We start from the raw sequence: 72089 nt of genomic DNA, 5'->3' as shown, positions 1-72089 counted from the left end.
ATCCAAAACAGATACTAAAGGAATCAAACAAAATGGGGATGATACAGAAAAATAGCTTTGAGGTAAAAGTTCTTGATGAATTGTAGAACAGGCACAGAAGGCCGAATAGACTACTCCCACTCCTATTTCTTATGCCCTTATCATGTTATAATTTCTGTATGTTCTAGTAGTCGTTGTTGTGGCTATCCCTCGAGGTCGAGGATGATGGTCTTTGTTCTGAAGAAGTGGCCCACAGAGCGAAGACACCTGTGCGTGTATTTGTTTACTGTGTACTTGATGTTGCACTCCAAGAAGCACACGATACTTCACAAATCAACCAGCTGATTCCAATGGCATGGAAACCACGATGATTGGAGCTGATGGATTTGTTGCAGCCTTCATCCGCCTTCACAGCCGTTGAGTTCAAAGTAACTTCGTCTGCCTGTTCCACCGTTGAAGTCTTGGTTGGATTGTTCTTTTTCAGGGACCACACCCTTGACCTTACCGCCATGGGTGACCCTACTAGGAGCATAGCTTCAGACGGCATTGGTCTCGGGATCACAGGACCACACAAGCTTCTCTAGTAGTATTGTTGTATCAATAACATAAACACAAAAGATTCTGCAGATGCTGTAAATCTGGGGCAAAACATACAACATGTTGGAGGAACTCACCAGACAAATGGAGATTAATAAACAGTTGGTGTTGGTCTCGGCCTGAAATGTCAACTCTGTTCCTTTCCATAGATGCTACCTGACCGTCTGAGATTCTCCAGCATCGTGTGTGTGTTGTTGTATTAACGTTCTCCTCAAATGTGTAGCCATCAAGTGGGTTCACCAATTCATCAAAAGGAGCTGGCCTATTTTGAATAGTAACCCAGCCTCAGTATTCGGGACATACAGCATCTCAAGATATAAATTGCTCAAAATAGGGCAGAAAGTTCTTTGCTCCCTTAGAGGAACCATGGATAGAAATGAAATGAGAAATCTGCAGTGAACTGCAGGGTAATGAGTTTGGAGCTGGGACAGAATATGTTTTGTTTCAATTCCCGGGCACTTGCAGAATAATAAATGCAAGGAATGTACTACATCTATTTGAACAGTATTTGTTGCTGTCAATGGCTCCGATGGGAACATCAATGCCTCATCAGCCTGCCCCTGTACTTAGATTGATATAATGCAACAATAATTTTATACTGTGACATGGGCTCTAAGAACACATGATTAAATGAAAAATGTTACCTGGCTGATGTGCAGTATTAGATTTATGCCACATGTAATGTTGAGGCTAAAACGTTCCACTTTAGTCTCATCTGACCACTAGACCTTCATCCACAACTTAGAGGAGTACACAGCATCAGTGCCTAGCTACATCAGCAAGTGCATTGATGACATCACTGTGGCCAAGACCATCACTACACTCGTTAACCAGAAGCCATGGATGACTGCAGAGGTGCGTGCGCTGCTGAGGACCTGTGACTATGCCTTCAGAGCAGGCGACAAGGCAGCCCTAACAACAGCGAGGGCCAAACTGTCCCGGGCCATCCGAGAGGCAAAGCGTGCACACACCCAGCAAATCCACAGCCACTTCCAGGAGAGCAGCGACACGTAGCGCATGTGGAAGGGCATTCAGGACATTACCAACTACAAGACAACACCACCTGACTGTGCTGGTGATGCCTCCCTCCCAGATGCATTGAACAACTTCTATGCTTGTTTTGAGGCAGAAAATGACATGGCGGCGAGGAAGACCACCCCTCCTCCGAATGACCAGGTGCTGTGTCTTACTGTGGCCGATGTGAGGAGAACCCTGTGCAGGATCAACCCACGGGAGGCTGCTGGACCAGACAATATTCCTGGCAGAGTGCTCAGAGGATGCGCAGACCAGCTTTCTGATGTTCTCACTGACATCTTCAACATCTCCCTGAGCAGCGCCGTTGTTCCAACGTGCTTCAAGGCCGCCACCATCGTCCCCGTGCCGAAGAAGTCTTCAATGTCCTGCCTCAATGATTACCGTCCCGTTGCACTCACATCCATCATCATGAAGTGTTTCGAGAGGCACATCAAGACCCTGCTGCCCCCCTCACTGGATTCCCTGCAGTTCACGTATCGTCCCAACCGTTCAACAGATGACGCCATTGCCATCACCCTCCACCTGGCCCTAACCCACCTGGACAAAAAAGACACGTACGTTCAAATGCTGTTCATTGACTTCAGTTCAGCATTTAACACAATCATTCCTCAGAAACTGATTGGAAAGCTGAGCCTACTGGGCCTGAACATCTCCTTCCGCAACTGGATCCTAGACTTCCTGACTGGGAGACCTCAGTCAGTCTGGATCAGAAGTAGCATCTTCAACACCATCACACTGAGCACGGGGGTCCCCCAGGGCTGTGTGCTCAGTCCACCGCTGTTCACTCTGCTGACCCGCGACTGTGCTGCAACACACAGCTTGAACCATATCATCAAGTTCGCCAATGACATGATCGTGGTGGGTCTCATCTGCAAGAATGACGAGTCAGCATACAGAGAGGAGGTGCAGTGGCTAACGGACTGGTGCAGAGCCAACAACCTGCATCTGAATGTGAACAAAACAAAAGAAATGGTTGTTGACTTCAGGAGGACACGGAGCAACCACTCTCCGCTGAACATCAACAACTCCTCCGTGGAGATCGTTAAGAGCACCAAATTTCTTGGTGTTCACCTGGCGGAGAATCTCACCCGGTCCCTCAACACCAGCTGCACAGCAAAGAAAGCCCGGCAGTGTCTCAACTTTCTGTGAAGGCTGAGAAAGTCCATCTCCCACACCCATCCTCACCACATTCTACAGAGGTTGTATTGAGAGCATCCTGAGCAACTGCATCACTGCTTGGTTTGGAAATTGCACCATCTCGGATCGCAAGACTTTGCAGTGGATAGTGAGGTCAGCTGAGAAGATCATCAGGGTCTCTCTTCCCGCCAATACGGATATTTACACCACAGGCTGCATCCGTAAAGCAAACAGCATTATGAAGGACCCCATGCACCCTTCATACAAACGCTTCTCCCTCCTGCCATCTAGCAAAATGCACCGAAGCTTTCGGGATCTCATAACCAGACTATGTAACAGTTTCTTCCCCCAAGCCATCAGACTCCCCAAAACCCGGAGCCTGGACTGACACCAACCTACTGCCCTCTACTGTGCCTATTGTCTTGTTTATTATTTATTGTAATGCCTGCACTGTTTTATGCACTTTATGCAGTCCTGGGTAGGTCTGTAGTCTAGTGTAGTTTTTGTGTTGTTTTACGTAGTTCAGTGTAGCTTTTGTATTGTTTCATGCAGCACCATGGTCCGGAAAAACGTTGTCTCGTTTTTACTATGTTCTGTACCAGCAGTTAAGGTCGAAATGACAATAAAAAGTGACTTGACTTGACTTTATAGTATCTTCCAAGTGATGCTTTGCAAAGTCCTTATGGGCAAGGGTATTTGTTTTTTCAGTGTTATCTGTGGTGCTTCAACCAGGTAACACCATCCTACTGTAAGGTATGATGAAGATAGCATCATACTATGGGGACTGGAAACCTGTTCAAGATTGATTGGAAGATGAATGCTGTTAAATACAGAGATCCTGGATAAAAAAAAACCTTCTAGCCTCTGCCAGAAAGCTTAAATTTGGGAGGAATTTTGTCTTTCAGCAGAACAATGACCCGAAGCACACTGGCAGAACAACCACGGAGTTGCTTCAAATGAAGAAAATTGATGTCCTTGAGTGGCCTAGTCAGAGTCCTGACCTTAACCTCGCTGAACATCTCTAGCAAGTCCTCAAGATTACTGACCACTGCCACTGCCCAATTAACCTGGCAGAGCTTGCGCAATTTTGCTGAGAGGAAGGGCACATTTTGCTTCACCACATTGAGCAAAGCTAATAGAGACTTATTCAAAAAGACTACTGGCTGTAATAGCTGTAAGACGTGGTTTAACTAGGTACTGAGCAAAGGAGGGTGAAGACTTTTGAACTGCTGACATTGCAGTTTTTCATTAATTTTCAGTTTTTCATGCTTTACAATTTTCCCTGTTTTTTTCTTGGGGGGGGTTGTTCTACTGTGAAAAAAAGCATGTAATTCAAAAATAAAAGTTCTCAATTAAATAGATCAAGATCACTGGTTATAATATTCATTTATGTGAACACAGGTTTGGGGGCTGAATACTTTTTCCAAGGCACTCTACTTAAGACTACCATAATCAGGACAATTTACAATGACCAATTAACCTACTAATCAGTACATTGTAGACTATAGAAGCTTCTATAGAATATAGATGCATCTTCCAAAGACTTAGATTGCTACTGTGTCCTGTCTGTCAAGGAGCACAAAAGAGGCTGAGAAATAAGTTTCCTGGTGAAAAGAAAGTGAGATGTATACACTAGGGGGGAGAACAGTGCACATAGAGAACAGCTGATTAGAGCATGCTGCATTCATAGTACAATCGGAGGTTCAGTCTTGTCTAATAAATACAAACTCCTTGGTGTTTTGCACAGAAACCATTTCACACCAGCCAGCATCACACCTAGATGTCACCAGCACAGCTAAGCCTACTGCAGATGACTGATCTAGAATTTGAGGAAGAAATGCCAGAAGTATCACGTCACACAAAAGAGGAACAGAAAGTGGAAGCGGTGGCGAAGGAACCTTCTCCCTTCCTCAGCTTCTGTCCCTTGAGATGGGAAGCTCACGAGACCTTCTGAAAACAGAGGATTATTAGCCCAGAATTCTAGACAGTGAGAAAGACTCCTTGTGGTCAGATTGCTTGTGTTCTTCTCTGTCAAATGCTTCTCATGTTAGGACTTAAGAATACTGGAACCGTTGGCATTGGAGTGGCATTATGGCCATGATTTGTGGTGGTATCTGAAGAACTGTTTCACTTGCATTGGCCTGTGACTAATTGCCTTGCATTTCTCCCCAGCTAATGTAAAGATATCATGAACCATAGCTGAAAATAGTTAGGTAGGGTCATAAAGGGAGAGCATCTGGCCTTCACAAAACAGAGCAGAGAGTACAGGTGTTGGGATGTTATGTTGAAGTTGTATAAGACATGAGTGAGGCCTAATTTCAAAGTTAAAGAACATCTATTATCAAATTATGTAAACCATGCAATCTTGAAACCCATCTTCTTACAGGCAGCCATGAAACAAAGAAACCCAATAGAACCCATAAAAAAAAAGAAGACTGTCAAATACCCAATGTGCAGAGGGGAAAAAAGGAATACAATGTGCAAACAGTAAAAGCAAGCAAATAGCATTCAGAATTGAAGTTCATAAAAGTGGGTCCGCACGGTGATAGTTGCAGGCCACAGCCACAGTTTGGTGCAGAGATCAGTATACCTCATGGAACAGTGATTTGAATTCGGGGAATTGTGTGCATTACTGGTCACCTTCCTCTGGGAAATATATCAATAAGCTTGAAAGAGTGCAGAAAAAAAATTGCATGAATGCTTCCGGGACCTGAAGACCTGAGTTATGAGGAAAAGTTGAATAGTTTAGGACTTTACTCACTGGACTGCAGGAGAATGAGGAAAGTTATTATAAAGGTATTTAGTATTATGAGAGGTAGAGATAGAATGAGTGCTTGCAGGCCTTCTTACCTCAGGCTGTGTGAGAGGAGAACTAGAGGTTATAGGTTGATGGTGAAAGGTGAGATATTTAAGGGGAATCTGAAGGGAAACTTCTTCGCTCTGAGGGTCATGTGAGTGTGGAAAAGCTGCCAGCGAAAGTGGTAGATGCAAGGTTAACTGTAACATTTAAGATAAATTTGGATAGGTACATGGATGGGAGGAGTGTTGAGGGCTAAGATCCAGCTGCAAATGGATGGGACTAGGCAGAAGAACAGACTAGCAAAGACTAGATAGGCTGAAGGGGCTTTTTTGTGCTGTCATTCTTCCGGCTCCATGAAGAGAGTCATCTCAGAGCCATCTTTCCAAATTGACTTTGTTCGCAGGCGGCATTGACCTAGACTGTTATCTCAAAAAGATAACATCTTAGCTGTTGCCTGGAAATGGGAGTGTGGGAGTATATTCAGAAACCCGGTTTCTGAATACAAACTCTGCTACACACAGAGAGAACAGATCTATATCTGTTCATAAGAACCAAGGGATGTTTGGACACATCCATAGAAAGAGTGCCTGAGGCTTGGCTAATTCAAGAACAGAATGACATTGGGCAGTTTTGCCATTCTGCTGCTGTATTCACTGGGGAAGTCATTACCAGGTAGATGTGGTCAACCTTGCAGTATATGGGGTATGATAACGATCTTGCTTGATGTCAGGAAGAATCTTTTTTACTCCATTTTTGAATCTTCCTGGTTTCAATTCTTTTATTTTTATTTAGAGATAGAGCACGGTAACAGACCCTTGCATCCCAATGGGCACATGTGACCAACTAACCCATTTGTCTTTGGAAAGAGGGAGGAAACTGGTGCGCTTTATAGGGAAATTTTATAGTATTAAAGAAAAGCTATTTTAATAAACAGGTACATATAAAAGAGTATAGTAACTTCTGAAACCATACTTAGACTGGATAAACATAACACCATTCATAATTCTAGTCTGGCATCTGGCAACTGGGAGGCTTGTGGATGGCAGGGTGTGAACAGCAATATCCCGATCCTAACAGCTTGATGGATGCCAACTGCATCTGAGATGGAGTACCAGAGGGAGGTTTATCCATGGGAGTAAATTTGCAAGATAGTAAAGTACACAGTGTGAATTGAGGGCAGAGAGCCAGCATGATGACAATAGGGGAACTCAGGAACTGTGGCTGAAGAAAGGAAAAGAGTCAAACCAATGCCAACTAAAAATTCTTGGAACATGCAGTCCTAGATATTAGAATCTCTACACTCTGACTTCCAGATTGCTGTTTTATACAGAACTTCCTTCACCAGGCAAAGATAAAGGAGCTGCATGCCATGATTCCAAAGAGCTATGCCATGAAATTAACCCTTAAACCACACAACCACAAACACAAAGAGATTCTGCTGGTACTGGAAATCCAGAGTAACACACACAAAGTGCTGGAGGATCACAGCTGGTTAGGCAGCATCTATGGAGAAGAATAAAGAGATGATATTTCGGGCCAAGGTCCTTCATCAAAACTGGAAAAGAAGGGGGAAGAAGCCAGAATAAGGAGGTGGTGGGAGGGTAAGGAGCACAAGCTTGAAGGTGATAGGAGAAACCAGGTGATGGGGAAAGTAGGTGGGTGGGAGAGGGAGAGATGAGGTGAAAAGCTGGGAGCTGATAGGTGGAAACAGCAAATGGCTGAAGAAGGAATCTGATAGGGGAGGAGAGAGAACCATGAGAGAAAGGGGAGGAGAAGGAAATGGTAGGCAGATAGAAAAGTAGGATTGGAAGGAAGCCAGAATGGAAAATGGAGAATGGAAAAAGAGAGAACAAATTACAAGAAGTTGGAGCAATCGATGCTCAGGTTGGACACTACCCAGAAGGAATATGATCACCACTGTTGTGGGAGCTTGATTTCAAGACAAATGCAATTAGTTTAGGCATCCCTCCATTCCAATAACACTGCAAAGCCTGGGAACAATCACTCATATTGGAAGTGTCCCTTTATAGCACTTACATAGAAACTTACATCATGAAACCCACGGAATTGCAACATCACTTTAGTCATCTTGTCAGCCTTCGGGATGTGTGTTTCTATTTTAAAGTAAACGAGTTTTAGCTTAAGTATTGCATCCTTAACAGAAGTAATACATTTTAAAAGAAATTATTTGCAGTGATGAAATGTTTGATAATTTTATATCTCCTAACATCCATCTGTAATATTCAGCTGAAGTTGCATCTTACCCAAACATTTGGACAACTATTGTGTGAACTATCGTACCAGAATGTAATGTAGAGTAACTCACATCCATGAGCTGACACGTGAACCAGGGCCAGCTACTTCTACACTGATCAGTCTTTAATTCCCCACTCAGTGGTACACAGAAAGCTGTTGCTTGGCGATCCCAGAAAAGGGAAGCAGAAAGTAACGTTCAGGCTGGAGGGATCGTGAGGTAGAAGGAGGAGAAAGAGCAACTGTGGAGGAAACTGAAACTTAAACTAGAAGTCCCTAATCGTGCGCAAAAGGGAGTTCACCGAACACCCTGTAAATACTTCCACTGCATTCACATATTTTGGCTGTTTATTTGTGGGTGTCAAGTCAAGTCAACTTTATTGTCATTTAATTACATACATACATGCATATCATCAAACGAGGCAATGTTTCTCCAGGCCTGGGTGTAAAGCACAGTAGTATACAAAATCTTGCAATAACTTAGGAAAGTAAGAATAAAATCTACAAATGTATTATACGTAAATAAACAAAGTGAAGTGCATAAATCAAATATTGTAGGGCATAGAACAGATTAACTGGTGGCACTTCAAATGCAATTTGCGAGGAGTTCAGAAGCCTAATGGACTAAGGGAAGAACTTATTTCCCATCCTGACTTTATGTATTGGAGTCTCCTGCCCGATGGTCGAAAGTCAAAAAGGATGCTGGATGGGTGGGTGGAATCCTCGATATTACTACGGGCCCTGCGTAAGCAGTGCTTCTGATAAATGTCCCTGATGGTTAATAGGGAGCCCTCTCCGCTGTTCTCTCAATCCTTTATAGGGACTTCCAGTTCGATGCTCTGCCGCTCCCATACCAGATTAAGATGCAATTAGTCAGGATGCTCTCAATGGTGCTCCTGTAAAATTCAGTAAAGAAGTGGAGGGGGGTGCCATTTGGGCAATGGGGTATCCACTGAAAACGTTATAACATGTAATAATTCCCACGAGCACCACGAACATTTCCATTGGTTATACTGTAGTTGCAAGGCAAGTCAACACAAGAAATCTACACAATGGAGATCACTCCTATCTGTGTTTTAAATAATTAAAAAACTGCAAATTATACTAGGCAAAGGACAGAGAAAGAGGTATTTTCTTTCAAGGTGTATGACATGGAAGATTACTTTGACATCTCTAATAAATAGTGTCAAACAAGCCTCGAGGATGCTCTGAATTTCTAACTGCTAGCTTCCAGTAGTGATCCATATTCCAATTATTTGGATCTGAAAATCCCAGATTTGGAACTGGGATTTTTTTTTTAATTGAGTTATGGTTGACCTGAGTTTGCCCAGAATTAGCAAAGCCATAGTCCAAACTTGAATAACATCACATTAATTCTGATCCTGATTATGAATATATACTGGATTCTAACTCTAATGAGGCATCAAAATTTAAGTAAATAAACTTCCCTCTCTGTACATAAGCAGGCAGAATGGGGGCAGCACTACTGTGACAATCTGTACTTTTGGTAACAACTTGGCTACCTATCTAAAGTTTGTGATTTCAATGACTTAATATTAGACCTGAGTTTGTTATGTTCAGGAGCACTACTTTGAGCAAAGGACACGGATCTTTAGCATTCTGTTAAAGAAAAATGCTGAGGCTCAGAGTCAATTGAAAATTTAGCAATTGAGAGAGACATATTTTGCTAGTCAAAGACATTAAAAGTTCAAGTAAAAAAATAACAAAGAACATAGTGCAACACAAGAACAGGCTCTCTGGTCCACGACATTATGCCAAACTAACTAAAAGTGTAATTAAACAAAGGCCTTCTGCCCACTCCATTCTCTGTACCTTCATGTGCCAATCTAAGAACCTCTTAAACACCTCCATTGTATTTGCCTCTACTACCAGCCCCCAACAGTGCATTCCAGACACCCACCACACTTTGCGTAAAAGAAACTTGCCCTGCATATCTGCTTTAATCAGTCTCTCTGTCTCCCTCTCGCTTAATGTTGCTGGAGAATGGTGCCAGAGTCTTGGGTCTTGAGCAAGGTTTAATCAGCGCGGTTTGAGGATTGGACTCTGTAGTTCATGTTATGATGTGTTTCTGGTTGGTCCTTTTCTGTTGCTCTTTGCTGAGATTCTGATTGGGGCAGACTGACTCTGCGGCCTGCAGTCAACATATAACACAACGTTAGACTGAACTGAACTGAGTTGAAACTGAACGTTCCTGGACTGTTTTGTTAACTTTCTGGATGGATGTTTTATATTCTGTGATTTTCACTCTGCTTTTATTCTGCTGTTTGTGTGATTTGTCTCTTTTTGTGCATTAGGGGTTTGATGTTTTTCTTTGAATGGATTCCATGGTTTTCTTTGTTTTGTGGCTGTCTGTCAGAAGATGAATCTCGGGGTTGTAGACTACATGCGTCCTTTGACAATAACTGTACTTTGAATCTTTGACTTTTTGAACTCACCCCTCTCACTTCAAGTGCATGCCTTCTAGTATTACATTTCTCAAACCTGGGAGATGGATACCGATCGTCTACTTTGTCTAAACTTCTTTGAGGTATCCCCTCTACCTCTGTCACTCCAGAGAAACCAATGCAAGTTTGTCCAAAGTTGGAACTTAGAAATGAGATACATATCAGCCATTGTCTAATTAAATGGCTTAATAGGTCTAAATGGCTATTCATGTGACATAGTTAAAAGTAACACACACAAAATGTTGGAGGAACTCAGCAGGCCAGGCCTGAAACATTAATTCTTTACTCCTGTCCACAAATGCCTCCTGACCCATTGAGTTCATCCAGCAATTTGTGTGTGTTACTCTGGGTTTCCAGAGGAATCTGCAGAATCTCGTGTTTATGACACATTTAAGGGGTAAGCTATTCGTTTCTGCTTGTTTATCAATAATATTGAGATGTCACCGTCCCCATATCCTCTCGAAAATACATTTCAAATATCTCTTCTGCCAATTTGTGTTAGAATCATAAAGCATTGTAATATAATTACCTCAGTAGAATCAACATGGAGAACTGAAGAAAAGTTTAACCACCTGGGATAGACTCCTGCTGGGTAGTAATCTGCTGGAAATTATCAGTGTTCTTAAGGATCTTAAAATGATAAACATGAGGTAGGTTTAAACAAAGGCTGTTATAACAGCCCAAAGCTGAACAGAAGGGGTGGTTTAAAGCTCTAAAATCTTGTCAGGGTATCTGGAATAGATGTTGTAATTCACAAATTCCATACCCTACACCCCCTTCCATCTCCATATCTTTCCCTTGTAGCTGGTAACTAAGCATATCGACAGAGTCTGTGCTCTTGATTTCTCCTTCATCTTCCACGATGAGGCCTAGTCAAGGAAGTGACCCTGACTATGATTGTACATAAGCCATTAGTGACCTGGGACACTGAGAACTAAGGGCAGTGATTTTTCAACAGCATGCCCTGAGATAGTGCACATGCTAACAGCGATAAAAGATCAAATCCAAATGAAACTCTATCCTAATGCCTTCAGGAAGAGTAAATTTGCAAGTGGAAATTGAGGAAAGAAGAAAAGAAGAAGTAAGGGGGAAATAAATAAGAGGTTAAGGCAAGTTAGTGTCTTGATAAGTTTGAGTAGCCAAAGTTGTTTTAATGATTAACCATTAAGCTGGATGGAATGTTTCCCAAAAGATAATGGGTTCATGGTTGTCTACAATGCTTAGTTTCCTGATACGGCTGGACTCAGGTATGTCAGATTTCAAAACTCTCACCCAAGTTGTCAAATCTTTTTATGGCCTCAGTGGGAATAGATTTGTCATTTAATTTGTAGTGCAATATGTGTAAAATGGCAGCGCCAAAGTGTTGAACCCTGTATTGCATTGAACTTTTGGACGAGGCCATAGAAAAGCACAGCATAGAAAGAGACCCTTTGGTCCATCTAGTCTGTGCTGAATGATCTAAACGGCTTACTCCCATTGACCTACTTTAGGATCATAGCCTCCTACACCTACGCTTACATATCTAAACTTCTCTTGAATGTTGAAATTGAGCTTGCTTGCACCACTTGCACTGGTAGCTCGTTCCACACTCTCACATCCCTCCGAGTGAAGAAGTTTCCTTGCATGCTCTGCTTCACTTTTCACCCTTAACCCATGACCTCTTAGGGTTAGTGTTGCAAACCTAAGGTCATGTCCTACAGTCGTCTGAGCTATCAGTGCTGCTCCAAGTTTAGTCTCTTGATTATCCCAGAGATTACTTTTTGCCAATACTGACCATTTCATGAACTGTCTACAGCTCTAGCTCAGAAATTCCACCCCTAACCCTATTTTCCTCTGTAAACACCACCCTTTGGACTCAGTTTTTGATCACTCATATCTCTTCAGGTGGGACAATGAAAAATTTTGTTTACTATACTCACAAGATATACTCAGGAATAAACATCATGAAATAATATTGAAGTACATCAAGTCTACGATGCTTCCCAGAGCATTCCATCCAGTTTCTCCACTTACAAATTGAAGATGTTGAATTATTGTGGGTTAACTTAGGAAACTGCAAGGGTAAAAGGACCCTGATGGCAGTTATATACAGGTCTCCCAACAGTAACTGGGATGCGGACCACATATTACAATGGGAAATAGAAAAGGTATGTCAAAAGAGCAATGTTATGATAGTCATGGCAGATTTCAACATGCAGGTCAATTGGGAAAATTAGGTTGGTAATGGATCTCAAGAGAGTGAGTCTGGTGAATGCCGATGAGATGGCTTTTTAGAGCAGTTTGTCATTAAGCCTATATGGGGATCGGCTGTACTGGATTGGGTGTAATGTAATGAACTGGAGGTAATTAGGAAGCTTAAGGTAAAAGAACCCTTTGGAGGCAGTGATCACAATATGATTGAGTCCAACTTGAAATTTGATAGGGAGAAAGTAAAGTCTGACTTAGCAGTATTTCAGTGGAGCAAAGGAAATTCATTGGTATGAGAGAGGAGGTGGCCCAAGTAAGTTGGAAGGAGATGCTGGCAGGGATGACAGCAGAGCAGCAATGGCATGATTTTTGGGAAAAATGAGGAAGATGCAGGATAGACGTATTCTAAAAATGAAGAAATACTCAAATGGCAAAATTGTACAACTGTGGCTGACAAGGGAAGTCAAAGCTAATATAAAAGCAAAAAGGAAGGCATACAATAAAGAAAAATTAGTGGGAAGATAGAGGATTGGGAAGCTTTTAAAAACATACAGAGAGCAACTAAAAGAATCATTAAGAGGGAAAAGATGAAATATGAAAGTAAGCTATCAAACAATATCGTTGGATATTAAACGCTTTTTCATCTATGTAATAAATAAAAGAGAGAAGAAAGTGGATATAGAACTGCTAGAAAATGAGACCAGAGAAATTATAATGGGAATCAAGGCGAGGGCAGCTGAACTAAATAAGTATTTTGCATCAGTCTTCACTGTGGAAAACACTAGCAGTGTGCCAGAAGTTGAAGTGTTTGAGGGAAGAGAAGTGAGTATAGTTACTCTAACAAGGGAAAAGATGCTCAAAAGCTGAAAGACCTAAGGGGTACCAAGTCACCTGGACCAGATAAACAGCACCCTAGGGTTCTGAAAGAGGTAGTGGTAGAGATTGTGAAGGCATTACTAATAATCACTCAAAAATCATGATGCCAAAGGACTGGACAACTGCAAATGTCACTCCACTCTTGAAGAAAGGAGGAAGTCAGCAGAAAGGAAAATATAGCCCAGTTATCCTGACCTTAGTGGTTGGGAAGATGTTGGAGTCTATTGTTAAGGATGAGGTTACAGAGTACTTGGTGACACAGGACAATATAGGGCAAAGTCGGTATGGTTATCTTGAGCGAAAACCTTGCCTGACAAACCTGTTGGAATTCTTTGAGGAGATTACATGTAGGATTGATAAAGAGAATGCAGTGGATGTTGTATATTTGGACTTTCAGAAGGCTTTTGACAACGTGCCATACATGAAGCTGCTTACCAAGTTAAGAGCCTATGGTATTACATGAAATTTACTGGTGTGGTTAGAGCATTGGCTGATTGGTAGGAGGCAGTGAGTGGGAACAAAAGGATCCTTTTCTGGTCAGCTGCCAGTGACTAGTGCTATTTTGCATGCATCGTTGTTGGGTCTGTTTCTTTTTATGCTGTATATAAATGATTTAGATGATGAAATAGATAGCTTTATTGCCAAGTTTGCAGTTGATACAAAGACTGGTGGAGGGGCAAGTAGTGTTGAGGAAACAGGCTGTAGAAGAACTTAGACAGATTAGGAGAATGGGCAAGAAAGTGGCAAAGGAAATACAATTCTGGAAAATGCATGGACATGCACATTGTTAATAGAAATAAATGTGCAGACTATTTTCTAAACGGGGAGAAAATCCAAAAATCTGAGATGCAAAGAGACTTGGGAGTCCTGGTGCAGAACACCCTAAAGTTTACCTTGCAGGTAAAGTTGGTGGTGAGAAAGATAAGTGCAAGTGAGCTGCACCTTGCCCAAGGGTGACCTACAAGCTGGCCGAGTGAAGGACTGCTTTACACCTCCTTCGGTAGAGATGTATATCTACCCCAACACCCAATGACAATGCAAGTGAGCATTATCGTTGGGGATGTTTTTATTAGAAATGGTAACTTGTTTATTATTGTCATGTGACCTGAGATACAGTGAAAAACTTGTTTTGCCTAGTAGTAAGAATAGGGCTATCAAAGTTATGGCTAATACTTTACAAATGATTTAAAGAAAACCCTCCTGATGATGACAGCCACTTCGAAAATTCACATAGATGAAGCTGTGCTGCTGTGTTAGCATGCCAGTAATATTTCACTGTTAACTGCATCTCCATTGGACAATGTTTTTTCAATGTCTCCTGTGCTGAGATTCAGTTAAGATTTTATTGTTCTCTATGTAATATGATTTTTGTATGACAAAATGGAAAAATATGATTGTTCTGTGTTAAAGAACTCTCAGGTGAAATCAAGCGAAGGAACATATCAAGTAAAACCATTAAGGGAAGTATTGTTAGGGGAATTATCCGGGAAGAATCATTCCTATAAATCTTTGCCTTATTTACTGCTTAAAGACAATACAAAACTCCAAGTTTCAGTTTCTTCTTTGTTAGCTCTTTCAGCCCCAGCAGCTGAAGGAACTGGTAGCTCACTGCCCCTCACATTAAATGGAATATTAAAATATTCCAATTAATTACAATTTGAATCCTAACACTCTGATTTCCATAAACTATGGACTCAGTTTCAAGGATTTTGTAACTCATATTATTTATTACTAATTTCCTATTATTATTATTTTGTTTCTCTTTTTTTTGTATTTGCTCAGTTTGTTGTCGTTGGCACACTGGTTGTTTGTCCACCTTTCTTTGTGTGCAGTTTTTCATTGATTCTCTTGTGTTTCTTTGTATTTACTGTGAATGCCCAGAAGAAAATGAATCTCAGGGTGGTGAAGGTGACGCCTATGTACTTTGATAATAAATTTACTTTGACCTTTCCTCAGCAACATTGGGTGAGCACCTCCTGTAAGACTGAGGAAGATTTCTTCTCATCAGCCTGAAAACGTACCATTTGAATGGTTAATTTTGTAGGAAGTCTTTGCGCAACGATAGTGGTCAGAAAGGAACTGTCCAAATTAACACAGAAGGAGTTAGCTGTCTTCCAAAGAGGGGGAAGTGAGGGTATTTACACTGAGACAGAGATAGTCTCGAGTCAGCAGCTGTTAACCAACAGTGGTTTCAGGGGCATGTGATTTTGTTTTAATTCAAGAAGAATAGATCTGGTTTGTTTTCCATTAACCCTTTTTTCACTGGTATGCTATCAGTTTACTTCCTTTTTCTTGGTACGTAGGGAACAAGCATTTCTTCATGAAATGCCGAAATTAAATTTGGAACAGGGTGGTGCAGGATCTGCAAGTTGTCCTCTTCTCCCTGGGAGCTGATTCTGACAGTAAATTGTCCCTATTATCTGTTGGAATCCAAAATAAAATTTGTTGTGATGACGATAACCCAGTTTATTGAGACACAGAAAGAGACTGTTTCAAACCATTGTGCCAGGTTTTTGAAAGGACTATTCAACATGTCCTACTTCCCTGGTCTTTCTCAATAGTTCCGTACTTATTTTCCATTTCAAGTACATATCTAATTCCCTTTTGCAAGTTACTATTGAATGGCTCCACAAATCATTGTAACCAGTGCATTTCAGATTATAACTAGTCACTCTGAGGAGAAACCTCCACACCACAACTAGTACTTACGCAACTTATTTAAGATTGTGCTTTTTTAATGTTTATTATTTATTTTTATGTTTTTTTATTTAGCTTTCTGGACCCCAGCCTTACTGCTAGTTTATTTCATTAAATCCTTCTATACTTGAACATTCTTATTTGACCCAGAGGTCTGGCTAATTTGTTGCCAGTTCCATCATGGCAACTGCTAGTACCAACGTCATTTCAGGTGGTCTAACTGAGAGGATACTGTCAGATAGACTTCAGGACTTCTACTGGGTGAAGCACTGTACACCAGTAGGATCAAGAGTGAGGCAGTGGAAGAGTGGAGCAAGGATGCATTCTTCTATGAAGAGTGAAGGGATTTCCTCCCTCAGCAGACTAACATAAGATCCTCATAGAATGCTGGAGGAACTCGGCAAGTCAGGCAGCATCCATGGAAATGAGCACACTGTCGATGTCTCAGGTCAAGGCCCATTTTGTAGCGTAAAGAAGCGTCTCAGCCCAAAACGTTGTCTGCTTGTTCACTTCTGCAGATGATGCCTGACCCGCTGACTTCCTCTAACATTGTGTGTGTGTTGCAGAATTTCTTCAGTTTCAAACATTGTCACATTGTCTTAGAAGAGCAATAATAAGAAGTGCATTCTTCAGTTGAGGGCACTGGAAGCTCATGATTTATAAGATATGAAGAAGGTTTATAACATAGTTATAAAATCATGCAGGCAGATCACTCTAAAAGTCTAACAGTTTCTATTCCAACTAAAGGCTTCCAGAATATCAGCAATATCAGTTGATATGTCCTCCATGGTTTCTGAAAGTCTGTTAAGTGATTTATTCTTCTGACTGCCTCAGGGATGCCGCAGTAAGTATAGATTCACCTGTAGTCTCAGTGGCCACTTTATTAGGTACCTCCCCCACCCAATAAATTGGTCACTGAGTGTACATTCGTGTAGCTGCATTTCTTTCAAATTCTGATGCTTGGTCTGCACAACAACAGAATCTTTTGACTACCTCTGCATGATTCTATGCACGGAGTTGCTGCCACATGAGTGGTGATTCGATAGTTGCATTAATGAGCAGGTGTACAGGTGTATCTAATAAAGTGGCCACAGAGCGTATAATGGTAGTAACGAAGCATGGGCTAGTTGGGCTGAAGGGCCAGTTCCCATGCTGTATAACCCCGGGGCTCTGTGACTAGCTTACTTTCTCCCTGCCGTTTATAATTACAAGATTCTCTGCCTCTGAGAACTTTCGATGTTTGGCCATAGACTTGTTCAGTCAGGGTAGATTTTTAGGCAAGAAGAATTCTGGTGTTGGTTGGGGAAGTGAACTTGAGGTGTATGATCCAACCGAGTGGAAGGACGGGCTATAAGGACTCTCCTGTTTTTGCACTTAATCCAAGGATTTGTTTTTTTCTGTTTTATTCTGTGTGGTCTGCTGTCTTTGAGCAATAAATTTCAAAATGGCAATTATCACATAAATTGGAATTGGCACTCCTGGGAAAATGTTCCAGAATGTTACACCTGAACCTAACTCATATCTAGCATGGTTAACTCTTCTCTGCAATGTCCTGCATCTATAAACTCAGTGGTCATTAAGGATGCCACGGTAGCATAGTGGTTGGCAAGATGCTATTACCACTTGGAGCATTCCAGAGATCCAGAGTTTCAATTCCACTACTAGTAAGGAGTTTGCACATTCTCCCCATGAACCATGTGGGTTTCCTCCTTTAGTTCAAAGTCCATAACACCATAAGATATAGGAGAAAAATTAGGCCATTTGGCCCATCAAGTTTGCTCTGCCATTTCATCATGGCCGTTCCATTTTCCCTCTCAGCCCCAATCTCCTGCCTTCACCTCATATGCCTTCATGCCCTGACTAATGAAGAATCAATCAACCTTTGCCTTAAATATACCAAAGGCTTGGCCTCCACAGCTGCCTGTGGTAACAAATTCCACTGATTCACCACTCTCTGGCTAAAGAAATTCCTCCTCATCTCCATTCTATAAGGACTCCCCTTTATTATAAGGCTGGATCCTCTGGTCTTAGACTCCTCCACCATAGATGCACTGGGTAGCTTGTTAATTAGTCATTGTAAATTGTCCTGTGATTAGGCTAGTGTTAAATGGGTGGGTTGCTGGCCAGAAGAGCATTCTTCCCACTGTATCTTTAAATAAATACAGTAAATAAATAAACTGCGAAGTTCTGGATTTTCTAATTGGTATCATTTTCATACTAAAGTAACAGCAATCCAGTCAAGAATTCTTATTTGTTGAATCAGAACGTCTGTGGTGATGACCTGACAGCTCTGAACCCATGAACACTACCTCACTACATTTTAATTTCTATTATTTTTGCACTACTTATTTAATTTAACTATTTAATATATATGTACTTACTGTAATTTGCGCTTTTTCCCCTCTATTATTACTGCAGCTGCAAAGACATCAAATTTCACGACATACTGTATGCCAGTGATATTAAACCTGATTCTGATTCTGTTTTATTTACACAGCATGAATTCGAGTTGATATTCACAATAAATGCAAATAAAGCTGTACTTCCATGGCCCATTAGAATTGTAGTGAAAGTTAGGTGAGACTGATCTCCACTTACATAACCAAACATATGCAAATAGCACTGCTTGTGGCATCAAAATGCTGACAATTTGATTTGTTTTGATATCTTTTTCTCTCTTTTCTGAAAGCAGCCTTTGGGCACAGCTCCACAGCCCTCTGATGTGTCACCCAACCAAACGGCTCTGTCCCTTTGTGCCCGTCCAGACAGTGATCATCAATAGATGATTTAACTATGAGACAGTGAGATTTGTCGTGAGTAAAAGGAGCTGATGAGATCACCGATTCCTCTCAGTGAAGCGACAATAATTACACAAAAGGCAACTTTAATAGCAAGTATTAACTTGTTCAGTAATGTGTTATATTCCCTTCTTTTATACTACATGCATTTTGCACCACTTTCACCTCTTTCTTTCTAGTTTACTAACACTCATAAAGCCCATTTAGCCTGGACAGGAATCTAATGGCCTCTGCTAAAAAGGGGCATGCAAAGTGCCATCTCGAAGGCTTCTTCACCCCTTTCAGCTCTTGAGAACCAAAGTCATTGGGAAAGTTGCATTTCTTCCACGAGGATCCAAACACATCCATGAAACTTTTCCCACGTTTGCTTGTTATTTTCTTCCCCTGATAAAGCTCAGAAAAGAGTGTCTGCTTCAGGAGTCTGGTATCAGCCTTGCAAAAGACAAGGCTTGTGCAATGGCCCCAGCTGAGTGTAACTAGAGCCTCAAATCTGTGGATGTTGGCCAGGGAGGGAAACTAACATTTGTTCATTTATCTTTCTGATGTACTTAGAGGACTTAGCAGAGACAACTGCAATTTAGAGGGCTTTGTGTCTTAGAAGGTCAGCACAACATTGTGGGCTGAAGGGCCTGTACTATGCTGTATTGTTCTATGTTCTATGTCCAAACAAAGAGGATTGCTTTGGTCTACAGCTGAGCTAGTGTGAGAGGAGGAGCTGCTGTGTTCCTGTTCTTGCAAAAATCTGGCTCCAAGACAACATCTCTTGCACCATCAATCTTCAGGCCATGTGCCTCAGGGACTTGTGTTTATATTGTTTTTATGACTGAATGTGCTGTGTGCTCTACGTGAGCATGTACTATGTCTTACACCTTGGTCCCAGAGGCATGATGTTTCGTTTAGCTGCATACATGTGTATGAATGGCAATTAAACATGAATCTGACCTTGAATTAGATCGTTGGTGAGATGCTAAGTGTAGTTTAGCCCTCAATGAGCATAGGAGGACGTGATTACAGCTGCTCTATAAACCTTGAGTTTTGTTCCCAGACCGATGGCTTGCTCTTCAGACACTCTGCAGTCAATGCTGCCTTGTGCATGGAGGGCAGATTCCTAAGTGAAAATGCCCACCTGCTTGAATGCTTGGGAGAATGAGTTAATGTCATCTTGAAGCTTGGCCCTTGAGAGAGCTGCAAGTCCATTTGAATGCTGCAGTTTGACTAGAACCATAGTGTCATACTACATAGAAGCAGGCCAAAAGAGATGAGGAAGAATTTCTTCAGCCAGATGGTGGCGAATCTGTGGAATTCATTGTCACAGACAGCTGTGGATGTCATGCCATTGGGTATATCTAAAATGGAGGTTGATAGGTTCTTGATTAGTAAGAGCATCAAAAGTTACAGGGAAAAGGGCAGGAAAATAGGGTTGAGAGCAATAATGAATCAGCCATGATCGAAGGGCAGAGCAGACACGATGGGCTTATTTCTCCTCCCAAGACTTATGGCTGGTCAGTCCAACTGGTTCATTCTGATCAAGATGCCCATCTAAGCTAGTTATATTTGCCAATGTTTGGCCTATGCTTCCAAACTTCTCCTATTTATGTACCTGTCCAAGTGTCTTTTAAGTGACTATTAGACCATAAGGGCTGCCAGTCACTCACTACTTGGAGTGTGACTCCATGGATTTGGGTGAGCTTTGTTGTGGAGTGTAGGCATCACAAGCTGAATAGTTTTCAATGAGGTTAGTTCCACTCCTGCCAGGTGCTGTGGGAAGTGAGGTGCATCACTGCAATGAAGAAGGCGGAAAAAAATATTGAGGCAATAACACAACCCTGTCCGACACAAGTCTTTGCTGAGGTTTGCTCTGAGATAGACCTGTTTAACAGTTTCATAGCATGTGGGCTGCTGTGGAGCTAATATAACCACAGACAAATCTCTGTACACAGTTAAATTTGATGAGAGTTTTCCACAGATATAGAACAACCTCTTACTCGATGTCAACAAGACCAAGGAGCAAGACCAATTGATTTCAGGAAGAGGAAACCGGAGGTCCATGAGTCAGTCCTCATTAGGGGATCAGAGGTAGGGGGAGTCAGCAACTTTAAGTGCCTGTGTGTTATTATTTCAGAGGACCTGTCCTGGGTCCAGAACGTAAGTGTAATTATGAAAAAAACACCACAGCATCTCTGCTTCCTTAGAAGTTTGTGGAGATTTGACATGACATCTAAAACTTTGATAAACTTCTATAGGTACGTGGAGAAGAGTATATTGACTAACTACATCACTGCCTAGTATTAAACAGAAAATTCTACAAAAGCAGTGGATATGGCCCAGTCCATCATGGGTAAAGCCCTTCCCATTGAGTACATCTACACAGTGTGTTGTCGCAGGAAAGCAGCATCCATCATCAAGGACCCCACCGTTCAGCCCATGCTCTCTTCTCCCTGCTGCCATCAGGAAGGAAATACAGGAGCCTCAGGACTCACACCACCAGGTTCAGGAACAATTATTACCCACAACAATCAGGTTCTTGAACCAGTGGGGATAACTTCACTCAACTTCACTAGCCGTATCACTGAAATATTCCCACAACCTATGGACTCACTTTCAAGGACTCTTCATCTCATGTTCTCTATATTTATTTGTTTGTTTGTTTGTTTATTTATTTTCTTCACTTTGGTATTTGCACAGTTTGTTGTCTTTTGAACACGGCTTCTCCACCCTGTTGGTGCAGTCTTTCATTGATTCTATCATGTTTTTTTTGCATTTATTGAGTATGCGAGTAAGAAAATGCTCAGGGTTGTATATGATGACATACTGTATTTGTATTTTAATAATAAATTTACAATGAACTTTGAATTGAGTGCTTCTGGACTGATGTAGTCAGGTTGGTCAGGCCACATATAGGAGTTGGGGCTACTCTCTTTATTGTTTTCTGCATTTATTGTGCAGAGATGTTCACATCCACTGTGCCTCTGAATGAATGGAATCACAGTGGGGAGCCAGAGTAGCATAGCGGTTAGTCTGACACCATTACTGCTTGGGGTGATGGAGTTCAAATTCTGGACTGTCTATAAGGAGTTTGTAGGTTAGTCCCATGACCACATGTATTTCCTCCTGATGCTCTAGTTTCCTCCCACCATCCAAAGATGTACTAGTTCATAGCTAAATTGGTCATTGTAAATTTTCCTGTGATTAGGCTAGGGTTGAATAGATGGGTTGCTCAGTGGTGTGGCTCATTACTGGAATGGCTCTTGTTTTATTTATTTATTTATTGAGATAGAGTGTGGATTAGGCGCCTCCGGCCCTTCGAGCCCCACTGCCCAGCAATGCCCCATTTTAATCCTAGCCTAATCAGAGTTTAATTTATAAAGACCAATTAGTCTACCAACTGGCACATCTTTGGACTGTGGGAGGAAACCCACACGGTCACAGGAAGAACATACAAAACTCCTTACAGACAGAGGCGGGAATTGAACTGGTGTCGCAGATACTGTAAAGCGTTGTGCTTACCACTACGGTACGATGCCACCCTGTATCTCTAAATAAAATAAATGCAATTTGAAAGCAGCTCCATGGCCACAAGGAAAAAATAGTTCAGAAGGAGATGGCCAAGAACATCCAAGTTTCGCACTCTGCTCAATCACCAGAACAAGTAGCTGGGTGGTCTTGATTTGATCTTTCAGCTGAAGTATCACACTCAGAACCACGTAATACCTGCTCAGTGGAGCAACAGCACTGATCTTCAGTGATGGACCCTCCGGTGTTGCTGTGGACATGATAGAGGTTAAAAATAGAATGAAACCAGCCAAGGGAATTCCATAGGGTGAGCCGAGGTCTTGTTTTGTTAGACATGCCCTTTATTAGTGCATGTAATACTATGTAAAGGAAATCCTGAGAGATTTAAATTATATCTTCCATATGTTTAAACTTACAGGGGAGCACTTCCCCAGGAATGTGTAAGGGATGAATTCCAAGTTGAATGTGTATGTGCCTCCCAGTAACAAGCTGCAGTCCAGGATTGATGGGACATTACTCAGGTATGTCAGCTGACACAAAAGACAGAAGCTCACTCATATAATAAATTTTACAACTCCAGTGATTGGTTTAATTCAGTCCCATAACTCTGGTAGGATATTCAGTGATAAAAATTCTCTCCATTTCACTGTGATATTGTATTTGACAACAAGAGTTGTGTGTGTCCACAGTTCAAAGTTCAAAGTACAATACCATATGCAACCTTGAGATTCACCTTCTTGCAGGCAGCCACAGAACATGGAAATGCAATAGAATCTAGAAAAAAAACCCACACGACAATGTTTGTCAAATGTGCAAAGTGTGAAAAATAGAACAAATTGTACAAAAACAATAAAAAAGTAAATAAATAATGCACCGATGGCCACAGAGTCAGTTCAGTGCTGAGGCAAGTGAAACAGGTCCAGGAGCCCGCTGGCTGAAGGCCACAGCTGCCTCTATTCAGCACGTTAAAATGGAGATTGTTCATCAAGTCAATTGATCTTGCCTTATGGACCCCCAACCTCACTGCCTTCTTATTACAACAACTCATAAATCACCATTGTATTCTGGACCTAGCCACTACTCATAATGACCAATTCTAGTCTTACGTCACAGAGAGGGAAAGAGGCTTCAAAGGATTCAAAGTACATTTATTATCCAAGTACTTATGCAGTATACAACCCTGAGATTCGTCTCTCTATGGACAGCCACGAAACAAAGAAAACCACAGAGCCAATTCAAACCCATTTCCAAACGCAAACACCAAATCACGCAAACAGCAACAAGAACATCAATCCCCCAGGGGCAAAAAGCAAATTGTGCAAATGGCAACAAGAAAAACTAGCAAAAACACAAAATATAAAACACAAATCGAAGAGTCCAGTTTCAGTTCAGCTCAATGTTCATCTTTGGGCCACCCCGATTCAAAGCCGCCTAAAATAGCAAAATAGCGACAGAAAAGAGCGACCAGGAACTACAGTCCAATCCACAAAGAGCAGACCCAGAATTTCAGTTCCATTCTCTGACAGCACACTGATATCCTTCCTAAACTTCTGCAAGATTGAACTTGAGATCTCATACACACCTACTTCTAATCCTAGTTATCATTTGACTATCAAGTCTTGTTAACACAAATCCTTGTAAATCCTTTCATTATAATTGAAAATATTACCTGGACGAAGGATTAAAATATATCTCCCATATGTTCTCTGTTCTCTTTTATTTCAAGCAGCAAAAAGCACTTTTTTGTTGAGGTGGCTTATATTATACCAGAGTTATCTTTAGCCATATCTATGTTGTAAAGTGGTGTATGCATGGATATTGTAGGTGGGAAGCTAGGAGGTGCAAGAGACTTCAGATGCTGGAGGCTGTAGCAACCAGTATGTTGAGAAATGGACAGTTACCCCTTCATCTGAACTGAATCTAATGTCATGGAGGGCCAGGAATTCATTGAGGTGAAGGCTTGGGGGTATGAAGGTGAGGCTTCTGCTGAGGGTGGATCGTCCTGCCTCAGAGGTCAGAGGGGATAGTGAAGACACGCCAGAGATTAGAGCTGGGGGTCATGCATTGGATCAGAGGAAGACAGTGGGGTAAATAGTTCAAAGGAAGAGAGATGGTGGGAAGAAGAAGGTTTGGAGGAGTAAGGGAAGAATGAAGGGTTGGGGGTGTAGTTCAACATCATGGTCAACATGGAACTTCTTAGGCTATACCACAGGGGTATGAAGGTGAGGCTCCTGCTGAAGACAGACCATTCATCCAGATGAAGGGTCTTGACCCGAAACATCAACTATCCATTTCCCTCCATAGATGCTGCCTGACCCACTGAGATAGAACATAGAATGTTGCAGTACAGTACAGGCCCTTTGGCCCACAATGTTGTGCCGACCTTATAACCTACTCTAGATCACTCTAATTTTTCCCTCCTATTCTTCCAATCATCCATGCGTCTATCTAAGAATTTTTTAAACATACCCAATGCATCTGCCACTACCAGCTCCACAAGCAGGGCATTTCAGGAATCTGCCACTCTCTGTGTAACAAAACATGATAGTGTCCTCCAATCACCTTAAAGTTATGCCCCATCATATTAGCTATTTTCACCACTTTTGTGTGTTGCCAAAGGAAGATTTAAGATGCTAATTATGTTGATGAGACTTACTGAAAAGTTTATTAAGAAATGTCATATTGCAGGTCTAGGGCTGATTTTGGACAGAATGTGGAATACAATGAGAAAGAGAGAGCGATATGATAAGAAGGTCATATTGTGATTCTGACATGAGACGGCAATGGAAAGTAATATTGTTCAAAGGTAGTTAAACAAACGTGTTAGACAGAAATCTGACAATATATTTTCTTTTTTTATTTATTTGTTGAGATACAGCTCGTAGTAGGCCCTTCCGGCCTTTCAAGCCACACGACCCAGCAATCCCTAAACTTAATGCTAGCCTAATCACAGGACAATTTGCAATGACCAATTAACCTATAAACAGATAATCTTTTGAATGTGGGAGGAAACCAGAGCTGCCAGAAGAAACCGATGCAGCCACGTGGAGAATGTACAATTGAATTGAATCTGGGTCACTGGTACTATAAAGTGTTGTGCTAATCACTATGCTTCCATACCTTATTTTCCATCTCACTAATGTGTGCCAACTCACTAAGAGGCCCATGTTGGCCAATTTCACCCCATAGGTTGTTCAGCTTGATGTTATTTTTCTTTTCTTACACCATCATTAATCACAAGCACAAATGTAGAACAGTTTAATCTCATTAGTTCTCTCAGGTTCTGGCTCTGCCTTGCATTCCTGTCAGTGATTTTTCTTCCCCACAATATACCAGGCAATGATAAGTATAAAGTAGCAAGTACTATGTCATGTTTCTATTTATTGTTAACACACACTGGAGTGCTTCATTGAGTGTAGACTACTGTTTTTTTGCCTGCTTTTTTCCCCTAAATCCATGTAGCAGTTCTTGTTATGACGCGGGTGATCATGGTCTTTCCATGATCATGATTGTTCATGGCAAACTTTTCTACAGAAGTCATTAGCTATTGCTTTCTTTTGGGCGGTGTCTTTACAAGACAAGTGATCCCAACTATTATCAATACTCTTCAGAGATTGTCTGCCTGGCGTCAGTGGTCGCATAACCAGGACATGTGATATGCAGCAGCTGCTCATACAACCATCCACCACCAGCTCCCATGGCTTCATGCTGATGATACAAAGATTGGAGGTGTAGTAGACAGTGAGGAGGGTTTTCAGAGCCTGCAGCGGGACTTGGACCAGCTGGAAAAATGGGCTGAAAAATGGCAGATGGAGTTTAATACAGACAAGTGTGAGGTATTGCACGTTGGAAGGTCAAACCAAGGTAGAACATACAGGGTTAATGGTAAGGTACTGAGGAGTGCAGTAGAACAGAGGGATCTGGGAATACAGATACAAAATTCCCTAGAAGTGGCTTCACAAGTAGATAGGGTCGTAAAGAGAGTTTTTGGTACATTGGCCTTTATTAATCAAAGTATTGAGTATAAGAGCTGGAATGTTATGATGAGGTTGTATAAGGCATTGGTGAGGCCGAATCTGGAGTATTGTGTTCAGTTTTGGTCACCAAATTACAGGAAGGATATAAATAAGGTTGAAAGAGTGCAGAGAAGGTTTACAAGGATGTTGCCGGGACTTGAAAAACTCAGTTACAGAGAAAGGTTGAATAGGTTAGGACTTTATTCCCTGGAGCGTAGAAGAATGAGGGGAGATTTGATAGAGGTATATAAAATTATGATGGGTATAGATAGAGTGAATGCAAGCAGGCTTTTTCCACTGAGGCAAGGGGAGAAAAAAACCAGAGGACATGGGTTAAGGGTGAGGGGGGAAAAGTTTAAAGGGAACATTAGAGGGGTCTTCTTCACACAGAGAATGGTGGGAGTATGGAATGAGCTGCCAGATGAGGTGGTAAATGTGGGTTCTTTTTTAACATTTAAGAATAAATTGGACAGATACATAGATGGGAGGTGTATGGAGGGATATGGTCCGTGTGCAGGTCAGTGGGACTAGGCAGAAAATGGTTCGGCACAGCCAAGAAGGGCCAAAAGGCCTGTTTCTGTGCTGTAGTTTCTATGGTTCTATGGTTCTATGTGACATTGATCAGTTGGGGAGGGGCGGGTGGTCCGTTTAGCAGGTGGCACCACTTGCCCAAGGGAGACCTGCAGGCTGGTAGAGGGAAGGCGCACCTTACACCTCCTTTGGTAGAGACATATCTCCACCACTGCACCCTTTGACATGTAGTAGTAACTCTGAGAAACATGTTATATGACAAGTTTTTAAAGTGGAAGAATGTTTAATTAGTTGCATATGGTATTGTATTCTATTTTGCACCATTGTAAAGCATTCCATTTTAATGTATTGTATTGTTTTTTGACTTGGATTTATATGGCATCTTTCAAGCCCCTTTCAAAGTTCGAAGTAAATTTATTATCAAAGTACATATATGTCATTATATACAACTCTGAGATTTCTGAACATACTCAATAAATCTATAGAATAATAACCATAATAGAATCAATGAAAGACCACCCAACTTGGGTGTTCAACCAAAGTGGAGAAGACAATAAACTGTGCAAATACAAAAATAAATAAAAAATAATAATTAAAATATAAGCAATAAATATAGAGAACATGAGATGAAGAGTGCTTGAAAATGAGATCTTTTGTTGTGGAAACATTTCAATGATGGGCAAGTGGAGTTGAATGAAGTTATCTCCTTTGGTTCAACAGCCTGATGGTTGAGGGGTAATAATTATTCCTGAATCTGGTGGTGTAAGTTCTGAGGCTCCTGTACCTTTTTCCTAATGGCAGCAGCAAGAAGAGAACATGACCTCGGTGGTGGGGGTCTCTGATGATGGATGCTGCTTTCCTGCAACAGAGTTTCATATAGATGTGCCCAATGATGAGGAGGTTTTTACCTGTGATGGACTGGGCCATATCCACTACTTTTTGTAGGATTTTCCATTCAAGGGCATTGGTGATTCCATACCAGGCTATAATGTACCCAGTCTATATACTCTCCACTACACATCTATAGAAGTTGTCAAAGTTTTAGATGTCACGCTGAACAAAACATCTTCTTTTCAAAACATCTCGGTGTACCGTGAAGCAGTTTTCAATTGTAATCATTGTTGTAATGTAGGAGACACAGCAGCCAATTTGCACATAGCAAACTCTTATGAGCAGTGTCATGATAAAGAGTGGATCATCTTCTTATTGTAGTGTTAGCTAAGGGATTAATGTTGCCCTAAAGCCACTGTATTGGTTTTACTGTCTACTGGCTGAGTTTGTTGTTCTCTGTTGTGCTGCATTGTACGGTACTGCTTTCTAGTCAGTGCTTATTGTGTGGTGTTAATCTATTTCTTTGTATTACTTTGAACTGCATGCTTTTGATTTATTTGTAGGATGGTTAATGAACTGTGCATTTCATTATGCTGTATTTTATCATGCTGTGTGTCAAACTCTATTCGACTATAATAAATTAGACCCTTGTATTGAATGTTAGAGCACTGTTTCAAGCTGTATGGCACTCTGCTCTTGTGTAGTGCACTGTTATGAAATTGTATTGCTGTCTACTTTGCAATCACAGAATTATTAAAATACAAAATGGCTACTGCATAGAAAGAGGCCATTTCTTCTGTTGAATCCATACTAGCTCCATGTACAAGCAGTCCAGCTTCTCTCATTCCTCTACCCCTCCCCACAGTCCTGAAAATTCAATATTTTCTAATACAGTACTATGCAATAGTCTTAGACACATATATATATATAGCTCGGGTGCCTAAGAGTTTTGCAGAGTACACTGGCAATTTTATGTATTGCACTGTCCTGCTGCCAGACAAAAATAAACTAATTTCATGACATACGTGAGTGATGATAAACCTGATTCTGATATGAGTCTCTATTGTGGACTGAGAATGGGGGGGGGCAGGGAGAGGGGAAGGAGCAGGAAGCACCAGAGAGATATTCTGTAATGATCAATAAACCACTTGTTTGGAATCAAATGGCCTTGTCTGGTGTCTCAGGGCTGGGTGTGTCTGCACCCGTGCCAGCCCTGCCCCTGGCTCTCCTTCTCTGCCACTTGTTCCATATGCCTCCTGCACCACTCCACCCTTGCCTTTCCTAACATCCTTTTCTCCCGCCACATTTACAAACTCGCTCTCCGCTCCACGTTGACAAATGCAGTAGTGTGCAAAAGTCTTAGACACCTTTGCGATATATATTTGCCCAAGACTTTTGCACACAGTACTGTACTTGCCCAGTTCACATTTGACCATTACAACTAATTCTGCCTCAATTAACCTGGCAGTGCAACGTTCACATGCAAAATTCAAAGCATCCCAGACCCTAACTTCTATCAACCTCTGTCTTAAATATACTCAACAACTTGGCCTCCACAACCACCTGTGGCAACAAATTCCACAGATTCACCACTCTCTGGATAAAGAAATTCCTCCTCACCTCCATTCTAAATGGACATCCGTATATTCTGAGGCTGTGTCCTCTGATCTTACACTCCCTCAGCATAGGTAACATCCTCTCCACATCCACTCCATCAAGGCCTTTCAACATTCAATAGGTTTTAATGAGATTACCCATCATTCATCTGAATTCCAGCTAGTACAGGGCCAGAGCCATCAAACACTCCCCATATGATAAGCCTTTCAATCCTGGAATCATTTTCGGGAACCTCCTTTGAACCCTCTCCAATGCCAGAACATCATTTCTTAGACAAGGGACCTAAAACTGCTCACAATATAAGCTAACCTTACAGCCTGTATATGCATCCATACTCAACAGTTACTTGAATGTCATGTTTTATAAGATTATTTTTAAGCGGTATATTAAGCAGTTTTTATTCTTATTTTTATGCTTTCTTCCTTCTGCTGCCATCAGGAAAAAGGTACAAGACCCTTAGGACTCACACCACCAGGTTCAAGACATTTATCAGGAGCGCTGTGTAAGTAGGACCTTTGGTATTATTAAGGATCCCACCCATCCATCCAACATCCTCCTGGACTTTCTACCATCAGGCAGGAGATACTGATGCATAAAGACAAGAACGGTCAGGATGGGAAATAGTTTCTTACCTCAGACCATTGGATTTTTGAACTCCCTGCCGCATTGCATCCAAAGTGTCACCAGTTAATCTGTGTTTACCTTAAAATATTTAACTTATGCACCTTAGTTTGTATAGTTATGTGCAACTTATCTGTAGATTTTAACCTTACTTTCATAAGTTATTGTGTGTTATATATGTATCATGTGTACCACTGTGCTTTACACCCTGGTCCGGTAAAACTGTCCGGTTTGACAGTAAACATGTATGTAGTTAAATGTTAATAAACTTGACTTGACTTCACTTAATTTATTATTTATTTATTTATTATTATCTATTTCCCTTTGCACAGCTCGTTGTCTTTTGCACATTGGTTGAACACCCAAGTTGGTGCAGTCTTTCATTGATTCTATTATAGATATTATTCTATTATGGATTTATTGCATATGCCAACAAGAAAATGAATCTCAGGGTTGTGTATGGTCACATATATATGTGCTTTTATAATAAATTTACTTTGAACTTTGTGTTTTTATAGTGCTGCATCGGATCTGGAGTAGCAATCATTTTGTTCCCCTGTACAATTGTGTACTGAAGAATGACAATAAGCAATCTTGAATCTAGAATGGCTGATGTTAGGTTCACAGACCTGTGTTTGCCAGGCTTTTCACAGCACCTCCCTTACAAAGGGGAACCACATTGGCCTTCCTCCACTCATCTGGTATCTTACTTGTGGCTGACGACATAAAACTCGTAGCCAGAACCCCACCAATCTCTTCCACCTGCCACGAATAGCAGCCTGAAACATTTCTTCCTATCAGTTCTGATTCTTTTGCCAAGATTCTATATTCTGCCTCCCTTGATTCCTCATCTCTTTGCCAATGGAAACAGATTTCTTTCTACCCACTCAAAAATATTTAACATCTTGAAGAGTATGGTCTATTGGATCTCTTTTTGGCTTCTTCAGTTCCAAGGAGAACTACATCAGCTTCTCCAATCTAACCACATGACTGAAGTCTTTCAAAGAAACATAGAAACATAGAAAACCTAAGCACAATACAGGCCCTTTGGCCCACAATGCTGTGCTGAACATGTACTTACTTTAGACATTACCAAGGGTTACCATAGACCTCTATCCTTCTAAACTCCATGTACCCATCCAGGAGCCTCTTAAAAGTCCTTATTGTATCTGCATCCGCCAGAGTCACCAGCAGCCCATTCCTCACATTCACCACTCTCTGCGTAAAAAACTTACCCCTGACATTCTCTCTGTACCTATCTCCAAGCACCTTAAAACTGTGCCCTCTCATGTTAGCCATTTCAGCTCTGGGAAAAAGCTTCTGACTATCCACACGAACAATGTCTTTACACCATCTTTAACAGGTCACCTCTCATCATCTGTCACTCCAAGGAGAAAAGGACAAGTTCACTCAACCCATTCTTCTAAGGCATGCTCCCCAATCCAGGCAACATCCTTGTAAATCTCCTCTGCACCCTGTCTATAGTTTCCACATCCTTCCTGTAGTGAGGTGACCAGAACTGGGCACGATACTCCAAGTAGGGTCTGATCACGTCCTATATAGTTGTAATATTACCACTCGGCTCTTGAACTCAATCCCACAGTTGATAAAGGCAAATGAACCACATGCCTTCTTAACCACACAGTCAACCTGCGCAGCATCTTTGAGTGTCCTATGGACACGTACCCAAAGATCCCTCTGATCCTCCACACTGCCAGGAGTCTTACCATTAATACTATATTGTACCATCATATTTGATTTACCAAAATGAACCACCTCACGCTATTCTATGTTGAACTCCAGCTGCCGCTTCTCAGCCCAGTTTTGCATCCAATTGATTTCTCACTTTGCCTTCTGTGGGCAAGCCAATTCTAGATCCATAAAGCAAGGTCTCCTTGGATCCAATTTCTCCTTACTTTCTCAATAAGCCTTGCATGGGGTACCTTATCAATTTCTTGCTAAAATCCATATACACTACATCTACGACTCTTCCTTCATCAATGTGCTTAGTCACATCCTCAAAAAGTACAGTCAGGCTTGTAAGGCACGAGCTGCCTTTGACAAAGCCATATTGACTATTCCTAATCATATTATGCCTCTCCAAATGTTCATAAATCCTGCCTCTCAGGATCTTCTCCATCAAACTACCAAACACTGAAGTAAAACTCACTGGTCTATAATTTCCTGGGCTACCTCTACTCCCTTTTTTGAATAAGGGAACAGCATCTGCAACCCTCCAATCCTCCAGAACCTCTCCCATCCCCAATGATGATGCAAAGATCATTGTCAGAGGCTCAGCAATCTCTTCCCTCATCTCCCACAGTAGCCTGGGGTACATCCCATCCGATCCCAGTGATTTATCCAATGATGCTTTCCAAAAGCTCCAGCACATCCTCTTTCTTAATGTCTATATGCCCAAGCTTTTCAATCCGCTATAAGTCATCCCTACAATCACCAAGATCCTTCTCGGTCGTGAATACTGAAGCAAAGTATTCATTAAGTACCTCCGCTGTCTCCTCTGGTACACACTTTCCCACTGTCACACTTGATTGGTCCTATTCTCTCACGTCTTATCCTCTTACTCTTCACATACTTGTAGAATGCCTTGGGGTTTTCATTAATCCTGTTCGCCAAGGCCTTCTCATGCCCACTTCTGGCTCTCCTAATTTCATTCTTAAGCTCCTTCCTGCTAGTCTTATAAATTTCTAGATCTCTATCATTACCTAGTTTTTTCAACCTTTCGTAAGCTTTTCTTTTCTTCTTGACTAGATTTACAACAGCCTTTGTACACCACAGTTCCTGTACCCTACCATCCTTTCCCTGTCTCATTGGAATGTACCTCTGCAGAACACCACACAATTATCCCCTGAACATTTGCCACATTTCTGCCATGCATTTCTCTGAGAACATCTGTTCCCAATTTATGCTTCCAAGTTCCTGCCTGATAGCTTTATATTTCCCCTTATTCCAATTAAATGCTTTCCTAACTTGTCTATTCCTATCCCTCTCCAATGCTATGGTAAAGGAGATAGAATTGTGATCACTATCTCCAAAATGCTCTCCCACTGAGAGACCTGACAGCTGACCAGGTTCATTTCCCAATACCAGATCAAGTACAGCCTCTCCTCTTTTAGGCTTATCTAATACTGTGTCAGGAAACCTTCCTCAACATACCTAACAAACTCCACCCTATCTAAACTCGCTCTAGGGAGATGCCAATCAATATCTGGGAAATTAAAATCTCCCACCTTGACACCATGTTATTATTGCATCCCTCCAGAAACTGTCTCCCAATCTGCTCCTCAATGTCCCTGTTTCTATTGGGTGGTCTATAAAAAACATCCAGTAGGGTTATTGACCCCTTCCTGTTCCTAGCTTCCACCCACAGAGACTCGATAGACAATCCCTCCATGACCTCCTCCTTCTCTGCAGCCGTGACCCTATCTCTGATCAATAGTGCCATGCCCTCACCTCTTTTGCCTCCCTCCTTGTCCTTTCTGAAACATCTAAAGGCTAGCACTCTAAGCAGCCATTCCTGACCTTGAGCCATCCAAATCTCTGTAATGGCCACAACATCATAGCTCCAAGTACTGATCCATGCTTTAAGCTTATCCTCTCATCTGCAGCATCACTGTGGTAAATCTTTCCTGCACCCTCTCTGAAAACTTCACATCTTTCCAGAATAAAGTCACTGCTTCCACTACTCTGTGATGGGGTCATTTTTGTGTACTAAGTAAGTTTATTAAATGCACCAGTCCAGAACTCAATATTTCGACCCAAGATGTCAGCAATCCTTTTTGCACCATAGATGCTGTTTGACCTGTTGAGTTCCTGCAGATTGATTGTTGCTCCAGATTCCAGCATCTGTAGCCTCATGTGACTTCATGATTTTAAACTTGTAGAATTGCCAGGCGTACTATGGCAATCTCCTGTAACGGACTGTGGAGATGCAAGTCAAACACTTTGGCGATGACATACCTAGCACCATTCTAGGTGACTATTAGTCCTGCCCCTCAGATTTTAAAAAGGCAACATCCCCTGTTGCTTACCTGTACCTCTGTCAGACCTGAAGCATCTGTATCCTGCTCCATCCACATCCTGTCCCTTTCATTCTCCCTCCCCCTTTCACTGGGAGCCTCAGCACAGAGAGGGAGAAGGTCAGTGGGAGGGAGGTGAAGTTTGTGGTTCAGGATTTGGGCTGTATTGTGAAATGTTCTGATTTCCACAGCAAAACCATCAGAAGATGAACATTCACTACTGATGCAGAGGATGTTCTGTTAGTGCCTTGTGCTTTGGATTTCACTGAACAGACTCTGAGACACAAGAGCAATAAGGCCATAAGACCATAAGGCCTAGGAGCCATACATTAGGCCATACAGCCCTTTGAGTCTGTGCCATTCGATCAAGGCTACAAAGTCCAGCAAATATCTGTAAGGTCTCAATTTTTTAGAATTTGAAACACATTATCTTCAACATTTCTCTGTAATCTGCACTGCCCTGATGAAAGAAACCCAATTTTTGAAACTTTTTCAGGCCTCCTTTTGAAGCTAAATAATATCCTCACTAAAGCTTTAATAGTGGTGTTTCCATACCCCTTAACTTGGGGTCTTATAGAAGGAGTGATGATAGAAATTTATGCCTGTTACTTAAGATGCTGGGTGGCGGGATGGAGATATGTCTCTGCAAAAAGGAGGTGTAAGGCGATCTTTCCCTCTGTTGGCCTGCAGGTCATCCCTGAACAAAGTGTTACCCCCCCCCCCCAGTGAGGGTCACGTGAAGTCATGGGAGCAGGTGATAGATGATTGTATGAGCAGCTGGTGCATATCACAAATCCTTTTTATACATCCACTGATGCCAGACCGACAATCTCTGAGAAGTATTGATTATGGCTGGAGTCTCCTGTCTTTTAAAGACACTGCCCAAGACCAGTCATGGTCTTGGAAAGACCATGATCATCCATGTCATACGACACAGCACAGAATGAATTAATAAACTTAAGATGCATGTTGGACCTTGCTTCTGAAGTTCAATTTTACACCTACTACAATATGATAGAGTCATACAACTAAGGGACCTTTCAGCTCACCAAATCAGCACCTAGAATCAAGCATGTTTACATAAATCCGACACTAAATCCATTTCAGGGTCTTTCCCCACACCCCACCCCCCAGATTCTACCTATCACACACACACTCAGCTCAATTTATAGAGCCCAATTAACCTATTAACATGTCTTTGGGATGTGGGAAGTGTCCAGGCAACTCAGATGCTGTTCGCATTGTCACAGTCAGAATTGGCCAACTCCATGCAGACAGAATCGGAGGCTAGGCATATCCACAGGATCTGTGGGGCAGCAATTATTCTGGAGGTACCTTTGTACAGCGTAATCAACCACAATCAGCGTAGGTGACCATGGACGAATTTCTATCCCAAAAACTAGCAATTCAGCGTGTCCCAATGAATTTCTCAAGGTATTTGGCCTCTGTTGTAATGTAGTAAGTGTAGCAGACAGTTTGCACACAGCATAGTCCCACAAAGAATGAATATTTGTCAGGATAAACCCTTCTCTTATTTCAAATAATGACATGGGTTTAAAATTAATCCAAAAGGTGACAGCTCCTTTAGTTCTGTATGAAAAAATAAGCCTAGATTATATGTTCATGGCTTTGGAAAGGTGTTTGAACCCTCAGCCTTTTGAAACAAAGATGGAAACAGATAAGAAACTGCAAAATAGAAACTAGGATCTGCCAACAAGTTATTCAAGCCTTGTCTGCCATTCAAGAATGCCAAGGCTGCCCTGTATGTTCCATAACCCACTTGAATAATCCTATCCTGTTCTCCTCAGTGGAAAACCCATCACACTCAGCCTTGAATATAAACAAAGACATAGCATCCTCATATCTCTAAGAGAGAGAATTCCAAAGAGTACCAATCCTCCTGGCTAAGAAATTTGTCCTCATTTAAATCGAAATAATACAGAATCTGAGCATTTATTTTGTGTTTGAGGAGATTTGGTATATCACCAAAGACTAGCAAATTTCTACTGGTGTACCGTGGAGAGCATTCTAACTGGTTGCATCACCATCTAGAATGTAGGCACTGCCAATACACAGGATCAGCAAGTGCTGAAGAGGGTTGTAAACTCACCCAGCTACATCATGTGCACTAGCCTCCCTGGCATCGGGGACACCTTCAAAAGGAAATGCCTCAAAAAGGCAGTATCTGTCATGAAGGTCCCTCATCACTCAAGACCTGTCCTCTTTTTAGTACTACCATCGGGGAAGAGGTACAAGAGCCTGAAGGCACACATTCAACACTTTAGGATCAACTTTTTCCCCTCCGCTGTAAGATTTCTGAATGGTCCATGAACCCGTGAACAATATCTCACCACTTCGCTCTCTTTTCACACTATTTGTTTAATTTTTAATATATATTTCTTCTTGTTATTTATAGTAACTCTCATGTATTGCACTGTACTGCTGCCACAAATTTCACAACATGTTCCAGTGATAATAAAGCTGATACTGAATCAGATTCCTTCCTAGTCTCTTTGAGATCACCTCTCACTCTTCCAAATTTTACTGAGCATAAACCTAAACTTCTTTGATTGCTCTTCACAGGGCAACCCATTGACACCAAGGCCAATATATCCTTCATGAAAGGAGACTAAATCTGCACTCCAGACTCTGAATTGTAATCCCACTATAGCCCCGTACAAGTGGAATCGAATTGCTGGCTCCTCGAACGAAATCTTGCTCCTGTAATGCTGCATTAACCCACATACAGCTCATATCCTATTCAAACTCACCTGAGGCAACTATGATTATTCTGCATTGAGAAAGGTTAATTAGATCCCAAATATCACCTTACACTTTGCTTCCTTGGGGGAAGAAAAAGAATGTAAAAGAAGAAGCTACTGATGCAATTAAACATGTTTCGCTGCATTAGTAAGAATACTTCAGAGAGGCTAAAACACCAGGATCAGTTTTATTATGAGTAATTAATGATCCATTATGAGTAGATTGCCAGCTAAGCCAAATCATTAATGAGTTATGGGTCATTCAGATTGGGAATAGCACGGACTGCAATTCAGCCAATTGAGACCAAGGCTTTTCTATGTTGTTTTACATTCTACCAATTATCCGCTCAGCATACTTTACACCCAGTAACAATTATAGGATCTGTTCAAAGAAAAGTAAATGCTAATTTTAATAATTAATTCCCCACCATTGCCTTCAAAATTTATCTTGCTGTTGTAGCTTTATTTGTCTCCTTTTCAAAATTAATGGTCCTCCAGTACAGACTTCCCGCAAAAGCCCTTTATTTTATTAAATTTCACTATTTATGACAGCCAATCTCTCCGGGCAAAGCTAAGCATTTTGCCGTTAGTTTGCTGTGTAAACATGTGTCAGTGACATGTCAGAATAAGTATGAGCAGGATGGGAGCCAATCACATCCAGAGGCTTTGTCCCAATTGACCCAAGCTCTTCCCACATGCCTCTGACATATTTTGTAGGTGATTGAGTTGTCCTATCAAAGTGCAAGGTAAATTTGTTATCAAAGTACATATACGTCACCATATACTACCTTGAGATTCATTTTCTTGCAGGCATTCACAGCAGAGTAGAGAAATACGCTAGAATCAATGAAAAACTACACACAAGCTAAGACTGACAAAGAACCAATGTTCAATAGAAGACAAATTCTGCAAATAAAAACAAATATCAAATATATAAACAAATAGACAGATAGATAGATAAATAAATAAATAAATTTGGGATTAAGAGGGATAATAAATCAGACATGATGGAATAGCAGAGCAGAAACATTGGGATGACTGATCTCTTTATAATATAGAAACATAGAAAACTTACAGCACAATACAGGCCCTTCACCCCACAATTCTGTACTGAACATGTACTTACTTTAGAAATTACCTAGGGTTGCCCATAGGCCCCTATTTTTCTAAGGTCCATGTACATATCCAAGAGTCTCTTAAAAGACCCTATCGTTTCCACCTCCACCACCGTCGCCGGCAGCCCATTCCACGCACTCACCGCTCTCGGCGTAAAAAACTTACCCCTGACATCTCCTCTGTACCTAGTTCCAAACACCTTAAAACTGTGCCCTTTCGTGTTAGTCATTTCAGCCCCGGGAAAAAATTTCTGACTATCCACATGATCAATGCCTCTCATTATCTTATACAGTACACCTCTTTCAGGTCATTTCTCATCCTCCATCGCTCCAAGGAGAAAAGGCCAAGTTCACTCAACCTATTCTCATAAGGCATGCTCTGCATGAGCAGGGATGTGACCCTGAGGCTTTATAATGCACTGGTGAGGCCTCGCCTTGAGTATTGTGAACAACCTTTGGCTTTTTATCTAAGAATAGATGTGCTGACATTGGAGAGCATTCAGAGGAGGTTCACAAAGATGATTGAGGAATGAAAGGGTTATCATATGAGGAACGCCTGATGGCTCTGGGCCTGTTCTCACTGGAATTTCAAAGGATAAGGGAGATCTCATCGAAATCTTTTGTATTTTGAAAGGCTTAGAGAGAGAGTAGATTTCAAAGGATGTTTCCCATGGTGGGGGAGTCTAGGACAAGATAGCACAGCCTCAGGATAGAGGGATTTAAAACAGGGATGTGGAGAAATTTCTTTAGCCAGAACGTGGTGAATCTGTGGAATGTTACCACAGGTAGCTATGAAGGCCAAGTCGTTGGGTGTATTTAAGATAGAGCTTGATAGGTTCTTGATTGGCTGCAGTATCAAAGATTACCGTGAGAAGGCCACGGAGTAGGTTGAGGAGGGGGAAAAAGGGTCAGCCATAATTGAATGGTGGAGCAGACTCAATGGGCCAAATGGCCTAATTCTGCTCCTATGTCTTATGGTTTATGTCTTATGAACTTGTGGTTTAAATAATACTGAGAACACAAGTTGTAGAGTCAATGATAGTGAGTCCATATGTTGTAGAATTAGTTCAGTGTTGAGGTGAGTAAAGTTATGCATGCTGGTTCAGGAGCCTGATGGTTAAAGGGTAATAATTGTCCTTGAACTTGGTAATATGGCACCTAAGGCTCCTGTACTTCCTACCCAATGGCAGCAATGATAGGAGGGCATGGACTCTTCTCAATTCTGACTAAATGCCTAAACAAACTAGGTATGTAATCTCTGGAGTTTATGAGAATGAGTGATGATCTCACGGAATTACGTCAATCTTTACACTATTCTGCTATTTTTGAGCTCATCATTATATTTATTAATGTCTTTATTATTACCACAAGTATTGTTTGCTCTGTGTGCCTCATGCAAACAAGAAATTTTATTGAACCGTGGTGTATATAACAATAAAATAATCTAATCTAAGATAAGATGCACAAGGCACATGACAAGATAAATGTTGAGATATTTCCACTGATAGGAATGGCTTGAATGAGGGAACATGGTTACAAGACAAAGAGGCAGGAATTTTAAATGCTGGTGCAGAGATTTATTCTTAAACTGGGTTTTGAATTTCTAGAATAATGGGGCAGCACAGTAGCGTAGTGGTCCCGCCACTGCCTGTAAGGAGTTTATATGTTCTCCCTGTGACCACCTGGGTTTCCTCCTGGTGCTCTGGTTGACTCCCACAGTCCAAAAACATACTGGTTGATAGGTTAATTGGTCATCGTAAATTGTCCCGAAATTAGGGTGGGGTGTTGCTGGCAGCATGGCCCAAAGGGCCAGAAGGGACTATTCTACACTGTATCTCAATTTTTTTTTAAATTATCCACCCTGGAGATTTATAGAATCTGGATCATTAAAGATATTTATAGACAATAGATACAATTTTCTGAAAGATTGAGGTTCTAGACAACTGGCAAAAGTGGTGAATTGAGGCCCAGGACTGATCAGCCACAATGGCAGGGAAGGCTTGAAGGGTCAGGTGGCCTACTCTTGCCCCCATTCTCTTGTGTTCTTGTTCTTGGGTCCAAGTGACACAGTTGTAACCACTATCAATCACACCGGCCTACATAAGCAAATAGACCTGTTACTATTCTAGCAGCATATTATGTTGCAGCTATACATAGTTTAAACCCAAAGTAAATTTACTTTATTAAAGTACGTAAACGTCACCATAAGCTACCTTAAAATTCATTTTCTTGCGGGCATTTTCAAGAAAACAAACAAATATAATAGAGTCAATGAAAAGCTACACACAAAATATGGCAACTAATGTCTTCAAGTAGACAAATTATGCAAACAAAAATAAATAAATAATACGGAAAACATGAGTTGTAGAGCCCCTGAAAGTGAGTCTGCATTTATCAATCAGTTCAGTTGAAGTGAGTGAAGTTATCCATACTTGTTCAGGAGCCTGATAGATGTAGGTTAATATCTATTTCTGAATCTGGTGGTGTGGTTCTTAAGGCTTCTGTGCCTCTTCCCCAATGTCAGCAGCAAGAAAAAAGCCAGGCCTGGCCGGTGGGTTTCCTTGGTGAAGGATGCTGCTTTCTTGTGGCACCTTCTAAATGTGCTCAGTGGTGGGGTGGGCTACGCCTGGGATGGCAAGACATTGGCGGGACTGCACTTGGAATATTGTGCATAATTTTGGTTCCCCTGTTATAGGAAAGACCAGTAAATTGGAAAGAGTGCAGAGAAGATTTAAGAGTATGCCGCCAGGATATGAGATCCTTAGTTATAGAGAGAGATTGGGAAATCTAGGATTTTATTCTGTGGAACATAGGAGGTTGAGAGGTGACCTTATGGAGATGTATAAAAGCATGACAGGTATAGAAAAGATGAATGCACATTGTCCTGCCAGGGAAAGGCAACTAAAAACTATAAGGCATTGGTTTAAGGTGAGAGGTGAAAGATTTAAAAAGGACAAGAAGGAAAACCTCCTCATGCAGAGGATGGGGAGCACGTGGAATAAGCTGCTAGAGAAAGTGGTTGAAGTAGGGAAAATAAAGACATTTAAAAGACTGGATAGGAGAGGTTTAGAGCAACATTGGCAGATGGGGACACCAGAGGTCACGGATGCTAGAATATGGAGCATGAGGCAATCTGGTGAAAGAACTCAGCAGGTCAATCTGCATCTATGTGAGGAAAGGAATGGTTGACATTTCCATTGTTGACATTGACATCAAACCCTGCATCAGAAGTAGACTAGTTTGGTAGGAATTTTGGTTGGCATAGAGTCATTTGGGTCAAAGGGCCTGGCTCCATAGTGTATGACTCTCTGGCTCTATGTCCTTGGATGTAAAAGACAATAATAAAAACTATACATTTTGCATAAATATAGGACCATGATGCGAAATGCTGAGGATCCCATAGCCTCCGTGAATGCTCCTCAACCTAATGAGTACTTGCGGAAGTACTAGCCTCCATAGTATCCAGGACATCTTCAAGGAACAGTGTCTCAAAAAGGTGCGTCCATCATTAAGGACACCCCCCCCCCCCCACCACCCTGGTCATGCTTGCATCTCATTGTTATCACCAGGAAGGAGGTGTAGAATTATGAAGGCACATACTCAATTCCTGAATGGACAGCCACTACTATTATCATTTCTATTTTTTCCACTACTTAATTAATTTAACTATTTTATATATATATATTTACTGTAATTCAGACTTTCTTCTCTCTATCATCAATTTATTGCATGGTACTGCTGCCACAAAGTTAACAAATTTCACAACATATGCCGGTGATATTAAACCTGATTCTGATTCTGATTCTAGATTCCAGTATCTGCTGTTTCTTCTGTCTCTGGGCTTTGCACTGCTTTAATTGAATTTAAAACTCATCTATGTACAACATGAGACATTGACAATGAGGTTATAGTCCATCCAAACTAAATATGACGGGTATAGAATCACAACACGGAATCACAGAAATCCACAACATAGGAGAGTAGCAGAAAGAAAGAGAAGCTTGACCCAGTCCAATGTCTTTTCTACCCCTTGCTTTGTAAGCTTGTGGATTACACCAACTCAAACACATGTCCTAATACTTTTTACGTATTGTGGTTTCGACCTTCAATACATTTACCGAAACCTTCTTCATACAGAGGGTGGTGAGCACATGGGACAAGCTGCCAGGGAAAGTTATTGAGATGGGAACAGGAGAAGTTTAGAGGATACGGGCCAATCATAAGCAAATCAAGACACAGGGGACTACTCACTCTCTGAATTCCATTACCCTCTTTGGAAGAAACTTTTCTCTTCAACTTTCCTATAATTCTTCTCCCACTTCAGTGAAGCCTTTAGTTATTGACCTCTCTGGTAAGAGAAATAGGTCTTCCTCCACTAAATGCCCTTATAATTTTATGCACATCAATGAAATCTCCCTTCAGCCTTCTGAGTTGTAAAGAAACTACAGCCTAATCAATCTTTCCCCTTGACTAAAATTCTTAAGTCCTGGCAATTGCTTCATAATTCTACTCTGGCCCCTCACTAGTGCAATCATGTTTCCTGTAATAGAGAGTCCAGAACTGTACACAGTGACCCAGCTGTGATTTAACTCGTGTTTTATGCCATTCTAGCATAACATCCCTGCTCTTATATTCCAAGCCTTGGCTAATGAAAGAAAGTATCCCATATCCCTTCTTAATCACCCTTACTATCTTCAGGGATTTATGCTAATGCACTCCAAGATCCCTTGGTTCCTCAATAAACACCATTTATTGGGTATTTATTCTTGACAGACGGTATATACAGAAAGGTGCCAGAAACCACCCTGCAATCTGGCTGTTTGTCCTACTCCCATCAGACAGGAGGCCATGCAGCATCTGTGCCGGGACCACCAGATTCAAAACCAGTTACTTTCCCCAAGCAGTAAAGCTGGTGAACACCTCCATCCATTAACCACCCTGCCGCCACGACCTTATCAGAGTCTCCTTATCAGAGTACCTAGCATCACTTTAGGGACATAAAATCTATTTCTGTTTTTTGGCTATCTTATGTACTTATACTTATTGTGTTTTTTTTGTGCTGTATTGGATTTGGAGTAAGAATTATTTTGTTCTCCTTTACACTTGTGTACTGGAAAAAACAATCTTGAATTGACTATTTATTCTCTCTATTTGCACTACTTATTTAATTAAATTTATTATATATACGTAATCAATTTAAATTTAATTTAGCCAATTTAACAATTTTAAACAGCCAATTTTATACACACAGTACTGTGCAAAAGTCTTAGGTGACTATATATAGCTGGGGAGACTTTTGCACAGTACTGTAGCAATTTTATGTATTGCTCTGTACTGCTGCCACAAAATAAAAACAAATTTCATGACATATGTGAGTGACAGTAAACCTGATTTTGATACGGGACTCTATTGTGGATTGAGAGAGGGAAGGCGGCAGGGAGAGGGGAATCATGGTTGGGGAAAGGGAAAGGGAAAAGAGAGGGAGTGGGAAGAACCAGAGAGACATACTATCATGATCAATAAATCAATTGTTTGGAATCAAATGACTTTGCCTGATGTCTCAGGGCCAGGCATGTCTCCACACCTCCCCCCCCAACTCCATTACACTCCTTCTCCGCCATCTGTCCCACACCATTCCCGCAGTGCTCCACCCTCACCATTCCCAATATCACTTACTCCTACCGGATTTATGAACTCCCTCTCCACTCCACAACAACTACAGTAGTGTTCCAAGTCTTAAGCGCCCCAGCTATATATCTATGTGTCTCAGTCTTTTGCACAATACGTTTCTTATTGTGATTTAGAGCTTTTAAAAATTATTCCACTGTACAGCTGCCGCGAAACAATAAATTTCATGACATATTTAGATGATATTAATCCTGATTCTGAATCTGATTTTGTTTGCCTTCTTTAAAACCCAATCCATTTCTTCTGTCTGACTTCCATTTACAACTTCTCTTGTCCTCCTGAACAGATGATTGAAATCTTCCTGCAGTCAGAATTCCCCCTCACTATTAGCCACACAGAGTGGCAGCCATGATTAGTGTTAAATGGAAACATTTACAGTAAGGTTGGGAGACAGGTGACCAAGAACGATGTGTATTATAACAGTGACAAGAGAGGTATGCATGTGGCTATAATGACAGGGTCTATAATTGACATGGTATTCCTGTGCAGATGAGGTACACTTGATCAGAAATGGTGTGATGGAGGTGATTAAAGCTCCATTGTATATTACTGTGTGATTGATATAAAGAGCCATGGTATATATAGCTGAGAGATTGATACAATAGTTCCCATGTATAATGCTGATGGTGGGGTGTATGTAATTGAGATATATATAAATAATTTTAAATTGAAAACAGGTCTTTTAGGATTTTGTTTAAACATTTGTAAATTGCTTCATACCACTTGTTCAGTCGAGTAAGACTGATGTAAAACTGTTTATACAGCGTGATTGCTAACATATACTTCATTAATCTACCCATTATTCTTAGTCTACTGAAGGCTGGAGTTCCACAAAAAAAAAAATGATGCTCCACTCAATGCAGTTACAGTCCCTAAATCAAGAACATTAATTCAAATTCATTTAATGGAATTCACCTAGAATATCTTGGAAACAACAGTAGGTTGTAACTAGTTTATGTAATTAAGATCCATTAAACATTCAGCAATGTTGCAATATTTATAGTTATTCCAGACACTGGCATGAATGAATTTCCTTCAATTTTAGGTGCCGCAGAAGCAGTCAGTTTCAGATTGAGCTTATTGTAATATCATCTGATGAGAACCTGGTCTCATACCGTGCTTCAGTGCCATATCTAAGCGTTGCTCACCACCCGGGAGTAAAAGTAATTTAAATGTCTTATCACGCTACCTGCACCCGCAGACTTTGGATGACAATTCTATACATGGATCTGAACTTTTCAAAAACATCCTCCTCCCACATTCCATCCAAGAGTGACAATAAAGCAAAATATTGAGGAGAGGGATCTGATGGAGATTTACAAAATTCTGGGAGGTATAGTGTTGATAGCATCTTTTCCCCAAAGGTAGAAATGTCAATTACGTGAGATCATTGGCAGAAGAAATAAATGGGCAGACTATTTGGCAGAAGAAATAAACGGGCAGACTATTATTTAAATGGGGAGCGATTTCAAAGTTCTGAGATGCAACAGAACTCGGGAGTCCTCGTGCAGGATACCCTTAAGGTTAACCTCCAGGTTGAGTCGGTGGTGAAGAAGGCGAATGCAATGTTGGCATTCATTTCTAGAGGAATAGAGTATAGGAGCAGGGATGTGCTGACGTTGGAAAGGGTACAGAAAAGATTCACTAGAATGGTTCCGGGAATGAGAGGGTGAACATATCAGGAACATTTGTCCACTCTTGGACTGTATTCCTTGGAGTTTAGAAGAATGAGGGGAGACTTCATAGAAACATTTTGAATGTTGAAAGGCATGGACAAAGTTGTTTCCCATGATGGGGGAGTCTAGTATGAGAGGGCATGACTTAAGGATTGAAGGGCGCCCATTCAGAACAGAAATGCGAAGAAATTTTTTTAGCCGGAGGGTGGTGAATCTATGGAATATGTTGCCATGGGCAGCAGTGGAGGCCAAGTCATTGGGTGTATTTAAGGCAGAGATTGATCTGAGTAGCCAGGGCATCAAAAGTTATGGTAAGAAGGCGGGGGAGTGGGACTAAATGGAAGAAGGGATCAGTTCATGATAAAATGGCGGCGCAGACTTGATGGGCCAAATGGCCGACTTCTGCTCCTTTGTCTTATGGTCTTATGGTCTTATGATCATAGCTTTAAGATGTTTTTGACTGCAGACTGCTGCAACATTGATGGACTCAGGACCTAGACTATATTTTTTTGTGCGTGACTGTATTTTATCACTATCGTATCTGTGCTTTCTAACTTATATGTGCTATATGTGCTTTGTGCTGTGCATAACTGTTGGTATTGTATTTTTCACCTTGGCCACGGAGAAACACAGTTTCATTTGGCTGTATTCATAGGCATTCATGTACAGTTGAATGAAAGTTAAACTTAAACTTGAACTTGAGGGAGAAGGTTTAAAAGAGATATTCACGAGGGTACCTAGATGGAATATGAGGCGTTGCTCCTCCAGTCTGAGTTTGGACTTATTGTAGGTGCAGAGGTGACCATGGGCTGATATGTCAGAATAGGTAACACATATCAAAGTTGCTGGTGAACACAGCAGGCCAGGCAGCATCTCTAGGAAGAGGTACAGTCGACGTTTCAGGCCGAGACCCTTCGTCAGGAGTAGGTATATTCGTCAGAATAGGTAGTTGAATGGGCTAACTGAAATATTTTTTTGTATGATCCCTTAAACGTTACTTTGTACTTCATTGGACTAAATTCAGGAGTTAACAACTCTGTACTCATTAAATAACATAGTAAACTGTGAGTCTCATAAGTGACCTCATATTCACTCAATTGTTCTGCAGAAATATCAATAAAATTACATTCTTGGAGATCAGGCAAGTGAATGGGTAATCTGATGGGCCAACTTTGTTTGATTTCTGCTCATACGGCAGTGATACAGCAAGAATCACTGGATTACCAGTGCAATGCTCAGATGATTAAAATGAACAATAAAATCACTTGGTATCTCACCCTTGCTTTCTTTTATTTCAATGTTGCTTTCTTTTGATCTTTTTCTGTTCGGCAGACGTTTCTGCTTTCTCGGTCCTGCATGTGTTGAACTGTCACCAGGCTCTGATTTCAACACCACTCAAGCAATCTGACAGTAATGAATGCCAAGGTATTATTTATTTACGCATGTATATATGTCGTGATTCAGGGCGGATCAGGTCCTTCTGGCCCAATAAGTCCCATGCCCGACATCCCACCTATTTAATGCAAGCCTAATCAAGACAATTTACAATGTCCAACAACTAGTTAGTGTTTTTTTTATCGTGGGAGGAAAGCGGAGAACCCAGAGGAAGCCTACGAGGTTCACAGGGAGAACGTACAAACTCCTAATAGACAGAACCAGAACTGAACTCCAGAATTCCCCAAGCTGTAACAGCATTGTGCTAAAGGCTGTGGTACTGTGGTGCCCACTGTTCCGTACTTCATGCTGCCATTGTGATCACAAAGTTGAAGGTACAACTTCCTTTCCAATGTGGTGAAGAATTCAGTTCACTGACAGATTGGGGGCCATCAGAAATTATTCTTTTGGGGGTGTTAATGCTGCAACTTAATTCTGTCCTCAAAAGATTTGAGCAGCAGCCAACACAGAAAAGCTGTGCAGTTCCCTTGTTTATTTTAACCAGTAGTTATATCACCAGGTCAATTCTTCATATGCCTGACCCATATTAATAACCTAGGAATATGCCATCTATTCGATGCTAATAAAATGTACTTTATAAAACGATTCTAGACAAAATTAAACACTTGTTACTTTGATTCTGTTTATCTTTTTATTTCTCTAATCTTGTACTTAGAATTCTCAATATGAATACTCCTGTGTTATCTACTCTATTTCAGTAATGAAATATCCCTGCATATTATATCAACACTGTTCCCACTACACTGAATTCTATTGAACAAGTTTGGTTACAAGGAACTCAGGGACAAGCTGAGGTTATAACCAGAAATAAGTAAACACATTGTTCCTCCTTCTATTCAGGATCACTTAAATCAAAAAATAGTTACTGATTGGAAAAGAAAGATTTTTCAACCAATCAGATGCTACATTGTTAAACAGCCTTCTTGTGCTTGTGAGGTGATCAAGCTTTCTTGGATAATTGAACGATAGCCCCCAAACATACAGCGTACTGAATTCTCCACCACACCAGAAAGGGAGTTATACCTTTATCTTTGTACACAATAGCAGCATGAAGTATGGAAAACTTAAGTATTAGAGGCCCCAAATCTTGTTTGCCAGATTGAGCATGATTAGAGATTACATTCACAATACATTTAGTTGCCACTTTATTAGGTATATCTGTACACTTGTTTATTAATGCAAATATCTAATCAGCCAATCATGTGGCAGTAACCCAATGCATAAAAGCATGCAGATATGGTCAAGAGGTTCAGTTGTTGTTCAGACCAAACATCAAAACTTTACTATGACTGTGAAATGATTGTTAGTGCCTGACGGGGTGGTTTGAGTATCTCAGACACTGCTGATCACCTGAGATTTTCGTGCACAACAATCTGTAGAGTTCACAGAGAGTGGTATGGCAAACCATAAAGCATCCAGTGAGTGGCAGTTCTGTGGGTAAAAACACCTTGTTAATGATTGAGGTCAGAGGAGAATGGCCAGACTGGTTCAAGCGGACAGGAAGGTGACAGTAACTCAAATATCCGCACGTTACAGCAGTGGTGTGCAGAATCGTATCTCTGAATGCACAACATGTTGAAGCATGAAGCGGATGGCTACTACAGGAAGCACCTAATCTTGAAAGGAGTGTATTTTCTCCTTTCTTCCAATGCCTGTATATGAAGTCATGAATGGAACTAATTGAAGAAGAATCCAAATAGAGCCATAGAGTAACCTACCTATCTCAACTATATGTATAGCTGTTCCTGTAGAACTGTTAGGCTGCATTATGGCTCTATCTCGGCCTGGTAGGGGAATACCAATGCATTTGAGCAGAAAATCCTACAAATGGTAGTGGATTCATCCCAGTACATCACGGGTAAAGCCATCTTAACCTTTGAGCACATCTGCATAAAACACTGCTGTAGAAAAGCAAGATCCATCATCAAAGATCCTCACCACCCAGCCCCTACTCTTTTGTTGCTGCTGAGATCAGGACTCACACCACCAGGTTTAAGAACAGCTACGACCCCTCCATCATCAGGCTCTTGAACAAAAGGGGATAAGCCCATTCATTTAAGCACTCTTTTATTTTGTTATTTCATGCTCATTGGTTATTGCTACTTATTTACTATCTGTATTTGCACAGTTTGTTTACAGTTTACAGATTCTGTTTACAATTATTGTTCTATAGATTTGCTAAGTATGGCCGTAGAAAAAGAATCTCAGGATTATATGTGGTGACATGTACGTAATCTGATAATATATTTTACTTTGAACTTTGAACTTCTGAACTTTGCTATATTAGTGTCAGAATGTATGGTGACAACTGTAGGCTGTCCCAGCTCATCCTTGGGTGAATTCATTGTTAATGCAAAAAACATGTTTCACTCAATATTTTGATGTGCAGTTCATATGATAAATAAATCTGAATCTGAATAGTACTAAACATGAGATAGTTTTTAACCTACAAACTCAGAAATCTGCCTTGTTTTAATATATAAGTTTTTTCACGACTCCAAGCATTCATTCATCCACTTTTCTGTGGGAGAATGTCATTTTTGGGACATGTTCTGTGCAGTGGAGCTATGCCAATGCATGGTGTTGCTGCAATGCCTTTGGCATTGGAACCCTCTAGATAAACCAGAGCCAACATATGGATTTGTTTGATAAATTCTTGTTTGCTTATCGTTGATAATTGATAAACCCTCTACACCCATTCAGAGCCAATCTATGTATTTCCAAATGATCCTTACAGAGCTCATATACATGGGAAAATTCCCTCTCCAAATATGATGGCCAAAATTTCATTATGTTGGAAACACTGCCCAAACACTCTCATCATAAATTTATTCAATGAGATTATGTTATAGGTCGCTAACACAAAGTTGCTATACTTTGATAGATGTACACCAAAATGTGACAATTGTGCTTCAGGCAGAGACAATTCTCTTTAGTTTATTGCATCAGATATCATTGCCGTCTATCAGCTTGCTTTCCACTGTTGACTCGAGAGTGAAATTTCTTCAACAGTTTCGGCTTTGAATATTCCCATCTCCTCTCAACATTCAACAGAGTCAAGCACACCAGAGAGAATAAAGAGAAAGTCTTGCATTTCAGCAGCACCAAGCCATTCCTCTTGGAAAAATACCAAGGGATTTAACCATAGCACAATTCTAAGGGATTCTCTCGAAATGATAGAATTAAAGTTATGGAGAGAAGACAGGAAAATAGGGTTTAGAGGGAAAGTGCATTAGCCATGATAAAATGGGAGAGACAAATTAATGGGTCGAATAGGTTTAAGGGGAACATGAGGAGGAAACTTCTTCCTTCAGAGGGTCCTGAGAGTGGGGAACAAGCTGCCAGCGCAAGTGGTGCATGAGAGTTCGATTTCAACGTTTTAAGAGAAGTTTGGATAGGTATATGAATAGGTATGGAGTGCTATGGTCCCGGTGCAGGTTGATGGGAGAAGAAAGCTTAAGTGGCTCAGCACAAACGAGATAGGCTAAAGGACTTGTTTATATGCTGTACTTTCCTATGACTCTAGTAGCCTAAGTCTGCTCCCATGTCTTATGGTCTTATAAATCCTGTCTGCTTGAAGAAAGGGAAGGAAATTTATGAAGTAAATCCTAGAAGGCCTTTTGCAGAAGTTAAAAAACACAGGTAGTTTGGTGGGGATAAAGTTTCTTGGCTTAGAAACCATAAACCATAGAAAAACTACAGCACAGAAACAAGCCTTTTGGCCCTTCTTGGCTGTGCCGAACCATTTTCTGCCTAGTCCCACTGACCTCTCATCAAAGGCTTCTTACCTTTGTTTTATAAACCTAGTCGTGTTCAGAGCTTTGACTGGAATAAGATAAAGATCTTGTTTACAATTACTTAAAAGGAATTATTTTGAGGAGTCTCAGTCCTAGAGAAGGAGATGCATAGGTTCACTAGAATGCTCCCTGAGAGTTCAATTGCTTGAGAATTGGGCTTGTTCTCCCTGGAGCAAAAAAATACAAAGACAAGAACTTTCAGAGGTGTACAAGATCATAACTGGTTTAGAGAAGAAAAGTAAAAAGAAGTTGTCCTCAGTGTTCAAGGGACAGCGGCACAGATTGAAAATGTTAGGCAGGAGATATGAGAAAAATGTTACATTTCACAGAAAATAAACATAGCAGGGAACTCGCTGTTGATAAGTCAGAGTCATAGAGCAGTACAGCTCAAATACAGGCCCTTCAGCCCATTGAGTCTGTGTCCACCCAACTAGTCCCAATTTCACGAGTGGCAGAAATGTTGAATGAAGGTGTTCAGAAGGGAATTGCAAATAATAATTTGTGGGGTTATAGAGACAGGAATTTTCAGGGCAATGGAGAAAGAGCAGGAGATTTGACTTCAGTAAGAACTTCAATAAGTTCCACATGGTGGGCTTCTATGGAAAGTCAGATCTCATAGGATCCAGGGAATCAATTGGATGCACAATTGACTTGACGGCAGGAAGCAGAGAATGGTGGAAGTTTGTGTTTTGGACTGAAAGCCCACAATGAGTGGTATGCCTTAGGGCTTGGTGCTGGGCCCATTGTTACTTGTCATCCATGTCAATGATTTGGATAACAATGTATAAGTCATGGTTAATAAATTTACAGATGAGACTAAAAGTAGGGGTTGTCATAACCTGAAAAAAATGGCTATCAAGGATTGTAGATGGATCTCAATCACCTGTGTAAGTAGGTAGCCCTGAGCCACTCCTCAGTGTGTAAGTAGACCGAGGAATGAAGAATGGAGTACCACACATTCCATTTTAGGAAAACAAATTAGGGTAGAAATTCCATAATAAATGATAGGGCCCTGGGGAGTGTTGGAGGACTAGAGGGACCTAGGAGCACAAGTACATGATTCCCTGAAAGTGGCATCAGAGGTAGACGGTGTGGTGAAGAAGGCTTTTGGCACAGTGGCTTTCATCAGTCAGAGCACAGAGTAAAGCAGTTGAGATCTTACGCTACAGTTGTACAAGACATGGGTGAAGATGCATTTGGCATTTTGTCTTGAACTTTGGTTAACCTGCTGTAGGAAAATGCCATTAGCTCTAAAGAGTGCAGAAAGATTTCATCTTCATCATGACCATGATTGTTCTTGGCAATTTTTTCTGCAGAAGAGGCTTGCCATTGCATTCTTCTGGGCAGTGTCTTTACAAGTCAAGTGACCTCCTCCCCCCTCCCCCACCAGACATTATCAATACTCCTCAGAGACTGACAGCCTGATATCAGTGGGTTGCATAACCAGGACTTGTGATGTGCACCAACTGCTGATACGACCATCTACTGAATGGGAGGGGCAGGGCTAAGCAGGTGCTACTCCTTGCCCAAGGGGGAAAGAGCACCTTCCACCTCCTTTGGTAGAGACGTATCTCCACCCTGCCACTCTTATACAGTTGTATAAAATTATGAGGTGTGTAGATAGGGTGAATGCAGTCTTTTTCCCCCAGGTTGGGGAGTAAGAATCAAACGGAAAAGATTTAAGGTGATTAGGAAGGGATGTAATAGGAAACCGGAAGGTATTTTTTTCACTCATAGGGTGATAACTATATGGGGTGAGCTGCCATACCAACTAGTTGAGGCAGGTGGATTAACAACACTTAAGGGGATGCTTGAACAGGAATATAGATAGGAAAGGTTTAGAGCAGGAGTTCCCAACCCTTTTTATGCCATGGACCAATACCATTAAGTATCCATGGACCCCAGGTTGGGAACCCCTGGTAATGAGGAATTATAGACAAACACAGGCAAGTGGCACATCATCAGAGACTCCCCCCACCCAGGCCATGCTCTCTTCTCACAGCTGCCATCAGGTAGAAGGTGCGGGAGCCTCAGGACTCTCACTATCAGGTTCAAGAATAGTTACTACCCCTCAATCATCAAGCTCTTGAATAAAAGGGGATAACTACACTCATTTGCCCCATCATTGAAATGTTCCTACAACCAATGATCTCAATTTAAGGACTCCATCTCATTATCGTATGTTCCCTTAGAAACATAGAAACATAGAAAACCTACAGCACAATACAGGCCCTTCGGCCTACAAAGCTGTGCTGAACATGTCATTATCTTAGAAATTACCTAGGGTTACCCATAGCCCTCTATTTTTCTGAGCTCCATGCACCTGTCCAGGAGTCACTTAAAAAACCCTATCGTATCCGCCTCCACCACTGTTGCCGGCAGCCCACTCACCACTCTCTGTGTAAAAAACTTACCCCTGGCATCTCCTCTGTACCTGCTTCCAAGCACCTTAAAACTGTGCCCTCTTGTGCTAGCCATTTCAGCCCTGGGAAAAAGCCTCTGACTATCCACTCGATCAATGCCTCTCATCATCTTATACACCTCTATCAGGTCACCTCTCATCCTCTGTCGCTCCAAGGAATGAAGGCCCATAAATTATTGCCATTTATTTATATTTATATTCGCATAGATTTTATCTTCTGCACTCTAGATGATCTTTCATTGATCCCATTATAATTACTCTTCTATAGATTTGCTGAGTATACCTGCAGGAAAATAAATCTTGTGATTATATACGGTGACATATATGTATTTCGATAATAAAATTTACTTTGAACTTTAAGTTAGATTGGCATTTTGATGTTCTTATCAGCATGGACAAGTTTGCTAATGTACCTGCTCTGCTGAGAGCCAATGTAGATTTAATGGGCCAAATGGTTTCCATTTGTGTCGTAGCACTTCTGTGATTCTACAAGTTAGCTGATCTCAGTGAGGACCTCAAAATAGGCGTGACCAGAAATGGAGCAATGACTCATGTTCTCATCTTGATTTCCATCTGCTGATTCTCAGTGTTGACAGTACATGGTCACATATGATTAAAGACAAAATCACACTCAATCACAAAGCCTTCCACATTCAAATATACTTACCAACATTTGTTGTATCTGAATCAGAATCAGGTTTAATACCATCGTCATATAATGTGAAATTCGTTGTTTTGTGGCAGCTACTACTATGTCGACTCAGGCCTAGGGGGCCGGCGTCGAGCATGCAGCAGTACAATGCAATACATAATAATAGAGAAAAAATGTGTATTGCAGTAAATATATATATATATATATATAAGTAGGTAGTGCAAAATTAGAAATATAAATAACTTGTGAGGTAGTGTTCATGGTTTCAATATCCATTCTGAAATTGGAAAGTGGAGGGGAAGAAGCTGTTCCTGAATCCTCTGGAGTGTGTGCCTTCAGGCTTCAGTACCTCCCTCCTGATGGTAACAATGAGAACAAGGCATGACCTAGGTGATGGAGGTCCTTAATAACAGATGCTGCCTTTTGAGGCATTGCTCCTTGAAGATGTTCTCGGTACTATGGAGACTAGTGCCCATGGTGGAGTTGACCAAGTTTACAGATCTCCGCAGGTTATTTCTATCCTGTGCAGTGGCCTCCCCACCCCACTCCACCACCACCACCGTCCCCAGACCAGATGGTGATGTAACCAGTTAGAATGTTCCCCATGGTACAACTGAAGAAATTCGTACAGTTTGAGCTTAAGTAGTCACTTGGCTGAAGTGCCAGAGGAGCCTAAGCTCTGTTAAACCACAGCCCATCTAGTAGCTTCATTCACAGAGGTTAACTGATAGAATGAGATCACATTATCATCTCGGTAACTGAAGCTACATGCAGCTTCCAACAACACAGATTATCATTCTTAACAGGGTTAACAAAGTGCATACAAAGTGCTGGAAAGGGCAACAACCAGCCACTTTAATCAAAACAAATGATGAGTTTCAATTACTCAAACATTTTTAATCATTAACGTTTCAGGCAATCAACCATAACATGATGCAGGTATGAGGAAATAATACGGGAAAGATTATGGATGGGTTCAATATCTTAAAGTAAAGAAAGAATTATTTGCTGCAGTGTTAGGCTTTAGATTTTCAAAAAAGGAGACAAAATAAAGAGTAACACACTAAATGCTGGAGGAACTCAACAGATCAGGCAGCATCTATGGAAATGAATAAACAGTTGACACTTTGGGACGAGACCCTTCTTTGGGATTTTGGAAAGATGCATAGCAGACAGTGGAGAGTGAGAATTGTAGCTGCAGTAGAGAAAGAGACAGGGCCTACAGGTATCTCTGCACGGTGGTGAGGGAGACGTGAAGAATCCAGAGGGAGAAGCGGTGAGAGAAGTAGGTAGTTGAACATCGCTACCTGGGATCTTCGCTGGGCCCAAGCTGAGAGGCCTGGAAATGGAGTTAGAAGCCACGTGGAACAAGGTGGCAGCAGAAACAATTTCACAGGAAGGACATGTGGCTGTGGTCTTCTTTTTCTTGGAAGTCTGTTGGGAATGACGATGACGTCAATGATGCTTCTGATGAGAGTGAAGTCCAAACTGGGAAGCGCAGATGTGCCTGCAGGTCGGGAACATCACGGCCATTGAAGGGGTGGGCTTGTCTCTCCTTGTGGTCCTGGCATTTTTGATTGGGGTCCTTCAGCCAGTGCTCTTCGAATGTGCTGGTACCTTTGTAGACTGCTAGGTGCCGGGTGTTGTGATCTTTGGGCAAGGCCTCCCAACCAGTCACAGAGATACTGCATGCCCTCAAGGACATTTTCATGCAGTCTTTATAGCCTTTTGTGGGGCCTCCCTGCTTTCTGGTGCCTTGTGCCAGCTCGGAAAAGAATACCATCTTTGGAAAGCAGTTGACTTCCATCTGGACCACATGTCCCACCCATCGAAGTTGAGCATTCATGATCTGTGTCTCTGCACCAGAGCTCCTGACCCTTCATAGCACTTCTGTGATGGGGACTCTGACTTGCCACAGGATGCCTATGATCTTGCAAAGGCATCACAGGGGACAATCATCTGCAGAGAGGAAGTCTCATACTATTGCTTCCAGCACTTTGGTCTTGACCTTGAGGCATTGCAGATCAAAGAAGCATCCATCAGTCCTGTAGCGAATTGTTATTCCCGCATCAGTCTGTGAGAGAGCAGAGAACAGCATCGTGGCAAACAGCAGGCTGAAAAGAGTAGGTATGCGGACATAGCCCTGCTTGACACCATTAGTTACTAGAAAGGGGTCAGAGGTGCAGCCGTTTTTGAGACCCTGGCCATCATGCCGTCATGGAATGATCTGACAACACTGACCAGCCTTGGGGGTTCAGTCTAACCTGGTAAGGCTGCACTAAAGGCCTGTGCGACTAATAGTATCAAACGCCTTTATCAGGTCCACGAAGAAGATGTAGAGGTCCTGGCACTTCTCCTAGATCTGTCCAACAGCAAAGATCATGTCTACTATCCCTCCGTTAGATCTGAAACCACATATGAAACAACGTCATCAAGGAGGTGAGAGGTAATCCTGTTCAGTATGATACGGGCCATGATCTTCCCGGCTATGCTTAGGAGATATGCCTCTGTGGTTGTCACAGGATGCCCTGTCCCCCTTTGTTTTTGTACAGGTGGATGGTATTTGCATCCCTGAACTCCTGTGGTACACAGGTTGTGATACACAACCTAGGAGACCTGGAAATGGAGTTGGAAGCCATGTAGAGCAAGATGGTAGCAGAGATAAGTTCCCAGGAAGGACGTGTGGCTGTAGTAGTGAGTCTGGGTCAGAACATAGTCAAAGAGTCGGAGAGCAGCAGAGATCAAATCACGACAAAATATTTGCATGCTGTCCTTTGATATGAAACTGACTCCTGTTAGGACAACACCCATTAGTTTTGGCCAGCACTGGTTAACTCCTGTCTACATCTTATCATGTCCTCACCGTGACTGGGAGGTTACCTGGGCTGACTAATGCAACCTTGAAGAGGTCGAACTATCCACTGATGGTAGTGATTATATGGACAATTACATTATTCAGATAAACCTGCAAGCCACAAATCTATAATTAACGTTAAGGATACACAAGAGACTACAAATGCTAAAATCTGGAGCTAACATTAAGTGGCTAGAAAACAACTTAGTGAGTGGGAGAACCAGGTCTGTGACCCATATCACAATTAATTTTATTTTAAGTTGCTAGAAGAACTCAGCATGACAAGCAGCATCTGTGGAGGGAGAAGCAGGTTTGGAAACCCTGATCAGAACTGAGGTTAATTTTTATCATGAACTCCTGGAGGAACTCAGCACAACAAACAGTATCTTGAAGGCAAAATGATGATTGTCATTTTGGGTCCAGAGCCTGCAATAGGACTGACATTTTCCTAAACCATCATCCATTCTTTTTACCTTCATAGATGCTGTTTGACTTGCTGAGTTCTTCCAACAATTCATAAAAAAATTAACTTCAATTCTACTGTGGGGTCCTGGATCTATCTCTCTCTTTCGCTCTCCATAGATGCTACCTGAGATAATTTTATTTCAGCTTTTCAGCATCTGCATTTTTGTTTTATTTTTCTAATAGGCAACATAGCTGAGGTCATAGCTGGAAGATCACCCAGGATCAATGAATGTATCTCATATGGTCTTTGCAGGGCATGGTAGAATGGTGGTTATTATTTACCAGGTTATGAGTGGCTTAAGTTAATCATTGAAAGCACATAAATTAACACCATGGCAAAAAAAATATTGCATCTAGGTATCTGGCTAGCACCTATGCAGAAACTGACCCAGAAGCCATTTTGTACATGTTAATATTTGATAGCAACTATTTGAGTCTGAAATCCTATCCAACAGGAAATTGGACTGGGATTTTCTAGTCATGATTTGCCTTAGCACAGTTGATATTTCTCTCCATAATTCTCATACATGATGACAGCATTACTAAGCACAGAACTAAAGTCTGCCTCATCGACAGAAACTAGAACTATGTTGCACAAACTATGAACTTCAACTATAACTCCCAGATCAGAATTTATTCTCCTGATGTATGTCATGAAATTTGTTGTATTAAGGCAGGAGTACAACGCAATACTTAAGAGATACTATAAATAACAAGAGGAAATGTATGTTAAAAATTAAATAAATAATGCAAGAAGAGAGCAAAGCAACGATGAGGTAGTGTTCACGGGTTCAATGTCTGACCAGAAACCTGATGGAGAAGGGGAAGAGGCTGTTCCTAAAACAATGAGTGTGCGTCTTCAAGCACCACCTCTTCCTTGATGGTAGCAATGAAAAGAGGGCACGTCCTGGGTAGTAAGATTCCTCAATGTTAGATGCATTGCCTTTTGAAGATGTCCTCATAAAGTAACAAGAAAATCCTGCAATGAATCAGTGCAAGATGTGACTTAAGCAGTGCAGAATGGGGTAGTGCTGTTACAGCCTACATTTTCATGCTGCACATATTTCATTTAACTTTGAAGGCTTTCACAACATTCATTGCAGACTTTCAAAGCAGTGCATGGCACAGATACAGTGCATTGTGATCTCTGCCTTAGCTTTGCATTGGTTTGGGACTCTCGAATCTTCCACCATGGTTAATGTTTCAAGTAAAATTTAAAAGTAATATGGATTATCTGATCACTATGGCATATCTACACAAACTGACTGCAATGGTTCCTATATCTTGACAATGATTAGACATCAGTACACTCTGTCGCCACCTTATTAGGTGCATCTGTACACCTGCTCATTAATGCAAATAGTAATCAGTCAATTAGATGACAGCAACTCAATGCATGAAAATATGCAGACATGAGTTCAGTTGCTATTGAGACCAAACATCAGAATGGGGAAGAAATGTGATCTAAGTGACTTTGACCATGGAATGTTTGTTGGTGCCAGATGGGTTGGTTTGAATATCTCAGAGACTGCTGATTTCCTAGAATTTTCAAGCACATTAATCTCTAGAGTTTACAGAGAATATTGTGAAAAAAAAATTCCAGTTCTTTGAGTAAAAACACCTTGTTAATGAGAGAGGTCAGAGGAGAAATGCCAGACTGGTTCAAGCTGACAGGAAGGGGAGAATAACTCAGACAGTCACATGTTACAACAGTGGTGTTCAGAAGAGCATTTCTGAATGCACAACACGTCGAAGCTAGAAGTGGATGGGCTACAGCAACAGATGACCATAAACATACACGCAGTGGCATCTTGTTAGGTACAGGAGGCAGCTTACAGAGTAACCAATGAATTTAAGTCATTAGCTATAGAGCATGTTAGTATAACATGTCCAGAGAACCAGAAGTGTTTTTCTCCCTATTCTTCCTATTTTCTCCTCCCTTTCTCTCACTCATCCTATTTTTTTTTCTCAGTCCCTCTCCTTTCCTTCCTCCTGGGCTGGATTCTGATAAGAGGCTCCTCTATAAAATATCATTGAATTTTCTCTCTGTAGACCATGTGTTTCTATCATTTCCTATTTTTATAAATTCACTTTCTCCTGATTGGCTGGGAATGCCTTGGCAACAAGATAAAGAGGATGCCCAGCATCTGACACAACGTTATCTATTTTGGTTCCTTTTTGCCTGACGTCAGGCTGTTGTGACTCTGTGGCAAACTCCCCCAAACCTCTTGCAAAAATGTCCACATGACAAATAAACATTTGCTTAGCCGCCTCTTGATGGGTGAGGAGAGCAGGGATGGCACTAACAATTCCAAGGGTAGGATCAGAGATCTGCTTTGCTCTTTGGCTTAGGTGCCTTCACACGCTGAGTTCCACGTCATTTAATCACCTTCTACTATTAGTTGTTTAAGTTCTTGGGACAGCCCGCAGTTCAATGTTCTTCTCTCTAAAGTTTCAAATGAAACCTCACTCATCTGCACTAAAAGATGCCTAAAAGAGTAACAGTAACAAGGGCCTTTGCTGCTAACTGCCACATTCCGGGCTGCAGAACTCGTACGTGCCGAGGGATGCACTGAGGCTCAGTGCAGCCAATGCAAAGTCTCTGTGAGCAGTCTGGGGTCCTGTCAGCACCAGATGCCGAGCGGCTGGACCCTGTGCAACAGCCTCTCAATACACTTCATTGTATGACATGATGACATTATGAATGCATAAAAAGATGGATACTGATTGTATAGTACTACTTCTTGTATATACTTTTAAAAATAAGTTATTATTGAGTGATTTTCACCAAATGATTCTTCCTAACAGATGACAAAATGTTGGTGAAAGTCACAAAGATTATCTTTATACCTTTGCTTGAAATACTAAAAAAAACATGGGAAGAGGCTTGCTGCCCTTCCTCTGTAACTGTAACACTTTATTCTGAATTCTGATTTCATTTTACTGCCTTTATGTGTGAAATATTCTGTCTAGATAGTACACAAACAAAAGCTTTTCACTGTACTTTGGTACAAATGATAATAATAAACTGGTACTGGAAATCCAGAGCAGCGCGCACAAAATGTTGGAGAGACTCAGCAGATCAGCCCATATATGTGCAGGGGAATAAACAGTCACCATTTCAGGCTGAGTCGCTTCATCACGACCCTTCCTGATGAAGAGTCGTGGCCTGAAATGTCAACTATTTATTCCCCTTCGTAATGTTGACTGATTTGCTGAATAACCGCACCAAGGTGTTTCCCATGTCTGAAATGAACCACAGGAGAGTGATATTCCACTACAGATAATCCAAAGCATCACACGCAAAATACTGGAGGAACTCAGCAGGTCCGGCAGCATCTATGGAAATAAATAGTTGATGTTTTGTGCAGAGACCCCTCTTCAGAACAGGAAAGGAAGGGGGAAAACACTGGAATAAAAAGGTGGGGGGGGGGGATAGGAAGAAAGCTAGGTGTTGATAGGTGAAGCCAGGTGGGTAGAAAAGATAAAGGGCTGGAGAGGAAGGAATCTGATAGGAAAGAAGAGTGGACCATAGAAAAAAGGGAAGGAGGAGGGGATCCGGGGGAGGTGATAGGCAGGTGAGAAGAGGTAAGAGGCTAGAATGGGGAATAGAAGAAGAGGGGAGGAGGAGGGAATTTTTACTTTACCAGAAGGAGAAATTGATATTAATGGCATCAGTTTGGAGGCTAACCAGACAGAATATAAGGTGTTGCTCCTTCACCCTGGGGGTGGCCTCATCATGGCACAAGTGGAGGCCATAGACCAATGTGTTGGAATAAGAATGGGAACCACAATTAGAGGTTTGCCTTTTGGAAGTTTCGCTTTTGGCAGATGGAATGAGATGCTCGATGAAGTGTTCCCTTAACTTACCAACATGGAGGAAACTGCATCAGGAACACCAGCCATTATAGATGACCCCAGCAGAATTGCAGGCAAAGTGTTGCCTCATCTAGAATGACTGTTTGAGGCCCCAAATGACAGCTAGAGAGGAGGTAAATGGTGAGTCTTTCCCTCACTCTGTTTCGTGCCAAGTCCCACATCAACTGCTCAGGAGGAAGAGGAAGAGGAGGTAGTTTTTCATCCCTTTAACTGACATGGAAGCAAAGTTGGAGAACTGGAAGACTGTTATCATACGACTTCAGTGATTTGATCTCAGCGGCTGTCTCTGTGGAGTTTACACCTTATCCTCATGTTCTACTGAGTACTTCTGTCCTCACATATCTCAAAGGTGTGTGGGGTTGGGGGTTAATTAACTGTTATAACTTGCCCCTAGTATCCTAGTATACAGGTAATGAGTAGAATCTGATGAGAGTAGAATAAAACATTAGTTTTATTTGGCACAGGTATATCGAAACATACAGCATAGAAACCATGGAAACCATAGAAAAACTACAACGCAGAAACAGGCCTTTGGTCCTTCTTGGCTGTGCCGAACCATTTTCTGCCTAGTCGCATTGACCTGCACTCGGACCATATCCCTCCATACACCTCCCATCCATGTATCTATCCAATTCATTCTTAACTGTTAAAAAAGAACCTGCATTTACCACCTCATCTGGCAGCTCATTCCACACTCCCACCACTCTCTGTGTGAAGAAGCCCCCCCCACCAATGTTCCCTTTAAACTTTTCCCCCTTCACCCTTAACCCATGTCCTCTGTTTTTTTTCTTCCCGAGCCTCAGTGGAAAAAGCCTGCTTGCATTCACTCTATCTATACCCAACATAATTTGATATACCTCTATCAAATCTCCCCTCATTCTTTTACGCTCCAGGGAATAAAGTCCTAACCTTTTCAACCTTTCTCTGTAACTGAATTTCTCAAGTCCTGGCAACATCCTTGTAAACCTTCTCTACACTCTTTCAAACTTATTAATATCCTTCCTGTAATTTGGTGACCAAAACTGAACACAATACTCCAGATTCAGCCTCACCAATGCCTTATACAACCTCATCATAACATTCCAGCTCTTATACTCAATACCTTGATTAGTAAAGGCCAATGTACCAAAAGCTCTCTTTACGAACCTATCTACCTGTGACGCCACTTTTAGGGAATTTTGTATCTGTATTCCCTGATCCCTCTGTTCTACTGCACTCCTCAGTGCCTTACCATTTACCCTGTATGTTCTACCTTGGTTTGTCCTTCCATAGTGCAATACCTCACACTTGTCTGTATTAAACTCCATCTGTCATTTTTCGCCCATTTTTCCTACTGGACCAAATCCCTCTGCAAGCTTTGAAAACCTTCCTCACTGTCCCCTACACCTCCAATCATTGTATCATCAGCAAATTTGCTGATCCAGTTTACCACATTATCATCCAGATCATTGATATAGGTGACAAATAACAATGGACCCAGCACTGATCCCTGTGGCACACCACTAGTCACAGGCCTCCACTCTGAGAAGCAATCCTCTACTACCACTCTTTAGCTTCTTCCATTGAGCCAATGTCTAATCCAATTTACCACCTCTTCATATATACCTAGCGACTGAATTTTCCTAACTAACCTCCCATGCGGGACCTTGTCAAAGGCCTTACTGAAGTCCATGTAGACAACATCCACTGCCTTCCCTTCATCCACTTTCCTGGTAACCTCCTCGAAAAACTCCAATAGATTGGTCAAACATGACCTACCACGCACAAAGCCATGTTGACTCTTCCTAATAAGTCCCTGTCTATTCAAATGCTTGTAGATTCTGTCTCTTAGTACTCCCTCCAATAGCTTACCCACTACCGACGTCAAACTTACCGGCCTATAATTTCCCGGATTACTTTTCGATCCTTTTTTAAATAACGGAACAACATGAGCCATTCTCCAATCCTCCGGCACCTCACCCGTAGACACCGACATTTTAAATATATCTGCCAGGGCCCCTGCAAAATGCTTCGTTTACATCAAATCAAATCAGTGAGGACTGTGATGGGCAACCTACACCTTTGCACGCCCACAACTTCTTTAGACTGTGGGAAGAAACTAGAACACCCAGAGGAAGAAACCCACACAGTCACAGGGAGAACGTAGAAACTGCCTACAGACAGCAGCAGGAATTAAACCTGGACCTTACAGCTGGTGCTGTAAAGCAGTGCATGAAATGATATGTTACCATGCTGCCTCAGGGAACATTAGCAGGGGAATGGGTTCACTCTGCGAGCAATCAACTGCTTCAATTAGCAGCCTGTAGATAAGATTTGCCCCTGTACTGGTGTGGGGACAGTAAGTTCCCTGCAGCACATTGCGAGGGTGGCATCACTCAAGACAATACGCTAACTCAAAGGACACTCTGTGTGCGCGTGTGTAAGTCACATGCATGGAGGACTGAGATAAATATTCCCAAATCTGTTGCTTTTATATGAAATTTTTCTTATATCATGTGCCAAAGTGCCCCTACACGATTGAATTTCTCATTTCCTGCCTCTTCAGCAAAAGTTTGACAGCTGAGCAGGAAATTTCCTCCCCTTCGATGTCCATATGTTTCTCCTCTCTTTCTCGTCTCCTGATTGGTCCACTTCTGCCTCGTTATTCATTCACCATATTACGCAAATTCCAATCTTAACCTCCAATAAAATAAATTCTGAATGATACATAACCTTGCTGTAAAATAATAACCATAAAATTTATCACATAAAAATATTAACCAATATAAAAATTCCTACTTACTCATAAAATTGACTCTCACCGCAACTGCCTGACGCCATATTAAATAGGATATGCACTTTGCCTGGATTTCCACGGCAGGAAATAGTGCACTTTCAGCAGGGCTGTTGAGAGTAATCCTGCCCCAGGCTGGGAGAGACACCCTGTTGCCATAGAGATGGGACAGATGTACCTTCCAGTGTGGATAACTTCACTCACCTCAACACTGAACTGATTCCACAATCTGTAGACTCACTTTCAAGGTCTCTACAACTCATCCTGTCAGCATTACTTATTTACTAATTACTTGTTTAATTTTTGTATTTGTACAGTTTGTCTACTTTTGCGCATTTGTTTTTTGTCTGTCTATGTAGTTTTTCACTCATTCTATTGTATTTCTTTGTTCTATTGCGAATGCCTGCAAGAACATGAAGCTCAAGGTAGTATCTGGTGATGTGCCTGCGTATGTACTTTGAAAATAAATTTACTTTGAACCTTCCTGGATAAAGGGGATGCAGAAAACTTGTTATGGACATAAGATTTTGCTGGCTGTGCTGAGAGCCACAGAGATTGGCCAAGTCATTAAATTAAGAGACGCTGAGCAAGAAAGGCCTATTGAACCTTAGAGCGTGTTAAAAGCATATGATATTAAACGTTTGGCTAGAGTGGACATGGAGAGGATGTTTCTACTAGTTGGAAAGTCTAGAATCCAAGGGCACAGCCAAAGAATAATGGGAAATCTGTTTATTCACTTATTTTCCTTATTTATTCAGAAATATAGCATGGAACAGTCTCTTCTGGCCCAACGTGTCACACTGCCCAGCAACCCACCTATCTAACCCTTGCCTAATCATAGGACAATTTACAACAACCAATTAACCTACTAACAATACGTCTTTGGCGGGAGGAAACCATAGCACCCAGAGGAACCCCACAAGGTTCGCGGGGAGAACATACAAACTCCTTACAGACACTCCAGAATTGAACTGCGAACTCCGGAATGCCCTGAGCTGTAATAGCGGCCGGCGAACCGCTTCACTACTGCAGTGCCCTCAAAAGTAAGAAGAGTAGTAATTTCTTTAGCTAGGGGGTGGTGAATCTGTGGAATTCATTGCCACAGAGAAACATAGTAACATAGAAAACCTACAGCACAATACAGGCCCTTCGGCCCAAAAAGCTGTGCCAAACATGCCCTTACCTTAGAACTACCTCGGCTTACACATAGCCCTCTATTTTTCTAAGCTCCATGTATCCATCCAGGAGTATCTGAAAAGACCCTATCGTTTCCACCTCCACCACTGCCGCCGGCAGCCCATTCCACGCACTCACCACTCTCTGCGTAAAAAACTTACCCCTGACATCTCCTCTGTACCTACTTCCAAGCACCTTAAAACTATGCCCTCTCATGCTAGCCATTTCAGCCCTGGGAAAAAGCCTCTGACTATCCACACGATCAATGCCTCTCATCATCTTGTACACCTCTATCAGGTCACCTTTCATCTTCCATCGCTCAAAGGAGAAAAGGTTGAGTTCAATCAACCTATTCTCATAAGGCATGCTCCCCAATCCAGGCAACATCCTTGTAAGTCTCCTCTGCACCTTTTCTATGGTTTCCACGTCCTTCCTGTAGTGAGGCGACCAGAAATGAGCACAGTACTCCAAGTGGGGTCTGACCAAGGTCCTATATAGCTGTAACATTACCTCTCAGCTCTTAAACTCAATCCTATGATTGATGAAAGCCAATGTACCGTATGCCTTCTTAACCACAGAGTCAAACTGCGTAGCAGCTTTGAAAGTCCTATGGATTCAGACCCCAAGATCCCTCTGATCGTCCACACTGCCAAGAGTCTTGCTATTAATGCTATCATTCTGCCATCACATTTGACCTACCAAAATAAACCACCTCACACTTATCTGGGTTGAACTCCATCTGCCACTTCTCAGCCCAATTTTGCATCCTATCAGTGTCCCACTGTAACATCTGACAGCCCTCCACACTATTCACAACACCCCCAACCTTAGTGTCATCAGCAAATTTACTAACCTATCCCTCCACTTCCTCATCCAGGTCACTTATAAAAATCACAAAGAGTAGGGGTCCCTGAGGCACACCACTTGTCACCGGCCTTCATGTAGAATATGACCCGTCTACAACCACTCTTTGCCTTCTGTGGGCAAGCCATTTCTGGATCTACAAAACAATGTCCCCTTGGATCCCATGCCTTCTTACTTTCTCAATAAGCCTGGCATGGGGTACCTTATCAAATGCCTTCCTAAAATCCATATACACTATATCTATGGCTCTACCTTCATCAATGTGTTTAGTCACATCCTTAATAAAATTCAATCAGGCTCGTAAGGCATGACCTGCCTTTGACAAAGCCATGCTGACTATTCCAAATCATATGCCTCTCCAAATGTTCATAAATCCTACCTCTCAGGATCTTCTCCATCAACTTACCAACCACTGAAGTAAGACTCACAGGGCTGTGGAGCCAAGTCATTGAGTGTAGTTTAAGCAGACATTGATAGGATCTTGATTGGTAAAGGGAATTAAGGGTTATAGAGGGAAGGTATGAGAATGGGCTTATGAGAGTGATCCCATGAATGAAAGGGCTAAACTACAAGGACCGTTTGATTGCTCTGAGTTTATACTCACTGTATTCAGTTTAAGAGAAATAGGGGAACCTCATTGAAACCTACCAAATATTGAAGAAGCTAGATAAAGTGGTCATGGAGAGGATGTTTCCATTCATGGGAGAGTCTTAGACCAGAGGGCACAGCCTCAGAACAGAAGGGCATCCTTTTGGAACAGAGTTGAGAAAGAATTTATTAGGAAGATGGTGGAGGAATCATAGCCAGAGAAGGTTGTGGAGGTCAAGTCATTAGGTATATTTATAGCAGAGACTGATAGGTTCTTCTATTCGTAAGGGCATCAAAGGTTACGGAATGAAGGCAGGATAATAGGGCTGATAAATCAGCCATGATTGAATGCCAGTGCATGATCGATGGGCCAAATAGCCTAATTCTGCTCATACATCTTTTGATCATAATCCAGCAATCAACTGGATCATGGCTCCATTCCAGATCTCACAGTATCACTTGCTGCCTTACATGATTAAACCATTTACCCCTGCAAAGAAAAATTCAACTGACCCAGAATTCACAGGTACCTTGGGGAAGTTTCCACTCCACCTTCTAAGGAAATGAAAAGATACGTCTGATTTCTCTACAGAAGGACAAGATTGTAACCACTAGCAATATGTTTTCCTGCATTGGATTCTTTCAACACAGTAAATTGCTTCTCTTATCAATTTACATTCTCAAGTATCTTTATCATTCTAAATTAGCCCTTTTAAATGCAAGAAAGGATGAGTCAAGTTATGTCACCTGATTTAAACCCTTCACCCCAAAAGGATTCTAAAAAGCCTTGACCACTTTTGAGAAACTGTCTGCTTCCCCCACACCGCAGGCCCCTTCCCCCCACACCCTACCTCCTCTTCTACATGGATTTAAAATTCAACTACACACTTGGCAGAGGTTTATTAGTGCTGTCAAGAAGGTTGAATTGTTTGGAACGGCTTTGTGAAGTCAAGCCCAGGCAGTCTGCCTAAAGAGCCAAATCTATCACTTTAACTGAAGAGCTTGTACAAAGAGTGTGTGCAGAGTTGGGGGGTATTTTCAGCTCATCTGAAGGGGCTATTTAATGCAGGACTTGCTTAACACAGTTGACCATCAGTTGTGAGTTTACTGTTGAAAGTCATGAGCAGCTCGGTCAACCACATTTGGTTACCTTTTTTTTGCTGAGCAAACAGAAGTTGGCCAGATTCAGCATTACTTTACACTACAGTAAGCCAGGCTGTGAAAGCCACACAGAGAACAAAACCCACCAGAGACTGGGAAATAGCACAAAGCATGGAAAAGCTCTAGTCTGGGACTAGGTAATGATCAAAGGGATCATATTCAAAAGGCTTCCCCCCACCACGACTTCTGCCTCCACATCAGCCCCAGAAAGCCATGAGGCAAGCACAATATAGAGGAACAATGTGAGATAGTGCGTAACACAGTGGTTATGTTACCGAACTAGCAGTCCAGAGAGCTGGACTATTGATCTGGCTGTATGCATTTAAATCATGCCAAAGAGAACTTCAGCTCATTAAATTAGTTGAAATACACACAGTGGCCATTTTATTACACTTGTACACCTGTTTATTAATGCAAATATCTAATCAGCCAATCTTGCGGCACCAGCTCAATGCATGCAAACATAGTCAAGAGGTCCTGTTGTTTTTCAGACTAAGCATTAGAATGGGAAAGAAATATGATCTATGTGGCTTTGACTGTGGAATGATTGTTGGTGCCAGACAGGGTGGTTTGAGTATCTGAGAAAATGCCGATCTCCTGGGATTTTCACGCACAACATTTACAGAGCGTGGTGCAAAAAACAAAAAGAAAAAAATCCAGTAAGCAGCAGTTCCATGGGAAAAATTGCCTTGTTAAAGAGAGAGGTCAGAGGAGAATGACCAGACTGGTTTAACCTGACAGGAAAACGACAGCAACTCAATTAGCCACGTATTACAACAGTGGTGTGCAGAGGAGCATCTCTGAATGCACAATATGTCGAACCATGAAGTGGATGAGCAAGAGCAGCAAATGACCACGAACATACAGAAATACACACAGTGGTCACGTTATTAGCTACAGGAGGTACTGAATAAAATGGCCACTGAGTGTAAGTCTCCAACATAGTACTGGCAGTGATTGCTGGATGAAACCATCTGGTATATTGATACAATTTATGGAAAGCATGTTTGCCCACTCTGACTAATATGTGACACCAGGTAATGTGGTTCACTCCAGCCTCTCCAGCAGTTGATGATATCAAGAGAAAGTGAATAAATGCCGGCGTTCTTGGTGAAGGTCAATTTCCAGAACATCCAGCAACTACCAGGCAGAGCAATTAGTAAAATATTCTGCTTTGAAGGTGGGAAATATTTATTTCTTATTTTATTTATTGAATTATCTATAGAGATACAGCCACCCAGCAATCCCCTGATTCAACCCAAGACTAATCACAGGAAAATATGCCATGACCAATTAACCTACCAACTGGTACATCTTTGGACTGTGGGAGGAAACCAGAGCACCTGGAGGAAACCCATACGGGAGACTGTGCACGGTGGGAAATGATCCCAGGCTGCTACTACTGTAAAGCATTGTGCTAAGTACTATGCTGCCGTGCTGCACCCACCCCCCACCCATTCTCAGTTAACCATGGGACCCAAAATTCTGAAAAACATGCTTACTCTCCATACACTTCAAAATGAAAAAGAACTGTCTCGGGAAAAAAGTCCTTAGCAGAATTCTTGTAACTCGGATTGAAGTCATTGAAAGTTCAATTCAATTATGGAATGTAAATTGAGGCAATGACATTGTGATAAAAGAGTGGATTTGGCCTCAATAATGTTACTGCTCTTGAGCAAGAGGAAAGAGCACTTTGGGGATTGACGACATATGGGAGCAAGGTGCGAAAGCAACATTTAAAGAAATAATCATTTTTGCTGGAGGAATGGCAGCAGAATGCATTAAGAGAGCAACATTGCTATTTCTTTGATGAAGGGTCTTGGCCTCCTGAATTCTCTTCTGTTTATTCCTCTCCATAGATGCTGTCTGACCTGCTGAGCTCCTCCAGCAATTTGTGTGTAGTGTGTTGGGTTTCCAGCATCTGCAGAATCTCTTGTGTTCAGGGCTATTGCTCAGTAGATCCAGCAGTGTTATTTCAAAGACAAACAAGAGAGTTCTTCCCAGTATCTTGGCCAATGTTTACCTCACAACATCACCACAAATGATCTGGTTGTTATTGCAATGCATTTGTGGGAGCTTGCTTTGGGCATATTGGCTAACCTTCGATAAGATGTATGCAGTCACGATACAGAGAAGTCATTACTAGGTCCACAACTTTTCCTAATTTATTACTAATTACTGAGGTGAATTGGGCCTAATTTACAAATTTGCAGAAGGCATGAAGCCTGGAGGCATGGTGAACTGCGATGAGGTTTGGTGGTAAGCCAAACACCTGGCAGATGAGATTTCATGCAATAGTACTGTGAAATAAGATGTCTTGATAGGAAGAATGAAGAGAGGCGATATAAGCTATTGTAATGTAGGGGATAACTAAAGCAATATAGGGGGCATATCATTGGCACCCATCAAATATTGAAAGGCCTAGATAGAGTGGACATGGAGAGGATGTTTCCTATTGTAGGAGAGTTTAGGTCCAGAAGGAACAGCCTCTAGAACAGAAGATAAGGAGGCATTTCTTTAGCCAGAGGGTACTAGATCTGTGGATCTAAGGGTGACAAAGTTTGCAGGGAGAAAGCTGGAGAATGGAGTTGAAAGGAAAATAGATCAGCCATGATGGAATAGTGCAGAAGACTTGCTGAGCCAAATGGCCTAATTCTGCTCCTATGTCTTATTGTTTTATAATATTATGATCAAAACTTTGACAGTCTATTCCTCTCTATAGATGCTGCCTGACTTGCTGAGTACATCCAGCATTTTGCATGTGTTGTTCCACCTCACTGCCTTGGGGATGCCTTCGGGTTTTTATCTCCTGAACTGTTCATCAGAATTAGTCACGACTGAATAACTTCTCCCATGGGGTTCCAGAAAGTTCGTCTGCAAGTGAAATTGCCAGTTGAAATACATCGTCCACTCGTCTCAATGAATGGAATGTCAGTTGAAGACAGGGTCATGATTTGAGTGTTCATACTTGCTACAAAGATGTCATTGCAGTGTTTAACATGCTATCAGACACAGAAATGAGATGAAAATTGCTTCAGGAAAAAATAATGCTATTGGCTTTCAGTAAACATTTTTGAAATTGGAAGCCACCCACTCCAAAACTAAACTGTCCTGTTCAAAACCTGACTGATTGTAAAATCTACCTAAAGGCAGTTATTCACAGGCCTGACCCATAATTTAGCTGTAAATCTTCATGCAGTCAGTGTTCACCCCCACAACCTGACTTTCTGCCCTTTGACTGCAATTCACAAAGAATTTTTCTCCCCCAGTTTATCGTTTGGTTGGGCCGGTAATAGGAAGACCACAGGAAAAAATAACTTAAGACATAGACCCACCATTTCCCAGTAGCAGGACTGGGAAAATGTGCTTAGTTTTAGAATGTGAATCAGACTTTGGCAATGCACTCACTTTTAGGCTGGTGGTTCAGCTGTGTTTCATAGTAGCTGATTGTTCCCCAGTAAGGAGATTTCCAATTAACGTTTCCTTATACAGCTTTTACCCACCTGTTTCTCTTTGATAACTCATACAAAACAAATCTGGAAACATTTCCTGACCTTCTTTTGCCAATCTTTTTAATAAGTCATTTGCCTCTTTTTCTTCTTTATATATTAACTAAAACTTGCCTCCTTGAATGGCTTTTTATTATTTGTCTCAATAATGCAGTTTTGTTTCTTGGTGTAAGATCTTGCTTGACCAGAAATAGTTACATTGATGTAGTCATTTAACATCCCTAAACTAAACTATTCATAAACATAGTTCTACAAACAACGTCACCACAATGGAAATTTGGAGTTCAATTCCAGCATTCCCAATGAGAAAGTCTGTATGTTCTTCCTGTGTGCACATGGTTTCCCCCAGGTACAATGGTTTCCTCTCACAGTCTAAAGACGTAACAGTTAGTAGGTTAATGGATCATTGTAGATTATCCTATGACGAGGCTAAGGTTATCAGTGGGTTCTTGGGCGGCGTGGTTCAGTAGGCTGGAAGGGCCAGCTCCACAATGTATCTCTAAGTAAATAAACAGACGATATTTTGGGCCAAAACCCTTCATCAGGATAGGTCAAGAGTCTCGGCTCGAAATGTCAACTGTCTATTCTTCTCCATAGATGCTGTCTAACCTGCTGAGTTCCTTCAGCATTTTGAGTGTTTTGTTCTGGATTTTTGGTACCTGCAGAATCTTGAGCATTTAGACCCACACAAAAAAAATCTATTAAAGCTAGAAGTTCTCTGCTAAAATATCACTACAAGATTGGTATTGCAAAAGACATTTAGGATAACTCTTGTGCTCTTCTCCAAGAAAGGGCCAAATCATGTTCAATGCAGCCCACTCCATTGGGAGTGCTGGTAATGAACGGGATCCCCCTGCATGAATTGGGCTTCCTCACAGCAGCAGAACAATGCTGCTGCCTCACTCTCTAGCCACCTACATTCAGTCCTATTTGGCGGTGTCTGGATGCTGTTTGCAATCTCTCCCTATGGTCATCTGGCCTATCTCCAGCTACTCTGGCTTCCTCCCACTTCACAAAGACTCAACAGATGGTAGGTTAATTGGCCCCTGCACCCGCCTGCCGTGTGTAGGTAAGTGGGAGGAGTGTGGAACTTCATTCAAAAGAAATAAAGTAATGGGGTTCATATATGATTTGTGTATCTATGTGGCTGAGAGTTGGCACAGTCTCAGAGGGGTGAAGGGCATGTTTTGGTACTGTATTAATGTTTTATCTACCCAAGGGGTAGGAAGAATGCAGGCCCCAGGCTGGATATCTTAAGACTTC

This window comes from Mobula hypostoma, chromosome 2, assembly GCF_963921235.1.
Source record: "Mobula hypostoma chromosome 2, sMobHyp1.1, whole genome shotgun sequence".
Taxonomy (NCBI): domain Eukaryota; kingdom Metazoa; phylum Chordata; class Chondrichthyes; order Myliobatiformes; family Myliobatidae; genus Mobula; species Mobula hypostoma.
The sequence above is the reverse complement of the archived record's forward strand: the minus strand, read 5'-3'. Positions refer to the sequence as shown.